The sequence below is a fragment of the Amblyomma mixtum genome, chromosome 10, assembly GCF_055824585.1.
Source record: "Amblyomma mixtum isolate Tamu chromosome 10, ASM5582458v1, whole genome shotgun sequence".
NCBI lineage: Eukaryota > Metazoa > Arthropoda > Arachnida > Ixodida > Ixodidae > Amblyomma > Amblyomma mixtum.
The window spans coordinates 127,928,480-128,000,568 of record NC_143021.1 but is presented as its reverse complement, the minus strand read 5'-3'; the positions used below and the strand labels follow the sequence as shown (position 1 = coordinate 128,000,568).

Here is a 72,089-nt window from a genome sequence, read left to right as displayed (position 1 = left end):
GCTTCCAGGGCTTGGTGGGCCAGCACCGCCGCCGACGCGCGAGTGAAGAGGTGGAGAGAATCTCTTAGCACACTCAAGGCTACGCCCTCTCCGTCGTCTTCAACTAAAAACGTCTCTGACATTCCAGAACATTCGACGTCATGGCTGGCGCAATCCCTCTGAACCCTGTCGGCGAACGATGGTGGAAGCGGCAGCCACACACGCAAGGCTAGTCACTGTCCGAGGTTTTCTTTTGCCCTGTTTTACGGCGTGCGCTGGCGAGATGCGTCCGTACGGCGCTTTTTGTTTATTTCAGAATTTTGCCGAATTTTGCCTACACGTAAATTTTTTGACACGTAAAAGTGCTCCTCCAACATTCCAGTACTGCACCTATCCCCCTTACCAACCGAATATGACGCGGATACCGCTGCGCTGAACTCGTGGTCAGATAATACAGTCTGACATGTAATCTGTAATGTATCTCAATGTCTTAGGAGTCTACCGGCAGGTAATTCTGCATAATAGGTGCTACAAATTTTTAGCTGTCTTGCCACATTCTTTTGCAAATATGTACAGCCTGTTATCTGGGCATGCGCCGCAGCTACCAGCACGGACCACCATTACCATTCTGTTAGCAGTGCAGGCAGGCACAAATAATTGGTTGCACTTTTTTACAATAAAAAGAGTTTTTCATTCATGATCATTGACTGTGCACCCCAACAGGCTTTTAACACTTGGAATTGTCGAGGAATATCAATCCGCTGTTGCATAGGACGGGTTCTTCAGGACAGGGCAGTGTTCAAAGTGACGAAGTAGAGGTGAAGCAGTGGGAAAGAGTTCACCGCATCGCCGGCATATATGTGCAGGTATGAATACAGCTCCTGAGTTAGTCGCTGTTTCTTGCACGCGTTGAGTGTCAGGCATCTTGCTGGAGCTAGGACTGCCGTTTCCTATGTGAGTTCGCATGTGCGCCTCTAGTTGTGACCTGAAAAAGTATGTCCACAAAGAATGTAATGTCCCTTATGTAATGCCTCAACAGAGGCCTGTAAGGGTAACATAAATGATGATGATGATGAGCAGAAATGTGCCAATTGTGGTAATCGTCCAAAGCTATCATTGCACGGCGTCAAGTCAAGAAGGAACGTACAGGTGTGGGCATGAGTAAACAAAGTAGGCTACTCAGTTCAAAAGGCAACCATGCCTCCCCTATCCAAAAGGAATAACGTTGTTCATGAGCAAGCGCACTAGCATCGATTGACTACGGCCATGCAAATTTCTTAGCCGGAAATATCATTCACACATGGCATGAAAAATGCTGTAAGGAGATAGCGTGGTCCGCTTACTTTTATCCACACCTGTGCACTAAATTTTTACCATCACCTTGCGAAGTGTTTTTAGCAGTGTTAATTTAAAGAAGACACATATATGCCTTGAGTCATAGCTTCTTTGATACGCATTCAGTAGCTGACACAAGTATACAGCCAGCTTAGTTCGAACTGGCTGTCTCGGGCACAGTGATTGCTGAGTACTTCATTCCACTGCTTTGCCTACCCACTTCTGAAACCTGAATTTTAACTGCAGCGATTAGAGCTGATGGCTGCGCGTGTGCGATACATTAGTTCGTGCGGGAAAATGAGGCCATGAATATAATTTTCCTATATAATGGCTTCAGCCAAAGTTCTCTTTTTTTATAAATTAGCTGTTTGTGCAGTGCTTTACCGATACATTATTCGACAGTTATGCTTTAAACAACACCTGTAGAAGCACTTTCTAACTTTTTTTCACCAAATGAAGCTGCTTCCTTTTTCAGGCGCATGTAGCTGCCGTACCCTGTGTCCTCTTTGAATTCCGTGCTTTCTAACTGCACTTGAGCTACGCATTATAGAGCCCCACAGTATGTGTTCGGAAATAAAAATTAATATTTGGCGTATTTTGATAGAAACCTTAGGCAGGTGATGGCGATTCAGGCGATGAGGGTCGCCGTCTTGTAGGGCTTCGGATAATTTCGATCCCCTCGGCTTCTTTAACGTGTATTAATGTTCCGCAGTACAGACACCGGCAGCAGCTCGCCTCCATGGAAATACGATCGCCGCGGCACAGTATAAAACCCCTTCAGCGGCGGTGTGTACAATTGTACACATCAAATTTGGCGCCGCGTAGCGCTCCCTCCCTTGCTTCAAACGGGATGGTACACCACGTGGGCATGTAAACATGCCTCATAAGTGGACAACTGGCGCCATCTAGTTTTTTTGCACCAAAGCTGAAGCCCAGACAAACATTGAAAATGGACGCCACCGCCTTTTACGGAGCAGTGCGTGAGTGCATTGCAATTCTTTTATGCGAAGCATATTGCTAGAGCTACCACTCACGCCGTCGCCGTGGGACCCCCACGTGACACCGTGACGTCAAACCACGTGACACCGTGACGTCAAACCACGTGACATCGGATGAGAGAGCCGGCCTCCACCTCGCGCCGTCGCCGTGGGACCCCTAGTCGTCACGCCACGTGACACCGTGACGTCACACCACGTGACATCGGATGAGAGAGCCAGCCTACACCTCGCGCCGTCGCCGTGGGACCCCTAGCCGTCACACCCGCGCATTCTCGCGCATTTCGAACGCGCGTTCACACTCGGTGTAGGTGAAACGCTGGCTCCACCGGGCAGGCAGACGCGGCTTCCGTGGCAATCCAGGCGCTCACCCAACGCGCGTCTCGAGGTTAGTCGGCGTTCCGCTGTAGCCATGCCGTTGTCTTCCCCCACGACGAAGGCTTCTAGTGGTTGTATTAAAATGACCAAGTATTCAACCAAGGAAAGCCATGTATTACCAAGCCTAGCCACTAATACGCTTCGCATTCCCCAGGCTTAGCCAAGCTGAGCCTCAATTTTTTTCTTTTATTGCTTGTAAATTATATTTAGAACAATGGTGTTTATATCAGCGTAATATATAAGGTTTGGGCTTTTCACGTACAGAATGTTTTTGCAGCATGTGTTAAAGATGGCTGTGTGCCTCAGAGTGAAAGATGCGTGTGTACATTTGTACACATGGCGCCTCAAGGTCGCCTCATCTGATAACGCTGTTTCTGCTTTTTATTTCGTTTCTAAGTGGTAATGGAGAACTTATGCACATCTTTTACTAATTATAGGTCTTAGAGAGCACTCAGTATGCCCTCAAAAAGCATCGAATACGTCCGCTCAAGCTCTTTTGGCCAGATTAGCCGATGGAAACATCTCAGATGGGGACTTCTCAGACGATGAATTCGAAGAATCTGCCGAAATTGTATGTTTTGCCACTACACAAAAGCAGTTTTAATATTTACTTCACGATTATTTCTATAACTCTTTTATTTTATTCTAGCCTGCTTCAAACGGAGATCCTGTGCTAGTCGACCACTATATCAGTAGCAGTGGCGATGAAGAGAATGTGCAGCCACCGCCAACGAAAAGAAAGAAAATCGTGGTCAAGTGGATTAAGAAGTAATTGTCACCGGTGGACACTTAGTGCAAGTTCATCCCTAACAGAGGATCAGCTGTCCTTGAGCCGCTTGAGTACTTAATGAAGTACTTCCCAGAGAAAATTCTTCATGACCTGGCACATTTTACGAACATTTACGCGCTGCAAAGAGATGGAGTTGAGTTAAACGCCACATCGGAAGAAATCAAAGTTTTCATTGGCAATATAATACGCATGGGAATCTTGAAATTTCCGAGAATCAGGATGTATTAGCAGGAGGACACAAGAATACCATGTATTGCGGATGCAATGACATCCAAACGGTTTTTCAAGCTGCGAGCGGCACTACATGTTACTGATGTCAACGCTCCACAGTATCCACCCCATAACAAGTTTTGTAAAGTGGCACCAATCATTGAAGCTGTCAGAAGTCGATGTCTTGCTTTGGAACCCCTTGCAGACAGCAGCGGTGACGAAGAGATTGTGCCCTTTACAGGAAGGGTCCTCGCTAAGCAGTTTGTGAAGAACAAGCCAAACCCCGAAGGAATTAAAGTATTTGTCCGCTGCAGTTCGGACGGGATGGCTCGTGACTTTGAGTTATATCAAGGGAATGACACTTGCATAAGGAGCGACTATTCACACTTGGGCCTCGGCGGATCAGTTGTGATGCGGCTCGTGGAGGTGCTCCCACATGGTCTCAACATGAGATGCTGCATGGACAATAATTTTTCTTCAGTGCCGCTTTTCCGAGAGCTGCAATTGCTTGGGATTTCGGCCTCTGGTACGATCAGGGCCAACAGACTTCTAGGCTGTGAGTTCAAGAGTGAAAAGGAGTTTTAAAAGGAGGGGCGCGGAAGCTACGACTTCAGGATTGCTGAAGAAGAAGACGTAGTGATTGTTCGCTGGCACGACAATGGTCCAGTCAACATGGTCTCTACATTAGTAGGAATAGGCAACATCACCAAGGCAAAGAGGTGGAGTGAAGCAGCAAAAAAACATGATGAGATCGACTGTCCGCAGGTAATCGCCCAGTACAATCAATTTATGGGTGGCGTGGACAAGCTCGACTTTTTGATGTCCTTGTACTCCCACCGCTGAAAGACAAAGAAACGGCCAGTGAGAGTAATCGCCCACTTCATCTCCTTCTCCATCTGCAACAGTTGGCTTGAGTACATTCGCGATTCTAATGCAGAGGGACTTCTCAAAAGGGAAGTGAAGGATGTAATGGCGTTTCAGTCAGACATTGCACGGAGCTTGATTGCAAGCAACAGAACAGCGCCTAACAGGAGGGGAAGACCAAGCACGAGTACAGCAAAGCCTGCCCGAAAATCACATGTCGGGACACCTCTGCCGACAAACTCCACAAGATTTGACGGAAACAACCACTGGCCCATTCACATCAACGCCAACTTTCCGCAAAGGTGCCGAAACGCGGGCTCTCTGTCAGTCTCGAATCTGCTGTCGTAAATGCGGAGTTTTCCTCTGCCTGAGTGCCACCAAGGACTGCTACTATGAATTTCATCACAAAAAAGTTAACAGTACCTGAAAATTGTTGTTCCTTGTGTAAGTGGACATAGACATATTTCGCGGCATAGAGGCGCCATGTGTACAATCGTACACATCAAAAAAATTTTTGTTCGCTCAATAAACATTTTTTTTTTCATATTACTCAGTTCGGATCGTTATTTAGAGGCAATATGTGAAGGAATCGCAATTTTCTTTCGTGTTTATCTTAATTCGCGCCCGAAGGGGATAAACCCCGCAAAGCTCACAGTTCATCAGGTTCGCGTGAATGTGTGTCTAAGTGTTCTGAAAATGCCCACCGCCTCCGTGTTTTTTCGTGCGAGCTGGTGTCAGATCTAGAGGGATCCAGTGGCAATTTCAGAGCTTGTGGCAAAAGTGACGCCGCTGAGCTCCGAATACATAGCAAAGTTTTTTAACAGACATACGCTGTTTGCAGAGTTACTGCATTTGTTGACGTTGTAATGCAAGAGGCAAGGTCTTCGGAAGAAGCTAATGGTTTGAAGAGACGAAAAATGTTCATGTGACGCGAGATATACCACAATTACTTAACTTCCAACGCAAGTCGCCATCAAATGTGGTTTATTGATGCTATGAGCTATTATCCTTACAAACATAAATAGCACTAACTACGTTTGGCTTTCGGCACTAAACTTCAGGCACTCCAAACAACCTAAAAACATATTGAAAAATATAGATGAGAGAGGTAATCAGGAGAGAAGTGCCGATGTAACTACATCATTCTCTATGGACATCAAATTCAACCTATGAGTAAATGGGAGAAAGAGAAAATAGGGCATTGATAGATGCAGAAGTGAGGAGAGTGTTGTGTTGGGTTTTATGGCACATGGGCGGCTAAGGCCAACATGCGCCAAGCTCAAGGTATAGAATAAGTTTTCTGTAGAATTTTCAAAAATGTTAAAAATCATCGCTGGTGTAGATGGGCTAATAAACTCTACTACCTAGTAATTACGGAAGAAAAGAAACTTAGACATGGCTAATCTTAACAGCCTTAAGAAGGTAAGGTAGTCTCAGCGCCTATCCTTGCCTGGGCAAGGATTCCGAGGCTCCCAACCAGTTAAATAAAAAACCTCAGCCTTCTTCTCACGAATGAGAAAGAAGCTCAGGTGTATCACCTAATAAAGTGAACTAGCGGATCGAAATTTGCAGTTTTTCAAGCACGCCTGCTTCTTTTAAAAAGCTATAAAGAGAAGGTATGTTAAAAATGGAATTATCTAAAAGCAGTGCTGGGTGGAAAGGAATGCATTCGTTATAAAATTCAGTGAAGTATTTTTTTCTTGGTTTGCTCAGTTTCGCACAAGAGAATAAAATGTTGCTAACGGCAAGTTCATCGCCGCATTCTTCGCAAACAGGCTTGTTTTGTTTAGCTAGCCGGAAGTTGTGTGTAAGGTCTGTGAGGCCTATTCGGAGACGGCAGGGAATCACTTTATTGGAGCGTTCCTGGTGCTCACATGACCTCAATTTCCCTAAAACTTGCTTTATCAAGTGTAGTTTATTATTCGCTTCACTGTTCCAAGCCGACTGCCGTTTTTTCCTTAATTTCTGTTGTACTAATTTTATGCAGTCGTTAAAAGGTATGTTTACTTGTTTCGTTTCCATACCGCGAGCTTGAGCAGCGCACAAGTCTGCTTTCTCGTTCCCTTTTATTCCGATATGACTCGAGACCCAGTAGAGTTTTATATTTTGTCCTTGAGGTGCGGCCATTACTATGCTGTGTATAATGTCACCAAGAATAGGGGTGATACCGTTTCTAGCGTGTAGAGCTTTAAGTACACTTAAGGAGTCTGTGCAGTTTGTGAGGTGCTCCTTTATTATGTTGTCTATGGCCACCCGGACTGCGCAACATTCTGCAGTGAAGATGGATGCGCAATGTGGAAGTCGTACTGTGAGGAGAGCTCATTGTGACGGAATCCTGGGGTTAGTAGAAAACCAAAAGGGAATATAACGAATAGAGGCTTCCGGCGCAGGGGCAGAACGCTTACCGCATTCCGGTTAACATTTCTGACGAGTGTTTCGGTTGTTCGCGGTAAAGTGCGAAAAGCCCACATAAACCTCGATAAACTGATAACTAGGGCCTGGAACTTTCGGCATTTGCCTAAACATGCCTATTAATGCTTAAATGGGGGATTTTTGCCTTTTTTTTCATTTTCTAGGAAAACCACCTATTTAACCGTAATTTTTGCCTATAAATGCCTAAATCCAGAATTTCGGTCCTTGATGTCGTTTTTAATTTTTGAGACATCTGCCTAAGCATGGAGAGAAACGCGCGCCAATGCACGCGCAAAAGGCGGGGGTTTCGCCAAACGTTTTTCAGGAAGCATAGCTGGCGCAACCACAGAGGTTATATAACCTCCATGAGCGTAACCTGACACCCGAACCGGCGCCGTCCAGCCGGGGACCATCACTTCAACGAGCTCCGTCCAGTCGGGGACCGTCGCCTCAACGCGCGAAAGACTCTTACACTCGTGCGCTCACTGCTCGCTCGTCGCTCGGTCGACTCTCGGTCGCCTAACACTCCGCAGAGAATAGCCACTTCTTTGCCTGCCGCTTACAGAACACGCGACAATTATTTGAGAGGGCTGTGCTTCGTCAGCGCTGTGCATTTCATTTCGTAAAACACTTTTTTGGACATGTTGGTAACAATCTCGAAACATCCCGGCAGCGAAGAAGCTCACGCGCACACAGATCTGTGTGTGTGTGCTTTTTCGCTGCCGGGATCGATTCAAAAATTTCATTCCGTATATACATGCCGAATGAAAGGCATCTATCTAGAGGCGCTCGTTGCAGGCAGTGGGTTTCGCAGTTTGGAGATTTTTTCAACTGATGTAACTGTTCTTTTTTTTTCAAAGCGTGCGAAACTTCAGTATCAAGTAAGAAGCGATGTCATGCAGTGCAACACGTCGCATTGCAAACCTGAAGCGAAAGAAAGAGGGGACATTGCAGCTCCTACTGGCAGAGGCTTCCAGCCGTAGTTCGACAGCGAAGGAATCGTAATTTTCCAAAGAGTTGTGTCAAGCATTTTTGGCGGCAGATATCCTGCTATGGAAACTAACCAAGAATGATCTTCCGAGCTTTCTGGAAACGTACACCAAGCAGCATGTTCCAGATGAATCAACGCTTCGTAAGAGATACGAGAAAGAGTGCTACAAGGATATTCCCGCCAAAATCAGAGATGAAATTAGGGACAACTACATTTGGGCGTCAGTCGACGAAACCGCGGACGCTAGCGGGCGGTATGTGGCCAACTTCATCGCCGGAGTATCGAGGTAAGAGAAAGACGGACGGGCTATCCTGCTCAATAAAACTTTGATTGGGCCTAGTTGGTACATTGTGTTGTGAAGGTGTAGGTGGCGCAACCACGGGACGAACCACGAAGAAAAGACAGAGACACACACAAGCGCTTGTGTGTCTCTCTGTCTTTTCTTCGTGGTTCGTCCCGTGGTTGCGCAACCTACACCTTCACAATATCCTGCTCAAAGCAGATGTTCTTGAAAAGGTGAGCCATTCGACGATAGCGCGTTTTTTCACTTCATCTCTGGAGCTTCTATGATCAGGGAATATTTGGTATGAGGAGGTACTTTTGTTCGTCGCGGATGGCGCATACTATACATGTGCAAGGCAGGAAAGGGACTGACGCTTTATACCACAAGATGGTTCACCAGACATGCGTTGTTCATGCAATGCATTGTGTTGCCGAATGTGTCCGGCTCTCTTTTCCCCTAGTGGACGCATTAGTGTCTAGCACAAAACAAATGTTTCTTAAATATCTGTCAAGAATTGCTGTTTTCCGCCCCTCAGCACCTGACATTCCTCTGCCGCAATAGCCTGTTTTACCTCGACGGGGAACATGGATAAACGCAGCAGTATATTAAGCACGGTACTCTGAAGTCGTCAAATCTGCCTTTGAAGAAATCAAGGATGACGCTGCGTGTATGATCAAAGCAAGAGCTATGTTCGAAGAGACGAGTTTGAAATGAGACCTGAGATACATCAGTTCAAACTACTCAACATTGACGTTAAGGATGACAAACTTGGAAAAGGCTGGACTCTCAATACATGAATCATTGAAAGCAGTCGAAGAAGTACAAGCAGCACTGCGGGGCTGGATGGAAAGGGTGCTCCTCCTTCTAAGAATATGCAACAATTAGTAGCAAAAACAAAATAGAGGCATAGAAACAAGTTCGAAAATCAGACCTTCTATGCGGAGATGATACGGCCACAACATCTGAAGGCCTGAGCCCCTATGAACTCTCATGTTCTAGGTTCGCGCCACAAACTTCATGTGATGCCAAAAGAAGTCTTTCAAAGTACAAAGCTATGCTTAGGAAAAACTGAAGGAGATTCAAGTTCAAAAACCTGAGGATGTGCGTTATTGTGGCGTGCTTCCATTGAGGACTACTCACGCTCCGTGCTTGACTGACAAATCTTGTACTAATAATTAAAGAGTACTATTCAAAGCGCCTATTTTTGCTTTATACCGCCTATTTCACATTTTTTAGAGCCTATATGCCTGCCTATTTCGGGGTTCTTTAGTGCCTAAATTTCCGGGCCCTACTGATAACATAAACATATGTTATATGTATAAACGTGTGTATAAACATAAACATAAACTGATTTGCAACCCACATAAACCTTCATTTTAAGGCGGAAGCCTTTAATGCCTCATCGTTGTAAGCAGAAGTTGTCGACAGAAATGTCACACTTTTTAATTGGTCGAAATGTTCGTGACGTCACAGTGCGCGAATTTCAAACGGGGCCAATTGTACCATGCAACCAATTAAAGGGATGGTATAGTGATGCTCCATGTAAGTGGAATTTAGTTAGTCAGTTAATTAATTAATTAGGCTAATTAACCTCTACAGCCAGGAAAGATAAAAAAATAAATCCGAGTAGGAAATTGGTCGAGTTGTGGAATCGAACCAGGGTCTCCGGAGTGCGAGTCGAGCACGCTACCACTCCGCCATATCAGCGGGATAGTTTAGAATCAACAAAGGCGCGTCTAGTGAATACGATGTCCTCTTTTAATCCCATCTTCCTACCTTCCCTTACGGCGAGGTTCAGGTGTCCACCGAGGTATGCGAGACAGATACATTTCTTTTCCCCAAAAACCAGTTTACCGACGAGCAAGGCGTAGACTCGAACAATTAGTTAGTTATATGGGGTTTTATGGCGCATAAGCAACTATGGCTATCATGCGCCAAACACAAGGTTAGATGATGTTATGTCAATTGTATACAGATTACATTATAATAGATTTAAAACATTCGCTTTCTTTAGAAACTTACAAACAAGTGAAAACTCGACAAGTGTTTGCTCGCCTAGAAGCAATGCGGGATGAAATGCAATGTGTTCATTGTAAAATACCGTAAATTTTTTTTTCCAAAGTTCTTCGAGATGCGAACAAGAAATTAAAATGTGATTTACTGTGAGCTCCTCAACACACATTTCACACACAGGTTTGTCTTTTTTTGTTAATAAGAAGTTATGGGTGATGTGTGTGTGACCTATGCGTAACCGACATAAAATTACTAGGATAAAACGCTCTTTATGGCGGCATGATTTCCATTCTTTTAAAATGGGCTTTATCGTATGCAGCTTGTTGTTTCCTTCATTTTCCCAAGAAGCTTGCCACTTGTCTCTTAGTTTGCTATGTACTAACTTCATGTAATCCCTAGGAGGCAAATTAACATGTTTTATTTCCATGGTTCTGGTTTGTGCAGCACACATGTCGGCTCTCTCATTGTCCCTAATGCCAACGTGACTGGGAACTCAGGAGAATTTTATAACATGTTTCTGTGTTGTGACCTTTGCTATATTGTGTATGATGCTTCCTATCAGTGGCTCCGTGGCATATTTGGAGTTTAATGCTGTAAGGACGCTCAGTGAATCTATCTATATAAATGATGCTGTTATTGATGTTTTCATTTGTTATTTTCTGTACCGCAACACAAATGGCTTAACACTCAGCGGCGAAAACTGTAGCACATGAGGGCAGTCGTACTGCATTTTTATTTTTTTCTTGTTTTACTGCGCTTCCTACATCAGCATGAGTTTTTGACCCATCAGTATAAAATGCAGTGTACTTTCTGTATTTTTCTTGCAGTGCTAGATATTCTTGAATTATATGGTCGTGTGGCGTAGCGGTTTTCCTGAGTTGTGTTAGTGTGACGTCACACACTGTGGGGAGAGTGTACCACGGTGGTAGCGCTTCGTGTGTTGGGGCAATATTTTTAATTTCATTTAGTATGTTCAGAGCTTGGAATTTTTCTTCGAAGCGCAAGAGCAAAGGCTTAATCGCGTGAGGCTTGTTGTTGAAGAGTATTCGGGATGGGCATTTCGTGGCAATTGGGTAACATAGATGTTTGGGCTGAGAAAGGATTTTGAGGATGTATGTATAAGTTAGCGCAGTTCTTCGATCTTCTAAGGAAGGTTCATTAGTTTCCACATACAGACTTGCTATTGGGGAAGTTCTGTAAGCACCGAAAGACAACCTTAAACCAAGAATGTGGACAGGATCCAGTCGTTTTATGTAGGACGGTCTTGCTGAGCCATATACTATGCACGCATAGTCTAACTTAGAGCGAACGAGAGAACGATATATATGTAACAGGCATGCCCTATCAGACCCCCAGCGTTTTCTTGACGGTAGTTTCAGTAAATTGAGGGCCTGGGAAGCTTTTTTCTTTAAGCTATTTATATGTGGCAAGAAAGTGAGTTTTTTATCGAAAGTTATCCCTAGAAATTTATGCTCTTGTTTGACAGGTAATGGGGTTTGGTTTAAATATAGTGTGGGGTCGGCCTGTAGGCCTCGTCTGAAAGAGAACAGAACCGCTACTGTTTTCTGAGGGGAAAATCTAAATCTGTTTCTATCTGCCCAGGTAGCCAGTTTATTTATTGTTATTTGTATCTGTCGCTCACAGGTAGGTATGCTGGAAGACGTGCATGCTATTTGGAGGTCGTCTACGTAAGCTGAGTACATTATGGATTTTGGGATTACTTTTCCTATGGAGTTCATTTTGATTTTGAATAAGGTCGTGCTGAGGATACACCCCTGTGGTACGCCAGTTTCTTGAATAAAAGTGTTGGAGAAGGTTGCGCCTAGGCGGACTCTGAACGTGGAATTGGTCAGGCAGTCGCTCAAACAGCCCAGCATCCTGCCGCGGATACCTAGGTCCGCTAGGTCATGGAGGATACCGAACCTCCACGTGGTATCGTAAGCCTTCTCCAGGTCGAAGAAGACCCCGATACAGTGCTGCTTGTGGATTAACGCCTCCCGGATGGTATTTTCTAGGCGGACAAGGTGATCTGTGGTCGAGCATGCTTTTTAAACCTACATTGATGTATGTCTAATAGTTGCCGAGATTCAAGTACGAAGGTGAGTCTAATGTTTATTACGCTTTCGAAAGATTTAGCAATGCAGGTGGTGAGGGCTATTGGTCTGTAACTGCTAGGACTTGTTGGTGGTTTTCCAGGTTTGAGAAAAGGTATTATGACTGCTTTTTTCCACTCATCAGGTATATTTCCAGTTATCCAGATTTTATTAAAGAATTTTAACAGTGCCTCTACAGCAGCCTCGGAGAGATGGGCAAGCATAGCATAGTGCACGTTGTCTGGTCCTGGTGCTGTCTTTTTTTCCAGAAGATAATACCTTATTTAAATCTTGCAGTGTGAGAGGCTGGTTGCAATCCTCATGTATACCTGCTCCAGACGGGAATTTTTGTTTTTCAGCTATTGATTTGTGTTTCTGAAATGTGTTTGTGTAATTGGATTAGCTTGAGATCTCAGCAAAATGCTCGCCCAATATGTTGGCCTGTTCTTCTAAAGATGTTTGTGTCCCGGGTGCTGTCAAGAGAGGAAGCGTGAAAGGGGTATGGTCACCAGTAAATTTACGAACTTTTTCCCACGTTTTCTTTGATGTCATTGAACTGCTTATTGAGGAGACATATTTCTGCCAAGAGGTTTTCTCTGCATTTCTTCGCACATACCGCACTCTGGCTTTTGCCTTCTTAAAGGTAAGTAAGTTCTGTGCAGTGAGATATCGATGCAGAGCGCTCCAAGCTTTCTTTTGCTGTTTTTTTCCTGATGTGCATTCTTGTGTCCACCACACTTTATGTTTCTTTTGTGCAAGTCCTTTTGTTTGTGGTATAGCGAGTGTTGCGGCCGATATTATGCATTCAGTAAACTTCTCATTAATTTCATCTGTGCTGAGGTGGTCACAAAATTCCTTTTCCAGAGTGGCACTTTCTGTAAAAAGAGACCAGTCGGCGAGCTGAATTTTCCAGCGCCGTGGCCTTGTGGGGATGATTCGAGTGGACGATGAGAGCCTGATGACGGTAGGTAAGTGATCGCTACCCGTGGGGTCATTTAAAACATTTCATTTAAAATCGTTAAAAAGTAATGGTGATGCGAAAGCTAAATCGAGAGAGCTCATTTTTGCTGAGCTTGGACAGCAATATGTGGCTTTTCCCGTATTTAAATGACAGACATTATTCAAAAGTATAAAATCTTCAACTGTTTGGTCTCTAGAGTCACAGCGTTCACCTCCCCAAAACGAAGAGTGAGCGTTAAAATCGCCAACTACCAGAAATGGCTCCGATAGTTCATCGATCAGGCCTTCTAGATCTTGGCATGTTAATGTGATGTGTGGGGGAAAAGATATACAGAACATATGTTATGGTTTTGTAGCTGATGACGCTAACCGCAACCGCCTGAAGTTTTGTTTTCAGTTTGATTTCTTGAGCCGGGACGCCGCTTTGAATGACGATTGCGACGCCTCCCGAGAGTCTATTTGCATGCTCGCGATCACGCCTAAATGTTTTATAATGTTTTAAGATATTTGAATGTTGTGGACCAAGATTGGTCTCTTGAAGACATAAAGCTAGAGACATCACTAACCCTAGAATATGTGTTATATCACTGTAGTTTCTCAACATTCTTCTACAGTTCCATGAAACCACAAATGTCATGTTTGTGTCTTTGGGTGGGAATGGAACGGAAGGAATTTACTGTTCTGGGCCTGTTACCGGGTTCTATCTTTTCTTCGCTCGAGAGTGGGAGTTGTATCCATCACCTCACCAGAGGTGCTGGAGGACCGCGAAGCCGCGGATATGTGTTGGTGTCCGGCCTTCCCCGACGCGGGGAAGTCCTGCGGGATGCTGACCCATGGGCCGGCACTCCCTGGCTTGGAGTTTGCAGAGCAGCTTTCGCTGTCCCTGCCTGGGGCGTGGGTGGCCCTGCTACAGGCACAGTGGAACTGGCCTCGGCAGGTGCCGGAGTGCTGTGTGGTGCTACGCCCCTGCGCACCACATCAGCGAAGTTTGGTTTTGCTGAGAAAGCGAATGTATTTGTAAGTGCAAAACGCCTTCTGGCTTCTTTAAATGAAATGTTTTCTTTGGTCTTTATGGTGATGATTTCTTTCTCCTTTTTACAGGACGGGCACGCCCTGGAGTACGCAGCATGGTCTCCTTCGCAGTTTGCGCAGCGTAGTGCTGCGCCACATTCCTCAGACTGGTGGTCCTTTGATGCGCATTTCGCGCAGGTTTTGCGGCCGCGGCTGCTCTGTGAGCCATGGACAAACTTCTGGCAATTGAAACAGCGACGGGGATTGGGTATGTAGTGCCTTACGTTGACCTTCAGGTATCCTACTTCGATTGTTTCAGGCAGGCTGCTGGTGTTAAATATAAGGACCATGTGTTTAGTGTATATTTCATTGTTATCCTTACGGATTTTGATCCTGTGGACGTCAATTACATTTTGGGCGGAGAGTCCTAGAAGCATTTCGGTTTCTGTTAGGTGGATAAAGTCAGCCTCTGAGTTAACGCCTTTGACTGAGTTGAGGGATCGGTGGGGAGTCACGGAGACAGAGATGTCCCCTATAGAAGCAATGTTTACGAGTTTCGAGCACTGGATGCTCTCGCGTAGTTCAAGGAGTAGGTCGCCGCTGGACATTTTGGATAACTTGTAGCCAGGCCCTAAGGTATCTGTTAAGCATTTGGTAATAAGAAATGAGGATTTGATTCGGGCTTGTTTTATGCGAAGCATACTACTTTAGCTACCACTTCATCCCTTCCCCGTGGTTATGCGCCTCAAAATCACGTGATACATGACGTCCCACCACGTGACACGATGATGCCATGCCACACCACGTGACACGATGACGTCACGGCAGTGGAGAAACGGGGGCCCACCTCACCCAGCAGCAGCGGCAGCGGTGACGCCGATTGCCTTCATGCCTGGAAGTTAATCTCTCGACAACTTGCGCAGGAACTGCTACCATCGTGCACGAGCTGCGCACATCTATCGAAGACACCCCCCGGCCGTCAGGAACGAGGAAACGCCCTCGACGGATTCCTACAAAAGAGGCCTGCTACCGAAGGAATCTACACTCACCCAGCAGCAGCGGCAGCGGTGACGCCGATTGCCTTCATGCCTGGAAGTTAATCTCTCGACAACTTGCGCAGGAACTGCTACCATCGTGCACGAGCTGCGCACATCTGTCGAAGACACCCCCCGGCCGTCAGGAACGAGGAAACGCCCTCGACGGATTCCTACAAAAGAGGCCTGCTACCGAAGGAATCTACACTCACCCAGCAGCAGCGGCAGCGGTGACGCCGATTGCCTTCATGCCTGGAAGTTAATCTCTCGACAACTTGCGCAGGTTGGTCGACCCTTTTTGGACTGCTCTTGCTTAAGTTTTCTGTCAGTTGTGTATGGTGTCGGCCGCCGCTGCTGCTGAGTGCTGAGTGCATAAGTCTAAACAGTCTGAGTCTGAGTGCGTCAGACTAAAAATGTCTGATGAATGTCTTGCACGTCATGAAAAACTTTCTGACGATGAAGTGTTCTTGTCGTGCGCGGAGTGTGACTATAATTATCACATAGGCGCCTGCTCAGGAGTAAATCAGGCCAACTACAAGAAAAAATCGGAGATCGCAAAAAAAACATGGAAGTGCGCCACCTGCAAAACTGCACAAGCCCGTGGTAGTAGTCAGGGCACAACAAAGCAGAAAGAGGCCGGCCTAGACCTGGCAAAAGAAATTGCTGACATACAGAGCAAGCTTGCTACTGTACTGGAAATGAAGTCGAAGTTAGACAACATTGAGGCTATTATGACCACCGTGGGCTGCATTGAGAGCTCAGTAAAAGCAATGTCTGATAAATACGATGAAGTCCTCACGCGCATGGAAACTCAAAGTGCAGACATAACTGGCTTAAAGAAACGCATGGAAAAGCTTGAAGAAAAAGTTGATGACCAAGAAACTAAGAAACTCAGGCAAGAGATCAACAATCTCGAGCAGTATAGCAGACAGCAGAATATGGAAATACATGGACTGCCTCAGCATACCGACGAAAAGCTTTTAGACAAAATTAACCTTCTGGCCGATGAACTTGAGATTGCTCGACTTTCCGAGGCCGACGTTGAGGCGGTGCATCGACTTCCAATCAGGGGCGATAAAGACGCTTCGGAAAGGATAGCACCTGTGCTAGTTCGCTTTTCATCTCGTGTGACTAGGGACAAGTGGCTTAGCAAGAAGAATGAACTGAAGGACAAACAGCCAAAGATATTCTTAAACGAGAACCTTACAGCACAAAATAAGGACTTGTTGTGGAGAATGAAGTCGAAGGCGAAAGAAAAGGAATACGAGTTTGCCTGGGTTAAGAACGGAAAGCTGTTTGTGCGTCGGGCCCCTCGTAGCAAGATTATCAGGATCGCTTCTGTCGATGATCTAGAGAAAATACGATAAAGATTCTGATGGGCCAAGAGTTGCTTACTTACTGGCTTTATGCCAATGACAAACTGCATTTCTAAAGGCGGCTATCATGACGCTGTTTCTTTCCGTGATTATAAGACTCGTTGTGCTAAGGTCTTTTCTGTCTGCCACCTAAACGCTCAAAGCCTACGAACAAAAAAGGACGCGTGTGATATGCTTCTGGACTCGTTAAATCATCGGTTTGACTTGTTCGCTTTCACTGAGACCTGGTTTTCCAATGAAATGAATGTTATTGAATTTAGCGGGTACAAACATACGTCAATTTTTCGTACTAATACAAGAGGCGGAGGCGTGACCGTTTATGTCAAGGAAAATTTAAGTTGCAGTGGTATCTCAAAATATTGCCGAATAAGTCCTCATTTTGAGACGGTTATGATAAAGTGCGAGAGCATAGTATGTGTGGTAGTATACCGACCCCCATCTGGAACACTGTCTATGTTTCTTGAATTTCTCGAAGAAATGTTGGAATGCTGCATACAATATAGCTCATCGGTTGTTTTCATTGGTGATTTCAATGTAGACATTCTTTGTCCTGATTTGAATAATCAAAAACTTACTGATATGTTTCTTTTATACGGGTATGAAAATGTCATTTATGTACCAACAAGAGTAACAAACAATTCTGGAACCTTGTTAGATCTTTGTTTCACGAACTGTAGCTCAGCCGATATTGAATCTGGTGTTTTATTAGCGGACCTGAGCGACCATCTACCGATCTTTATTTTTCTAACACACCTTACACAGCACACGGTGCGACCCTCGCGCACATGGATTCAGTACACGGTTATTAATGAAGAAACAATTAAGATATTTGAAAGACTAACAGCGCAAACAAATTGGGATGACGTTTACTGTTCAGAGGACCCAGTAATGGCGTACAATTTATTTTTAGAGAAAGTTGAGAACACTTATAAACAATCATTTCCAGTATTAGAATTCAGGAAAACTAGGAAAGTAAGAAAGCCGTGGATTAACAGAGCACTTTTAAACAGAATCAAGGAACGTGATAGACTTTTTGCTCTATTTATCAGAACTAGAGCTCTGGACTACTTAAATCAATATAAGAAAATAAGAAACAAACTAGGACATGACATTAAAAAAGCGCGCCATTCCTACCACGAAAACAAGTTTGCAGGTGTCATCAACAACCCAAGAAAAATGTGGCAAACCGCAAACCATCTCATGTCAAATACTCAGAAGAAAGAACTCAAGGAATTGAGTATTGAAGGCACAACTTATACGGGAACCTCGCTAGCAAATAAATTCAACGAACACTTCCTAAACGCAGGAGCATTTAATACAAACAACGCGGATAGCTCTAACCTTGACTGCAAATCATATATGGGTTCGGCTGTTGCGGGTTCAATCTATTTGACTCCTACTACAGAGGCAGAAATATTTACGCTACTAAAAAAGCTAAATAACAGTAGTGCTTGCGGAGTGGATAACTTGAAAGCGCAACCAATAAAATCAGTTGCACATCTTTTTAGCCGCCCTTTGTCGCATATATGCAATTTGATCCTAATTTCGGGTGTCTTTCCTGATAAACTGAAAATTGCAAGAGTATCCGTTGTTCATAAAGGAGGTGATAAATGTAGCCTTAATAACTACAGACCTATCTCTGTCTTGCCAATCTTTTCTAAAATAATAGAACAAGTTATAAATACACGCCTTCTAAACTACTTCCAGCACAACGACGTCATAGTAGAACAACAGTATGGATTCCAAAAATCTAAGTCAACGGAGACGGCCCTTCTATACATTAAAGATCGAATAATAGATAACTTTGAGCATAAATTGTACACAGTAGGATTGTTTCTTGATTTCAAAAAAGCATTCGACTCTATCAAACATGAAATCTTACTGCAAAAGTTACCCAACTACGGAATTAGGGCTGTTGCTCTCGACTTAATTAAGAGTTACCTGTCAAACAGATTTCAGTACACAGCGGTAGGCAAAGTGCAGTCAGATATTGGTGTTATCGCATATGGAATACCACAAGGGTCTATACTTGGTCCATTATTGTTTCTGTTATATATTAATGATATTGTAAATATTCCACTAACCCCCCGCAAATTATCCTGTATGCTGATGACACTAACGCCTTTTTTTCTGGTGCGAATATTGTAGATATTGAGAGGCAGGCGAATGTCTGGCTGTGTAACCTATCGGTGTGGCTTGACGTAAATAAACTAGCCCTAAACACGAACAAAACAAAATATATTGTCAGACATTCTTCTGCGCTTCGGCAATGAGCAAATTGAACGCGTTGCATCACATAAATTTCTAGGTGTAATCTTTCAGGAACACATAAACTGGTCTACACATGTCTCAAAAGTTCGAACAGATATATCAAGAACGATTGGGCTCACCTATAAACTAAAGGATTTGCTACCGCCATGGTTAAAAAAGCAATTGTATTATGCTCTAATACACTCCCGTCTGCACTACTGTCTTCTTGTATGGGGTACGACCACAAAAACAAATTTAGAGAACCTACATGTACTACAAAAACATTTTCTGCGCCAAATAGAAAATGTCCCACGCCGAACTCATTCAGCACCGTTATTCCAAAAACACCGAATCCTGACTATCACAAACATCCTATGTAAAAAACTAGCACTAGCTATATACACTCACATCAAACAGAATGCATCATCGTTCACTGAGAAATATCTTCATAAAGAACACATGTACAATCTCCGGCATACCATTTATAACAGAGACAGGATTCGTACAAACTACGGAACACAAAAGTTAACATATCAGATTCCTGACTTCTTGAATAAGCACGCCATGGTTATGAATATCATTACTGACAGTTCTTCAGCTCTAGTCTTTAAAAGAAACATTAACACATTTTTTTTTAGCACACAATTTTGACTATTTCCTTTTTTTTCTGGGTTCCAAGTAGACACCGGATGGTTTTTGTTGTGAATGTTTTATTGTTCCCGCTTGTTTATTTTCTCTGCCTATTACTGCATGCGATTTATTTTTGGCTGTTTGTTTCCTCGCAGTGTGACTTAGCCCTGTATGCTATGCTGTATTAATGTGTTCCTTTTATGTTGATCGAAACTTTGTTTAACGATCTGACTGTACCTGCTGTTGAGTGATGTGTTTGGGAAGGGGGGAAGGGGGCCGACACTGAGTCAGGCATTAATTTGCCTTTATGTCTGCCTCCTAGGCACCTATTACTGCTGCCTGAATAAAATGACTTTGACTTTGACTTTGACCTCGCGCCGTCGCTGTGGTTGTGCGCCTCCAAATCACGTGATACATGACGTCACACCACGTGACACGATGACGTCACGACAGTGGAGAAACGGGGCCCACCTCGCGCCGTCGCTGTGGTTGTGCGCCTCCAAATTACGCGACACGATGATGCTTCGCATTCTCCAGGCTTAACCAAGTTAAGTCTCAGCCATTTTTTTCTTCACGGTTACTGTGTATAACATGAAATTTTGTGAAAGTTGGTTTCTTTTTCGTAAAAAGTCTGCTGCTTCGTTCCGCCCTCTTTTGAGAGAGCGATCAGGTTTGGAAAGGGGGGGAGCCATAAAAACTGATGTTTTTCGGTCATGGTGCCAGCCACCCACCATGGAGTCCAACAAGGGGATTCGACAGGAACTTGAAAGAAAGTCCTGCCCATGCCAGCTGTACACCTTAACTATAACCTAATATGACTCAACTCAGGGTAGTTGGTCACACACGGTTAACCCTCGCCGCCAGGAAAAAATGGAAAAAACCAACAAGAGAGGAAGACACAGGAAAGTTGTAAGAAAGGAAATAGGAAAGTGAAAGATAGAGGGACGGACAGGAAAAGGCGACTGCCGATTTCCACCGGTTGGGTCAGGCCGGAGGTGCCGTCTACAGGAAGCTGGGGCCAAAGTGGTGTGTTGCCTCCGCCGAGGGGCCTTAAGGGTCCAAACGCTCGGCATTGGCTCAACCACCAGGATCCCCTTTTCCCCGGACACAGCGATGCCACGCGCGGCTAAGTGCGGATGCTCGGGTCCGTGGTGACGCATTGTTCACCATCATCCCCCTGCGGGGATGTCCCTGAGGATGCTCGGGTTAACCCCGTGGTGTCGCCACTCACCAACGTCTGCCTGCTGCAGACGCCTCCCTGCGGGGACGTAGAGCCGAACAGGCGATGGGGTTCTGTGGACTCCGTGGCAGCGCGGCAAGACGCTGTCGCATTCCACTTCTAGAGGCGAAGCTTAACATCTTAACCACACATCAGTACACATGTAGCAACACTGCGCTTAAGGCTTCCGCCTCATCGCTCTTTAGGTCAACAAAGTACTGCCCTGCTTTTTTTTTCGAAGATATTCTTCGCCAGCATGAGATCAAGTGCTGCGACATATTTGTTTATTTTCCGACCTACTGTTCAACATTCCTTTACTCATGAATGCTGACTGAAAGTGTTTTGACTATAGCGTCCTCTGTGTGCATATGTATAGGCCAACTCAAAAAAATGTCTGTGGCTTAGCTTGGTTAAGCCTGGTAATTGCGAAGCAATACGATAGGTTTTGACGTTGTTTCTACCGAAGATGTTGACCGTTTTCGTCGGGCTGCATATTGAGCACGCCGCTTGGAAAGTCGTTCTTCTCGTTCTTCTGCCGTCTCCGTAGCTCGCTGATGCTTCCTCTTTGCATTCTGCCGTAGTGTCTTGCTTGCTTGAGGGTGCATCTGACAGGCTTGACGACAGGAGCGAACCGGCGTTGGTGCCTACCAGCCTCGCGCTGCGACGGCTAGAGATGAGGCCCCTTTTTTTTTACACAGATGGTATGACGTCACTCCGCGCGCGGCACCCCTGGTGAGAGGAGCGGGAGTTAGGCCACTGTTGGTGCCTTCCAGCCTCGCACTTCGACGGCGCGAGGTGGGGCCCCGTTTTTACACAGATGGTATGACGTCACTCCGCGCGCTGCGCCCCTGGTGACAGGAGCGAGAGTTAGGCCGCCGTTGGTGCCTAGCAGCCTCGCGCTGCGACGGCGCGAGATGGGGCCCCGTTTTTACACAGATGTTACGCCGTCACTCCGCGCGCGGCGCCCCAGGTGAGAGGAGCGAGAGTTAGGCCGCCGTTGGTGCCTAGCAGCCTCGCGCTGCGACGGCGCGAGATGGGGCCCCGTTTTTACACAGATGTTATGCCGTCACACCGCGCGCGGCGCCCCAGGTGAGAGGAGCGAGAGTTAGGCCGCCGTTGGTGCCTAGCAGCCTCGCGCTGCGACGGCGCGAGATGGGGCCCCGTTTTTACACAGATGTTATGCCGTCACTCCGCGCGCGGCGCCCCCAGGTGAGAGGAGCGAGAGTTAGGCCGCCGTTGGTGCCTAGCAGCCTCGCGCTGCGACGGCGCGAGATGGGGCCCCGTTTTTACACAGATGTTATGCCGTCATTCCGCGCGCGGCGCCCCAGGTGAGAGGAGCGAGAGTTAGGCCGCCGTTGGTGCCTAGCAGCCTCGCGCTGCGACGGCGCGAGATGGGGCCCCGTTTTTACACAGACGTTATGCCGTCACACCGCGCGCGGCGCCCCAGGTGAGAGGAGCGAGAGTTAGGCCGCCGTTGGTGCCTAGCAGCCTCGCGCTGCGACGGCGCGAGATGGGGGCCGTTTTTACACAGACGTTATGCCGTCACACCGCGCGCGGCGCCCCAGGTGAGAGGAGCGAGAGTTAGGCCGCCGTTGGTGCCTAGCAGCCTCGCGCTGCGACGGCGCGAGATGGGGCCCCGTTTTTACACAGACGTTATGCCGTCACACCGCGCGCGGTGCCCCAGGTGAGAGGAACGAGAGTTAGGCCGCCGTTGGTGCCTACCAGCCTCGCGCTGCGACGGCGCGAGATGGGGCCCCGTTTTTACACAGATGGTGTGACGTCATGCCAAAGGTCAAGTGGTGCCTACCACCGCATCGAGCTGGAACGGGCTGAGGGGGTATCTAAAGCAGTATTGCTTCGCAATAATATAGGATATCCGCACTGTTTTGACACCAGAGTGAAAAAGCGGGTTATGCTCATTCTGATTCGTCCATATATTCGAGGAAGTAAATAGCTGTTAAGTACAATCAAGTGCAATAAGTGAAGAAATACTAATTTCATTAGTGAAATTAGAATCAATGCTGGGAGCCCTGCAAGCAGCTCTGCACATATTTAGAGTATTGATGAGTTTTTGCATGGCAGGAAATTGACTACAGACTGCATCGATGCTTTTGTGAACCGCATGGAACCCGCGAAGACATATGCGGGTTCGTGGCAATAGTTACTACGCAACCGCTAGCGTTGAAAAAAACATAAGCAAAATTGCAACTAACTGCCTTGCTGACCATAATATGAGAGGAGCTTACGTGAACGCTTGTGATATTGGTGAGCCGTTTGTGAGAAATCACAAGATCTGAATTTTATAATCCAGGCTGCACCTCCATGACACAAAACTTGCCTTGCGGACATAATTCGTGGCCACTAAAAAATTTGGGATAAACATAGCTCTATTGCTCTGGAAAACAAATTTCTTCGCTTCTAGGTGTGCTGTGTAGTTTTCAACAGTCGTCTCGCTACTTACCATTACCTCTAATTCGCGCATATTGACGAAATATAAAATACGTTGAAATAAGTTTGTCGTCTTCGCTGAAGAAAAGATTATTGTTAAGAGACTACAAAGAAGCAATACCGCTTACCTGCTGAAATTCCAGTAAGGGCAGCGGGGACAGAAGTGCTGTTCCTTCATCTCGGCTAGATGTACATGGGAGCAGTGCCGTCTCAGCGCCTCTTGTGAGTGGAAGTCCTCCCAGCAATTGACCATGGGACAATGGAATACTTGGCGCTGATCAGGAACGCCGTTTTGTGTGCCGGCTGCAAATGGGTGAATACGACATGAGGCTTTCTTGAAGTATGGTTCTACAGAACAAGGGACAAAACAACCGCACCAACAAAGAGCGCGCTCTGTGTTGGTGTTATTAACAAAACTGGTGCTATTACCAAGCCTGCTAAAACTCGTGTGCGCATAATGTAGATTGCGCTGCTCCGATATGTGGCACGCCGGCTTCACTGATTAAGACGTGACGGTTCCGGTCAGATTCAGTGTTGGTTGGTGCTTCGTACACACGCTCACGTCACACTACGAAGGTAGGTAGTATGAGGGCGAGGAGGAACAGAGCTTGAAATATCAGGGAGGAGGCTGTGATGCAGGGGCACAGGGTAGTAAGACACGCTGCATGTGGCGACGGAGTACAACTGCGTGAGCGGTTGGGCAAAAGCGGTTGATAGTTGCTCTTGATCTCACTTGATCTACTCTGCAAGAATGTGGGCGAACAACAGAGAAAGAAGTTAGAACTGCGCAATACCGTGTAGACGGTATCTGCGTCTGAAGCATCTCGTTGAACACAGGAGATTTGGAACTGGCGCTTAGTTGTTAATTAACTAAGGGTTTATAGACGAAAAGCTGACTTTAGTGAAAGAGCAGAAAAACAATGTCTAGATTGTTAGCGTTGGAAAGGAAAGGCTATCGATACGCGATGGAATCACGTGAAATGCTGCGTCATAAAAGGAGTTACGCGATTTTCAAAACTTGGCCTAAAGGGCTGGAATAACACCCCCACATCTAAAGAGGAGAAAGACATATAAGGAGTGTAATAAGGTGAGATGAATTTGTTGGCCTTGACATCAGCGCGCTTTTGATATCATCCGATCCTGCATTAATACGGCGCCCTATTGGATTGGAACAACCTTGGAAGAAGCAAAAAGAGAAAACGTTTTGTACTCTAAGGTTCCAAAGGTTCAAGTGATCGATACATTTGAGAATGCTAAACAGTGTCATCACCAAATTATAAAAATAAAATGTCGAGCAATATGTGTAAAAGTTTGTAAAATAATCGTTACGATAGGTTATATGTAGTGGACAGATTACCTGAAGCGCGTCTGTACAGAACGCGCATTCTAGAGGCTGCCCTTCCAAAACGAACACCGGATGCTGCACCTGCCATGTTCTCCATTTTTTTTTACAAACTGGCTGTTTTAGTTAGAAGAGGGTTTTCTGCTGCATAGCAATTCCAGTATTTTAGCGCGTGAGATAACGACTAAGGCATGCTGACCGACTTCTGGGTTCAATAATCTTCAGTATGTAACTCCTTATCAATTATTGATAGTCATTTCAATTATTCAGAGGTGTGTAGTCCACCGTTAGCAATACCGATATCAATTTTTATAATTTCGTAAGTACAGTTGCCGTCGGTTCTTTGGCCCAAAATAATTTTTGCTAAGTAGAAGAGTTCCCTGCACTGGAGGGATTAGTTTGCCTCCAAGTTTCGCAGGGTGCATGCATTTTGGCTTGATGTGTGTAAACTTTGGTGGGTCATTGCACTGGCGGTAACTGCGTTTTCGCATCTCTAAAATAAAGTTGATTACTAATATGGTGGGCTGCAAGCCTTGCATTAGAAAGGCGATTATCATTAATCTTAAAAGATTAACTACTCAATATTAATTGAGCAGCCTACTAGTTAGCAGGTCTTAGCTACACTATACTGTCCTACCACGATGACAATGCTGTAAGGAAAATATGGCTTTGCTAAAAGCTCAAGGCTATTTTTAAAAATTCTACATCTTAGACGAAACACCTGGTAGAGTTTCCTTCTAGCTGCGTGCATCCAATTACCTGAGTGGAAGATACAGGTTCGCAGGATGAATTTCTATAATGAGATTCCTGCAATTTTGAACTGGCTGGTTCAATTTGATATACTCTGCTATTTTGATTAGATTTTTTTAAACACTCGCCTCATTGTTTCTTTATAGCCCTGAATGGGCACTTTATCTTCGCAGCCGTATCTCACAACTGCGTTACTTGCTGCACAGTCATCTAGCTGATTCCGAGCAATCTCAGCATGGCTTAGAACCCAGCGCACGTGTGCAAGGGCCACGTAAGCAACATCGAAATCGCAAGAACATGCACTCGATGATGTTCCACACGAACTGCAGAAATACTGCGTCATTCATGTTGCTGGATGAACCGATTGTGCTCGTCTGGCTCCTCTGTACATTCATTCCGGCCTAGACAAGTTATGTACGGTGCATGACGTAAACATGGTGTATTGTGTTGTATTTCTCTCTCAAGAAATTGTACCTGCTGGGGCTGAGAAAAAATCTCCAAACTCTTGAAGAAAATGTGTTATTCTTATTTTTCTTATTTTAGAGTGGGGCGAATTTAAAATTAGCAATCAAAGTTTTCTTTGTGAGAGGCAATACCAAAAATGCGATAATGAAATTTTAAGCAAATGATGCAAAGGAGCTGTGGATGGCAGAAAGGTTGCATTTATTACAGACTTTATCAGTTCATGTTTTTTACTGAAATGACTTGAAACATAGCGCTGAATATAGACTTTTGAGACGCCATGTAACAACTGAGGTATGAAGAGGTAAATAATTATAGGCCATGAATAAAACTACATTTCCTACATTTGACGCGTGATATTATGGAAGCCTACCACATGAGGAAGATAACAAGGTTGTGCGTTAGTAAGCCATCTATTTTGTTACATGATAGTGAGGTTGCATGCCTTGATGCCACGTAGCAACACTGCTACGTTGGCCACTTTTTCTATGTATTGTGTTGCTGTCTTCGAATAAACTTTCAGTTGTGAGGCAGCGCTCGTCCTGTGTTTCTTCTACTGCGGTCTTCGTCTTTTCGCTGTTCACCTTTCAATATATGCCACCTACTCGCCCGTTTAGCTGTTTTGCTGTACGTTTGCTGGTACCGTTTATTGCTGCAGGGATTTAACGTCCCAAAGTAACTCAGCATAGGAGGGACGCCGCAATGAAGGGCTCCAGAAATTTCGACCACCTGGTGTTCTTTACCGTGCACTGACATCGCGCAGCACACGGGCCTGTATTATTCCGCATCGATCAAGGTTGGACACATGGCCAGAATCGAACCGCGTCTTACGAGTTCGCAGCCGAGAGACATAGCCACTAAGCCACCGCGGCGGCCTACATTTGCTACTATGTTTTCTTGGTCTTCACAGAGTGAACTTCCTCAGTGCCAAAGAAAAGTAACATTTCTAGAAAATCCATTTAATTGTATACCTAAAATTGCAAATGTAAAAGCTTGTGTTGGAAGGCTATTTCTGAGAGAAGGGTAAAAAATATGTAGAACAAAAACAGATAATCAAAATGTCAAAATTCCTCCGTCAAATTTTATTCCTTTTTGCAAATTAAATGTTATCCACCATTTCTGCGAATCGTATATATTATTTACCATTGCTATCCAAGATTCTATGGTTATTACTTCTAAAGCTGCACACCACTTTAAGCGAAGAATATATCTGCATGTTTTAATGGAACATGCACACGGAACAGATAGTGAACAGTCTCCAATAAAGGCCTATAAAGGCGTCTGGCGCGGCTGCTACCCGATCTAGTTTTCGGGCCAATGCACTACATTGGCTTGCCAATAAGCTTGTAATGGCATATTAGCTCACTGAATGGCTTCATTGGAATTCCTTGGTTACTGAATATTAGCCATCCAATTTATGTACGATTTGGTTTGCTTTGCTGGGGTTTAACGTCCCAAAGCAACTGAGGCTATGAGTGACGCCGTAGTGAAGGGCTCCGGAAATTTCGACCACCTGGGGTTCTTTAACGTGCACTGACATGGCACAGTACACGGGCCTCCAGAATTTCGCCTTCATCGAAATTCGGACGCCGCGGCTGGGATCGAACCCGCGTCTTTCGGGTCAGCAGCCGAGCGCCGTAGCCACTGAGCCACCGCGGCGGGGCAATTTATGTACGAGTAGTAGAATTTGGAGACAAATGGTGCACTGTAATGATCGTCCTTCGTTCAGACAGATGAAAACAATTTGGGGAACTGAGACGAGCGTCCTTTACTTGAAAGGGGCACGTGTGTCTCCCCACGTGAAGACACATAATTAATATCACGTGGCGGCTCAACCACCTATCGAAACTTTTTGGATGCTGATTTCAGCATCGTAGGAAGATCCCTAGAAAAATACTTTGCTTAGCTTCGCGTATGGCAGCACGGTATGATTTCGTACACTCCTTGTTCTTCTAACTGTCGGCTGATTGCGAGTCATCGAAGCTTTTCTGCGTTGCCTAAAAGTTGTTTTTTATGTATACATTTTCTGGGGCGACCTTTCAAATCAAGGATTTGGCTTATCGTTTCTCCCACTCAAAAACAGGACGTACAGTGGCGATCAATATGAAGGTGATCGCTCGAGCAGCGACCGAGGCGAGGAGCAGCGCCACGTTACGTCATCACGTTCTCTGCCCAGGGGAACATCAGAGTAGCATCCCTCTCTCTTTTCGCTGTTCCTTGAGCTGCTGTCACTCCCTTCAAGCAAGTCCCAAATTGTGTTGTTTTTTTTTTACTCCTCAGCAGACAAATACGCACATGTCGTAATCTTGTGTATACTGTTAGACCGGACTCAATCAATTGAAAGTTAATCGTGCGAGCATCAATCTATGCTAGAAAAAGCCGCCTTGAGCGGCATTTTCATTGCCGTGCATCAGTGCTTTATTGAACAGCCAAAGGGCGAAGGACGCTATCATAATTCTGCATTTCTGTAGTGGCAATGTGCCACGCGAAGACGCTGTCTTAAAGATTCGTCACCCTTCGTGAGATAACATTCAAATTTATTCCGATCATATTATCGGCCACAATATGAGGCAATGGCGCCGACACATGATTTCCATGAAACAGAACAAGCACAGAAAAAAGGTGGCTAGGTGGCCATAGGGGTGACGGTTGTAGCCCGGAAGAGCCTACGAGGGAAAGAAGGCAGCGCAATCTTTATCGTCCCAGTTCCGATATCGGCCGCTATGCAGCTTGAAAGGTGATAGCGCGATGCTCGCGCTATCACCTTCAAATTGATCGCGGCTGTACAAGTCGACCAGCTCGTTTACCTTATCGATGAAAAGAACCCAGTTTTCTTGAGCCGTGCTAGAAATAATGTTTGGCAGGATTGTGTGAAGAACGAACCTATGGAGATCAGCTCTCATTCCGAATGGCTTTGTTGTGTTCTCAAACCTTCTTAGTATCGCGACCGGTGTGCCTATGAGGGATATTGACTGGCAACGTCATTAACTTGTGGTCGATGAAATGAAAGAAATATGCAATGCGGCCGGTGGCATCATGAGCGGTGCTGAGAGCTAGGTGAAACGTCTTCCGGCCACGAAGAACGATTCATTGCTTGAAATAGGTCTTGGTCCCATCAAACTTAGGAAATCTCGCGATGTTGTGCAGTTAACAGCTGAGCAAGGGCAGTCAATATCTTGAAAGTTGAAATCTCTAAAAAGGTAGACGTGGTCACGTGGGGGTTGCAAGATACCAGCATATATACTCTGGAGGAGATTGTCAACAATCCAGTGATTTTGGTGACGTGTCAGTTAGAGGAACCTATAAGAAACTGTGTTGAAGACACGACGCAGGCCGTTCAGACAATTTCGATAGGGGAAAGTGTGCCCGCTACAAAAGATGTGAAGGATTTTTTAATAGCTATCGAAACGCCTCCGCCTGTCCTTTCTGACCGGTCATGACGAGATCTGCAATAAGTATAATGCGTACATAGGCGTATGCACTACGCGTAAGAATATCAGTGCAGTTATCATGAATGAAATGACATATTTAGTCACTTTTCGGAAACAAGCGGCGAATATTAGTGAAAGTAACTGATGAACACGGTAGTGATGCGCTTGTCGCAACACTGGGCGGCTAGCATGCTCGGCGGCTAGCAGGCGATAACTGGAAGCGTATCTCTTGTAACAACAGTAATCGCGTCAATATAGCACGGCCGCCGCGGTGGCTCAGCGGTTATGGTGCTCGGCTGCTGACCCGAAAGACGCGGGTTCGATCCCGGCCGCGGCGGCTAGAATTTCTTTGGAGGAGAAATTCTAGAGGCCTGTGTACTGTGCGATGTCAGTGCACGTTAAAGAACCCCAGGTGGTCGAAATTTCCGGAGCCCTCCACTACGGCGTCTCTCATAGCCTTAGTCGCTTTGGGACGTTAAACCCCATAAAACCAAACCAAACCAATATAGCACGCAATTTGGGAGTGCCCTAAAACGACCAAGCTAACAATGCGCCCCGGCCTGCGTGCTCTCTATACAACATGATATGCGCTTCCGTGCTCACGTTCTTAAATTTCCTGACTGCACCTAACGTCTAAGTATCCCTCCAATGCGGTCAACCATCCTGAACAAGCTGCCACCGCCTAAGGATTATGCGGCGCTTACTGTAGGATGCCAAGAACAGAGTTTGCTAGTCAACAGCCCTAGGACACCCTGGGAAAGTGTCCCTGGTGAAGCCCACCGCACATCAAGTAGGGCGAAATAATGCCTTCTCTCGACGAAAAAATGCAGCTCACCTACCAGTACTCCCTTCTGGTCACACGAGTGGGTGAACAGGTCAAGCTGTTTGTCCGGGCTAGGCATGAAGAGAAGGCCAGAGGGCTATCCGCCTCAGAGGCCCTCCCAGGATGGTTTTTGTTTTCTTTATTAAATAAAAATTATCCTCCTTATTTAGTAACTGAAGGCCGAATGATACGCAGTAATAAGTTAAAGATGATGTTACTCACCTGCTGGGCTCAGAAGAGAAGAAAGTTGATCGCTATGGCAACCCGCAGCCGAGTTATCTCGAAGCTGTTCTTGAGCTTTGGTACACTTCTCGCCTTCTGCCTCCGCTGAACATCGTCTCAGATTGCCAACTACGTGCTGAAAGGCCTCTCCTAGACTGCAGTGAGGCACTTTCGGTAGCCAGGAGACGTTGCCGGTGAGCGCCAAGCAAACAGCATTGTGTATTCGCCTTTCCATTCTTTCGGCAGAACCGTGGGTGGCGATCAGGGGATGTGTGGTCCACATGGCCACGTAGACGGCGTGTCGTTGTACGCCGAGCTTCGCCATCACTTCTGGCAACAGGCAGGCATAGAAGGCACTCCCGCGCTGAACCCAAGCATAAGTGACTTCACTAGCGCCGCGGTACGGGTGTTTCAGCGATGACCCTATGAGTGCCAGCGTCGCGATGCAGTCATCAAGGACTGGTGCTGCTGCTGTACGGTAGAAGGACCATTTCCGCACGTCTTCGAGGGATGTCAGCCAGCAGCGAATCTGTGCTATGCGATGTAGCCGCTCCGCCTCAGTCGGGGCGGCTTCCACAGCGAAGTAGATTGCGTGGACGAGGTTGTTATACTTGAGGTTTCTCAGCCGCGGGAGCCACGGTGCGTGTTCATCGTCTAATACCTCCAGTTGATCCGTCTTGAATTCTCCGAGAAGCTTTAGCAGTGGACGTAACTGGGTGCATGACATCTTGAGGCGCGGCGTGACCTCCCAGATGAAGTTATGGCAGCTGTATGCAGAGCATTAGTTTCGCTGGGATGTGCTCCACAATTTGAAGGGAAAATGCGGTCTGATCTGATTCGGTTAGGGGCGGATAACACCATGCTATCTGATTTGGAGCGAAAATGTGGTCTCATCCGTTTCGGTCAAGGATAGATAAGATGAACATTGTCGTTGAAGTTCCGTTGTTATCGTAATAGTGCGACGTCTTTTTGAACCATCTCTGAAGCCAACAATTTTTCAGACTTGTGCGACAAAAACCGAAACCAATGTCTTGTTCGGTGGGGAAGGCTAAAAAAACGGCAAAGAAAAACGCAGCCTTGTAATAGAGACACGAGGCAACATATATTTGTATAAGACAGAAGGAATTGAATTATCATACGCGACAAACACCAGTAGTCGCCATCAGCTCCTGCACTCAGAAAGCAGTGGTGCATACATGTTGTGCCGTGTTTACAGTATGTGTCATGGTTAGAGTGACGATGGTATCGCCCGGCCGCCGTGCGTAGCCAAGCGCTGACGCTAACACTAGGTGAGAATGGGCAGCAAAGGCGTATGCACAGTAAGCACTGCAGGCTGCTGCTTCCGCGCACGTGCCTGCTTGGACCACACTCGCCGGCTCTCGGCGGCAGCCATGTGTTGCTGTTATCCTTCTGAATATGGCAGACGGCGTATATGAACTGCCGTACTATCTGCAGATAGCATTTGTTTGAAAAGTACCCTAAAGCGACGTCTTAAGTACGGCTCGTTTCCTTGGGCGGTTGTGAACCATGCTTCTGCTAAAAGCTTTCGCAAAGATGGTTGCGGCTGTGCTTTTGACTTCGTGTTTTTCAGCAGGCCCACAGCACATTTACCGGTGGACAGAAAACTTGAAATCTTTTCTGCTAGGCGCTTTTGTGACGGCGAAAGCAATCGCGTGCACCGATCACTTCAGCAGCTGTTGCACCTTCACAAAAAAAAACAACACTAAAACAGAAAAAAAAACACCTCCATAAAACCCTCTAACGATGTTGCCACCTCGACTCTTACACGACATTCATGAAGAAATTTCCATTTAAGCTTGGAAAACAAAAGGTACCACTGTAGTTGGGAGTGGAGCTCTCAGGAGTCTTTGCATATCGCTGCATATCGCCCCTGGTCAAAGGCTTTTGCAAAACGTTATTGGAGTATGCCTGTGACTGAATTCCTAGTTGTTCCGTATTCACTTCACTCGAGGGGACCATTTTATAGACTGTAGTATAAACAAACTGCTGTGATACTTGCAGATCTTATGCAGTGTTCTTGAAATGAAACTGCGTTGTTGTTCAGCAGGAGATGTAAAGCAGATATGACAGGCGAAATATAATATCTCTCGGGGTGAACGTGATCATGTCATATATTTAACGCAACGGTATTAACGAGCTCCTGTCGCAGATAATAAGGCGACGGCGTCGTTGACTGTCAGGGAAAAAAGAACAAAAATGCCCAGAAAAGCAACCTACCAGGAAGGTATGCCACCTAGGGCGGTATTCTTGCGACGTCATCTAAAGCTGCCCCAAGCGGCCTCAAAGAAAGACAACAGCGAAAAAATACAAATACGGAGGTATGGAGAGAACTGTACGAGCGCTGTGCGCGCTAAAGCAGATCGAATACCGAATGGTAATCGAATGGGATCGAATGGTGAACCAGAGTTACTGGAGGGCCTGGACCACACGCGACGGGCACCCAGCGACATCCTCTGAAGTTTCATATATATGGAGAGTTTTGGCTCGCGCGACTCGTCGCGATTGATGGTATTCAGGGCGGACATTCTTAGGAAGGGGCTTGAAGATAAGCGCTTCTTGGATGGCGCGAGGGAGAGAGATTAAGTCTAGAGCCTGTGCGTGTAGTCGAATTCCTCTGAGAATCCAGTAGAAATCGCCCTGTTTCCGTGCCAGCCATACGAAGTTACTGTGTTTGGCGGTGTGTAGCTGTAAGTTCTTGTATAGTGTTGCACATTCGTTATTTTAAGAGCCTGTCAGTGCTAGAGCTCTTTCGTAGGTTGAACGCTGCTTTTGTAGCCATGCGGATAAGAGCATTTATCTTATATTTATCCGCACAGAGAGGTACAGGTAAAGGGTGGCGTAAAGAATGCGACTAAGCTGTATTGTGCAGACGCTTGAGTCTTTTTTATGCTCGAAATATTTTCGCAATAAACCAGTTGTGAGTTCAGCGTTCCTCCGTGTTTTTGCGTGTTCCTTGTCTGTGTGTTTGTGCTTCTTCGCTGCCGGTATGAATCAAAAATAGTATATGACAAGCGGCTAGAGAACGCTATACGAGAGTTCATCTGCGTATGATTGTGTGCGCGTGCGCGTTTTATGGTATGTGGCGCTTATCGCCCGAGAACTGCATGTGGCTTATGGAAATCACTGTAGCAGATGGCTGTCGCTCAACACTACCTCTGCGGGGTTCTTAAAGTCAACTGCTGTTGTGGACGACCGCTATGAAACGTTCAAAAGATGTAAGTTGAATTAAATGGTTTTTTTTTTCAATGCGGTACACTTGACATAGATGCATAACTTGTATTCGCTATCGAGGATAATGCAACGTACTTTCTTTCTGGAACTAGAGATGGCTCGTGCTCTTACTGTTTTCAGTCAGCCGCTTGGAGAATTCCTCGTCCCTTGTCGCCGTTAGTCCCACTTTCTGTTATATCCACGTCCTTGAGGTTTTTTTCTCTGCACAAATCCAAAGCAGATGGCGGACATCCACCTCTGCAGCTGGTGTGCAAAACCTCGGGCAGCTGGTTGGTCCTGCGTATTCTTGCAAGTCCCGGCGGCAAGTGACCTATGCGGTGAAAGCCGCAGTCCTTATCCTTCCAAGGAATATCTACTCCGACCTCGTTATGTTTGAGGGAGGGGGAAAACGCATGGGCAAACGAGGACACGTGTGCTTTTCCTTAAGAAGAATGCTGAGATGGGGAGAGTGGAGCGTGCATCAAAAGGAAGCCTGGCGTTGCATTGATATTAGGAGCTTGGTGCCTAAGGTGGTATAGTTTTCTATGCTTAGCGTTCTGAGCGTCGTCTTGAGTCCAGTGCATCTGGGTGCGTATCTTTCCTGTTGTCTGCATGGATCTCCTGAGTGTCAAGTAGTGATTTTGTCACTCTTTCCAGTTGTCTAACGGCAGCAAAGAGAATGTATAGGAAATAAACAGCTGCCACTCGTTGTTGCTTGGAGCCTTTGCGACCAGTCTATATTCACTTGATGCACCACGAAGTGCTCACGAAAATCTGACATATTCGAAGATAAATTTTTAAAGAAAATATAAATTTTTGCCAGTGCAAACATCACTTTGCATGAAATACAGCAGCGATAACTACAACATGCTTCCTAAAATGCTGAGGACAAACAATCATCATGCTTCTTTGCGGTGGTCGTCCCTAGGCGTCGGTGATAATCGTTGATATTCTTGATGAGCTTCACACGGCTGAAGGCTCCACCAGTGAGGTTGAACATAGGACAAGCAGCGGTCTCGGCGTCATACTCTACATCGTAGATGGCGATTCCGTACATTGTGCCACCAGAGACGAGCCAGTAGTCGCATAACTGCGTCAAAGTGAAAGAGAAAATGAACATGAATGACGCGTTGGTGGTTTCATTTAATTTGAATTTTCGTTCTCGCCCAATTTTCCTGCCGCAGCTAAAGCTATCAGTAAAATATCAGTCCGGCGATGATATCAAAGACCTAAACATAGGCTGAACAATGAGATGTACACAAAATTAACTGCAAGTTGTCGTAGTGAAGGCAAAGTAGCTATCGAGTGCATCGGTAACCTGCATTGGCAACACTGAGGCAGTGGTCATTGTGTTCCTGTTTAATGTTTCGATTCTTTGCTCTTGGGGCTCTCGAGCTGTGCAAATAAAAATCGGACGTCGATTACGACACTAGGTGAAGCAGATTTCATCGCAACATTCGAATATTTTTGAAGCATGGCCGATTGGAGAAGAAATAAGCAGTGCTGAAAGGCCGCAGCGCATAGCCTCAGCTTCGGCCAAGTGAGAGAAACATACAAATGCACGCAGCTGCAGTGGAGCCTCTGCTTAAGCGGAAGTTTACGTAGCAGTGGAAGCACGCAGTGCACGAGGCACATGTCGCCGACCCTGTCCGTAACTCCTTCATCGTTTCCCTCTGTGCGCTTTGTTCGCTATCGCTGTCTCTCGTCCTCCGCTTTGTTCCTTGTTGGCTTTCATCCTTCCCGACGTACTTTCATCCGTACTCTGCTTCTTATTCGCTGCGTCTCTCGCGAGGCTGAGGACGACGACGCTCAACCCAGAACGGGTGCCTAAGAGCTGCGTTCTAAAAGGCGGCGAAATCGATGACTGGATCCCATAAATATGGCGCGAGATAATGCAAGCGCGCGCAAATTACAGAGCTAAAGAAAAAAAATGGCTGAGCCTTAACTTGGTTAAGCCTGGAGAATGCGAAGCATCATTGTGTCGCGTAATTTGGAGGCGCACAACCACAGCGACGGCGCGAGGTGGGCCCCCGTTTCTCCACTGTCGTGACGTCATCGTGTCCCGTGGTGTGATGTCATGTATCACGTGTCACGTGGTGTGGCATCATCGTGTCACGTGATTTGGAGGCGCACAACCACAGCGACGGCGCGAGGTGGGCCCCCGTTTCTTCACTGTCGTGACGTCATCGTGTCACGTGGTGTGACGTCATGTATCACGTGATTTAAAGGCGCACAACCACAGCGACGGCGCGAGGTGGGCCCCCCTTTCTCTACTGTCGTGACGTCATCGTGTCACGTGGTGTGACGTCATATATCACGTGATTTGGAGGCGCATAACCACGGTGAAGGGCTGAAGTGGTAGCTAAAGTAGTATGCTTCGCGTAAAAGGGGAAGAGGAGCAAGCGTATGGAGGCGTTTGGAGGCGACTGCACGAGATGGTATGATTAAATAAGAGAGTTTACCTTAACAGCAGCGACGGCGAGTGGCTGTGAGAGAGTACTGCTTTGTGGCGGAGTGTGGTCATAACTTATTAGAACATTGCGCTATTTCGTGTTACATAATTTTACTCGTGGTACGTCTGTGGCCACTGTTAATATTCTAAGATAAATGGACACATCCCGAACATACTGAACAGTCCCACCTCCGCTTTGCAACGCAACACCGTATAAACAAACTTGAACAGCATCATCATCATCCCTATAGTTCCGCCGAGCACGCGCAAGTATATATTAACACTTTGGCCTCAGCGACACCTCAGCGGCAGTTGCTTTGCTACCATCTTCACATTACGTGCCGCCATTTAGTGTAGGCTCTCTAAAGATTTCTGTTGTGGTTACTTTCCGTTTTCATCCAGAAAGATTGCCGCTGCGAAGTGTTTGGTGATTTCATCGTTCCCTTCTTGAGAGCTGCTTTGAGCAGTCTTACGCAAGCAAGGGAGACGCGTACATTTTTTCTGACAAATAAATTGATTTGAACATGAATGTGAAGTAATATCTAATTTCACTTAAGTGTACCAAGAGTATACGCGTGCAACACGCCTCATGCTTTCATGCGTTTTGCTTTCTTTTTTTTGAATCTTCATCAGTTATCTTTAAGAAATAAATTTTCACCTAAGCTTGTGTCGTGATTGATAAGTTAGCTGTCACACTTGCAATGTTTCTTCAAGCACAGCTCTTAATACGGACGCATCCCTAATACTTACGGGCACATTATTTGCTGTCACTAGCATAAAGCAAGCAAAATATCTGCGCTAGTTGTGACCGAAGAAAGACAATTTTTCCGCGAGCACTACAATTTCCACAGAAAAACATAAAAGTGCACATCTGAATAAACACAAAAGAATGTCAACCGAAATTTAGAAAAATAAAAAGCGAAACGTCCAGCTATAGCTCCCAGGCAACAAAATGTGCGGAAGCTGTCCTCCACTGGGTAAAAACTTTTACAGTCCCTTAAAGGATTATTTAAGGAGAAAACGAGCCTAACATTTTGCGCGTTTGCTCGCGCTTTTGCCGAATATCGCGATTTACGCCGCAGTGGTAAAGTTGTCAATAGTTATCTTGCTATCTCTGTGAGATGCTCCGGTTGCTACAAAGAAAATTGGCTTGTGTTCGATCTTTGAACTTTTTATTAATTAATATGCAATGAGCAAATTTCTATTCCCCTACCTTTTGGACAGAATTAAATAGCAGAGGAGGCCGCTCTAGGGGACACCAAAATCGTATTGCTTTATTACCCAAAATATTGTACGAAAATATCTAAACTCCATCAGCACTCAATATCGAGGTAAGTTTACCAAGTTTTTAGTGGGCATTTTTCTCATATCTGGTAACCAAGAAGTAAAGATAGGTTAAAGGTATAGGTAAATGGCTGACGGAGACGTTACAATTACTAGCTCAGCCCTTTATTCCAAGCAATACTCATGCCTTGACTGGCTCTGATGGAGTCGTAAAGAATCTAGCTGAAAAATTCACCTTTTCTGCTAAAGTATTCATGGATTCGAATGTCGCTGTTAGGTTCACGGTGGGGTTGTAGGAGAAGACGGAGACCTCTTCTTTCTTGTAAATGGCTGGAACAAACCCGCTATTACAGAGCTGAAACAAAGATGGCAAAAAATAAGGTTGACACTAGGAAAAGCTACAAGAGCCTATTTTAAACCTTCATAAGCAAGGATACTAAGGACTGCCGCTTTTTTCTTGCAGAAGGTTTTTGTTTTTTTTTTCCCCAGGTCTCCCACTACAAACTAGGCGGAAGAAGACATCGTAAACTGAGAAAAAACCAGTCACACAAGACGACGGACAAGAAGAGAGTACACACCACAACGACTGGACTAACAACTGAAGTTTATTGGAAAATACATGGTCCGAGCAAGGCCAGCAGAGCATGCGCAACAGCATCATCACTAATCACTGCGCAAAAGAGACAAAGACAAGAAATCTAAACTATCGTGGACGATCTAAAAAAGCAAATTCTTTTTCAAGTAGGCGCACCGAAGTTGTGCTTATACAATCAGAGCCTAACAAACCGATATGATATGCCTCCAGTATTTCCCGCTCCTGTTTTCCCTTGCCTCTACCAAGAATGGTGGCATTGCTAAACAAAGGATAACAGCCACATTCATTGCAATGGTGAGGCAAGTTTGCACCGCCACCGGACCCCAGGGAAGAGTGATGCTCACGAAGCCGGTCATTAATACACCGGCCAGTTTGGCCGATGTAAACTCTCTCGCATGTGAGGGGGAACTTGTACACCACCTGTGCGACACATGTCGTGAAGCGATTCTCATGCTGCGTTGTGCAAACGTGGTTTCTTTCCCTGCCTCGAGAAACAATGTACCAATGTACGATTTACAATGTACCAACTGGCCCGCATTTCAACCCTTCTGAAGACATCGTCTGGTGGAGGAGGAATCATCTTCTTTGACACTGCGAACGGGGCCGAATTTTCATTGTCGGAAAACGCTTTCCAATATTTAATCATCATTTATGATCCAAACGTTGGAAACATCATCCTGATGTAATTCTGCTTGTCATAGTGGCTGAATTTGCTGTAGACTGGAAGTGGCGTTTTAGCTGCAGGGCACAACTCAATCTGCATTTACAGAATCATTCGTAACCCTTCATTTCTTAGGTTCTTCCCTACAAGAGCGCTATTTACGAATAAAAATATTCTGTGTTAACCACTCTACAAAATGGACCGTATGATAACAGTTTCGAGAGCACAGTCAAACGGCACTTCCCGAAAGTGCCAACGCACGACTCCAAGGTTCCTATCAGAAGTTCTGTTCCCTGCATCATTACATCGTTATGCTTTATGCGGGAAAACAGTCGAATCTCATAGTAAGGTACAGGGCAGCTATAGCCGTAATGAGGACATAAAGCTATCGAAGAACGACCACTGCTCAATGTAATGGAGCGCGAGCGCGCGAACAAAACGCACGGTTTTTCCGGCATTGACTACGTTCAGAAAGCAATTATAAATTTTCAGGGAATAAAATAAATGAATAAATAAATAAATAATTTTTTGGTTGGCATCACGAAATGACAGACGAGTGAAGTTAATTTAAATGGCCTAATTTAGACCACCCGGAGTTCATCAACCTCAGCTGACACGGTATAGCACACAGGCATTTTAGTATTTAACCTCAACCTAACTGTGGCCGACGCGGCAAAGATAGCACCCGTGGGTGTGGCATCATCAACAAAACACCAAAACTACTTATTAACCACCACGTGTGATACTCTCAAAACCATTCATTTTTGATGTATATGTTTAAGTCCTATTATGTGCGACGACGTTGTTACGGGTATGCGATAGCGCTGTCCTACCTTGAATGCCACTTTCTAAAATCCCGGCTAAAACTCGGCTGTCGCGGCTACAGCAAACCAGCGCTTCATTGAGGTGTTTTTGTGGGGGAAAAAGAAATATTGTGTTTTACCACTTGGTAGCAAGATTACCACCTGCTGCGTGGGCAGTTTCTGGTGGCGTCACAAGCTCACGTGACCCAAGAGGCAAGTGCGCCAGCTGGTGTTTTGCTCACAACGCCTACGCCGACAGCGACGACAATGCATTATCTTCCCAACTGAAGCTTTGACGATGTCGCGTTAAGTTATTAACGAGAACAGCATTGCTGGTCCCATTACGACAAAAGCCGGCACCGTGTTTTAGTGTGCGTACGCGCAGATGGTACAGAAAATCCTTGGGAAGGCAAGATAAACTGGTTGACGTCATCAAGCGGCCGTATGATGCACACAGAATGCCGAGCATTACAAGTACAGATAATCATATACTTCCCTGTGGCAGACCACAATGTGGCGCCAATTTTTCCGACATAATTCGTGCCAAAACTGTGACTCAACCGCTCCTCGTGCAGCGTTGCGAGTGGTGTCATACGATTTCTCGTTGCATGCAGCTTACACGTGCTATTCAAACTCGAGGCTAGGTTACGACAGCGACTCAAACCGACGACACATGCACCTTCGGTTGAATACCTTGCCAGACTATCTACCTCTTATGGCACGGTTGAGCTGTCCACCGAGACGTGAGAGAGTTACTTTGCCGTTTCCTTTCCTCAAAAACAAATTTTCATATCAAAAGTGTGATGCTGGTTTGGTTTACGGTTTGGTTTATGGGGTTTAACGTCCCAAAGCGACTAAGGCTATGAGAGACGCCGTAGTGAAGGGCTCAGGAAATTTCCACCACCTGGGGTTATTTAACGTGCACTGACAAGGTGGCGGTGAAAACTTTTATTTTGTGAAATAGAGTTTGGGAGCCACAGAGTGGCCCCGCTACATGGCCGGCGTCCCTAGTCTGGGACACCGCATGACGAGGCCCCGTCTCTCGCCCGTTTCACCTGAGCCCTTTGGGACTCAAGCGAGGAGCAGTTGAGGAGGGCAGTCTCCCATGCCTCTCTGGAAGGAGTAGGAGAAGGGGGGAGGCGGGTGTTTTGAGTACATGCCCACACCATGTGGAAGATATCACAGGTCTCCCCACAGTGTGGGCATCGCCCATCCGTGTTAGGATCGTAATGTTTTATGATTTCAGGACAAAGTAGAGTACCTGTCTGCAGGCGCCTTAAAGTTCGTTCCTCCGTCTTACTCAGCCCTTTGCAGGGGCCGGGAAAAGGCGGTGGTTGTCGCTATAATGTGTTAATATTTCCCAGACTCGAAGCAGCGGCTGGTTAGTCTCCGAGCCAGAACAGCTGGGATGAGGAGCCCGGTGAGTAAGCGCTCGGGCAGCCGCGTCAGCGGCCTCATTACCTCGTAAGCCCTGGTGGCCAGGAGCCCAAATGATTCGCTTTGGTGTTTTATCAGTGGCGCTCTGTCGTAGAATACAAGCAGCTAAGGGGGAGATCTCCCCTGCCAAGTAATGTTCACATGCTTTTCGGGAGTCCGTGATGATTATTCTCAAACTGGCGTGGGCGGCAGCAACGTTATCGCTACTTCGTCGGCTCGCATTGAATTCGGGGCTCGAAAGGAGAGTCCATCAACGTGCATTTCCTGGTGAACGACAGCGGCAGAGTAAAATCCCGTGGGCGATGACCCTGCTACGTCTACATGATATACACCGGGTCGGCAGCCGTGTTGTCTGTCAAGAGCCCGAGCCCGCGCTTGTCATTTGTTTTCATGCATGAAGGTGTCCGTGTTACGGGGGAGCGGGGAGACCCAGAGCATATGGCGCCATAGTACTTTGATACGCTCTGCCTCATCTGGAGCGCAGTCGTGTTGGATGTGTAAGCGGTTTAGCAGGCTGCGCCCAGGAGCCGTCTGCATGAGCCGCGTGTATTGTTTCAAGAGGTGGGCCTCCCGCAGCTCGTGGTAGGAGTTTAGCACCCTCAATGCCTTGAGTTTGGCATTAGAGGTAGCCACCAGGAGATCCAGGGCTCGCTTAGTTGCCTAGCGGATGATGGCGTCTATTCGCGCCTCGTCTTGCTTAATAGTGCGGAGATATGGCACGGCGTAGAGGATCCGGCTAGTCAAGAAGGCATAGACGAGCCGAAGCGCGTCCCTGCCCGGCAGACTACCCCGCTTGTTGGAAACGCGGCGGATCATGCCCCCTACCTGTTCTACTACTCTCTTCAGTTTCGCAATAGTGGAGTCCGGTCTGAGTCTCTGGTGAATGAAAAGGCCCAGAATACGGAGCTCCTCCATCTCTCTAATGGGACCTCCTGACCGAGAGATGTGTATTGCTGTCCTATTCATTGGGATCGCTCTGACATGCAGAAGCTCTGATTTCTCTGGAGCACATTGGAGCCCACAGTCAATAGCATACGCATCGACTACGGAAGCAGCCTGCTAAAGGCGGTCCTCCATGTCCCCAAGGCTCCCCTGAGTGGTCGAAATTGTAATATCATCTGCATATGAAGCATGTTGACTGCCTTCCACCCGGGCCAATTGGGTTGGGAGGCGCATGATAGCAATGTTGAACAGGAGCGGTGATAACACTGCTCCCTTAGGGGTTACCCGTGTTCCCATCATGTAAGGGCCGTATTCCTCGCCCTCAATCCGAAGAAAGGCCTGGCGATTAGTCAAGAAATCTCTTACATACGCGTAGGTCCTAGCCCCACAATCGGTAGAACTCAAGTTGGCCAGGATGCTTACGTGTTTAACATTGTCGAAAGCCCCTTTCAGATCAAGGGCGAGGATGGCTTTGTCATTGTCTTGCATAGTTGTGGGTCGTATTACATCCCTGTGCAGCTGGAGAATGACGTCCTGTGCAGACATGTGGGGGCGAAACTCGAACATGGTGACTGCAAAGAAGCCCTTAATCTCCAGGTATGGAGAGAAGCGATCCTGTACCCCCCATAAGCTTGCCCGCGCATGAGGTCAGCGATATGGGACTCAGGTTGTCCGTATTCACAGCCTTACCTGTTTTAGGGATAAACGTCACAAGTGACGTTTTCCACTCGGGAGGGAGTGGACGCCCGTCCCAGATCTGGTTTATGTATTCTAATAAATGAAGGTAGGCTGAGTCCGGTAGGTTCGCCAACAGGTTCACTGTTATGTGGTCCCGTCCCGGATCCGTACCCCGGCGCATTTTTGCTAAGGCCGCCTTAAGGTCGTGCAACTCAAAAGTGGCATCGAGTGTTTCATTAGGCCTTCCAGAGTACATGTACTCTGGCCCAGGCGGGTCCTCCATACGACAGAGATATTTGTCGCACAAAGTGTCTGCAAGTTGCGCCGTCGTACCTTGAAACCCTTGCAGAGCCCGCCGGAGCTGCTTTTGCGTCTCCCCTCTCGTTTGGGAGGGGTCGATTAGACTGCGAAAGAGACGCCACGTCCTCTTCGAGCTCATCTTATGAGCTGCAGCGTCGCAGCGTGCTATCCAATTGGAATCTGAAAGTTCGGCACCATACGCTTCAGCCTGCTCTGTGAGTTTTGCTATGCGGTCGCGTAATTTGCGATTAGTTTTCTGCTTTTTCCACCGTTTATTTAAGCTCCGGCGCGCCTCCCACAAATACAGGAGGTGGGTGTCCACTGCGGGGATCTTCTCTTCGGTGGTTTGTAGTGTTGTGACGTGCTGTTTCTGAATGTTGTATATGTGGTTAACCCACTCCGCATAGCCGCCGGAAAATAGTACGGGAGGGATAGTGTGATTCCGGAATTTGTGCCAATCGGTCAGCTTGGCCTGACCCCATTTTTTGCGCGCTGCCTTTGCCTCGAGTGTAATCCGGAGAAGGAGGTGATCGCTGCCTAGAGAATCTCCCAAAGTTCTCCCAGGCAGCCGCTCTAGCATTTTTAACAAGAGAAAGGTCTGGACACGTGTCGCGGGTTACCGAATTCCCCACTCGAGTGGGATACGCCGGGTCCGTGAGCAACGTGAGGCTGAGGGTGGAGATCAGCTCCGTCAGCTTACGTCCTCTTGTCTGTTCGAAGTGGTAGCCCCAATGAAGGCTGGGAGCATTGAAGTCTTCAACGATCACTAGAGGCTCTTTGGCTGCCAATTTTATCGCGCGAAGGAAGATTTCATTGAAAGTTACGCGCGGCTTATGCGGAGGGCAGTATATGTTGAGGATATGTACTGACGGGTTGCGGTGTCTGAGAGGCAGTACTCGGACCATTGTATATTCTTGCTCGGTACTCAAGTCTAAGTCGACCTGAACCACGGTGTAAGCCTTATTCACCAGGATGCACATAGAGGGGCCCCCCTGAAAGATGCTGTAACCTGATAATTTAGCGTCTATGCCGGGCTCCCTCAGGGGAATGAGCGCCGGCATGTCATCTCTAGAATTTCTCCTCCAAAGAAAATCTAGCCGCCGCGGCCGGGATCGAACGTCAGTCGTACAGCGTTCCAGATGGTGCAATAGGCGCGCGTCTGTGTTCTCTGTATAGGTGGTTAACAGTGCACCTAGGCGCACTGATGCTTCCGCATTCCTACGCGTAAGCAGGCTTAAGTGTCTTTGCCACATTTTTGTTTAAAATTGAAGTATATGCTGCACTATGAATCTCGGAGCAACTTGCGTACATTTTGCGACCTGCCGTCATCAAACTTACCGTTATGAAGATAACAATTTTGAATAGATTTTAGCAAGTTAGATAAACAATGAAACAGTCCATATCATCGTTCCACAATGAAAGAGTGATTGATTTATTGATTTGATTTATTGGGATTTTACGTCCAAAGCGACTCAGGCTATGGGAGACGCCGTAGTGATGGGCTCCCGAAATTTCGACCACCTGGGGTTCTTTGACGTACACTGACGTAGTACCGTACAGGGTCCTGCAGCATTTCGCCTTCATCGAAATTCGGCCGCCGCGGCCGGGATCGAACCCGCGTCTTTCAGGTGAGCAGGCGAGCGCCGTAACCACTTAGCCACTGCGGCGGAGGATAAAAAATAGTCCTCAGTCCGAGCTAAATCATCAGTCAGAACCAGATTATTGCAATAAAAAGGCAATTATAGGGCGGACAAATTTATACAGAAGGAGGTCCTGTAGATTGTGGCAGTGCTGGAACCTCCTTCACGGCGTATCTTAGTTTCAATATTTTACGGTCGTGAACGGTACTAGCTTCAATATATGAAACGCTACAATACCATGTGTAAAAAATGAGCCTAGGTCCTCAAACGCGTCCATTGCGGATGCGCACAGTACCACTGCAGTAGTACCACTGAAATATCTAATATATTGGAATGCTGTTCCGATGCCGAAATGCAAATGAATGCCTCTTTTTCTTAGGAAAATTGTACCTTTAAGACGGAAAGAATAAGGGAACTTACGCCATGGATGAACACGCATACATTACATGCAAATGGAGTGCCAACGTATGCGAACGAAAAAACAGGGTCTCATGGTTTTAGTGAGCCCCTTTCTGATGTCATCAAAGTGGCAGGTCTGCTCATTTCTAACAGAACTCTTCCTAGCTTTACTTCTCAGCACCATAAAAAACATTGCGTGCCTCTTTTGTTTCAGTAAATTTGTGCCTCCTAAGACCAAGAAAGCGATGAAATACACACCCGGAACGTTGAGACGTACAATGCATTTAGGTAGAAAACGTGACCGAAAGGAAAGAACACCCCCGCTGCGGTTGCTCAGCGGTTACGGCGCTCGGCTGCTGACCCGAAAGACGCGGGTTCGATCCCGGTCGCGGCGGCCGAATTTCGATGAAGGCGAAATGCTACAGGCCCCTGTACGGTGCTACGTCAGTGTACGTTAAAGAGCCCCAGGTGGTCTAAATATCGGAAGCCCTTCACTACAGCGTCCCTCATAGCCCGAGTTGCTTTGGGAAGTTACACGTCAAAAAACCAATAAACTAAAACAAAAGGAAAGAACACCGATTAATGCTTTCAGCAGAGCTCTTTGTGATACCATCAAACGCTCTAAATATGTTTATTACAGCACAATACTTTCGAACCATACTTCTTATGGCGCTTGATACATTTGAATGTCCCTTGTCGCGAATACGTTCGTACCTCAAAAGACGAAGAGGGCGGTGATACGTACTGCATTAATGAACAGGCATACAATACATTTAAGAAGGAAGGTCAACGTATGTGAAAGAAAAGATTTCCGGCTCATGCTGTGACCGAAACTCTTACTGGTGTCACCAAACGTGTGAAATATTTATATTTTATTGAAACGCGTGCGAACAATACTTCCGAAGATACTAGAAAGATTCGCGACTTTATGACAAAGAAAATGCATGCGCAAAGATATTGTTTTACGGCATCCTTAGAACTAATCGGAAAGTTACTCATCAACCCTTTAATAATGGGCATTTATTACCGTTTCTTCCACGGCTTCTGCACCTTAAATTGCCCCGTTTACCTCGCCTCTCCCAATCGTGGGCTTGAACTCCGGTGATGAAGCACATACTATACTGTTGATTTTGAAAGTTGAATTTTTACCGGAACCTGATGGCATACAAAGAGTACTACTTCGACGTTGCGCGGTGGGCGCTGTGACCGCGCGGAGCGAGAGGTCGTGCAGTGAATCGGCTCCGCCAACTTTTGGCAGGAGCGACGGAATTTCCACCGGAGCCCGGTCAACACACCTGCGTCTGTCTTCGTGAAGTTGCCAGTTACCTGTGGGTACCACTCGCACCCAAGTTCGAATATATTTAGGCATTTTAGGGCCGATCTTCACTTCCGTATCGCGGCGGCGGCGCTAGCCCTAACGCCTACGCCGGCGCCCGTCCGTGAGTGAGTCGCCAAACCGCAGCAACATGGCATCCCAAGACGTTCAACGTGTTTACGACCCAGACACCATGGTCTAGTCCGAAGCTCCGGCATCTGCAATGCTTAATAGCCCGGATTTTGCGCCCAATGAGAACATCAGGCTTTTCAAGCGAGTGGAACGCCGCTCCCGCAAGCGGAATGCCACCTCCAAGAAAGCGGACGCCATTTCGGTAGGCCGCTCAACACGGCAAAACGTTGCTGCAATCGCTGCAGCGCTTCACGGCGGGCCGCAAGGTAAGACTGCAGCCTCTTGGAAACCAAAGCCGCGTCCGCGGCTTCACCCCGACGACATCGTCATCATCCTTAAGCCCCGGGGCGACCGTCGCTCTCAAGGATGTGTACCAACATGGCGAGCAGAGAGCAGCGCTCGTGGCCTACCTGGGCGCCAATGCCGCAGCATCGCTCAGCCTGCACCCCACGTGGGAGCAAAACCTCATTGTCGGACGCACCTGAGACCCGCACGTCGCGGACATGCTTCTGCGTGACTTTTAACTAACATCGTCGAAGGGCTGGCTCTCCATGTACGGCCAGTTGAAAATCACTGGCGACATGTTCTGCTGCATCATCACAGTGGAAAAGTACGAGATCAGTGAGTTCCTCCAAAACAAGATCCAGTGGCGTGCTGGAAAGCTTGCCGATATCCATAAGCTTGCAAAATAAGACGTCGCGGCGTTAACCTTCGTAGGCAAAGTGGTGCCTTGATACGTGCCTTGTAACTCTGAAGTGACCCTTGTGAGTGCATACAAGAAAACGATCCCGGCCTGCGTGCAGTGCGGCACTGTGGGCCACCGGGCGGACACGTGCCCCTGCCCTAATGAAAAGTGTGGCCTATGTGGCCAAATGGCGCCAACCGTCGACGGGGTCAAGACACCGCTTGAATGCACTCCGTCCTGTGCAGTCTGTGGGCAAGCCCACGCTATCAACTCCCGCGACTGCACCAGAAAATTCCGCCAGCTCAAGGTGCCAGGTACCAAGGCTAAACACCCAGAGCTACCAGCAATCCACCGATTGATTGATTGTAAAACATTTTATTCGCCGGGAAGAGCTTGGCAAGAGGTCGCGTTAAGTGGTCGAGAGTACATAGCCCTCGACGACTTTGTCAGCCCACTCCACCGCCAAAACTTGCGTTCTGGGGTCAGAGCTAGCCAGCACGGTCTCCCACCGCTCGAGAGAAGGAGCTGTAACTAGATCACCCGGAGGTGGCTCTATTTTGCAGTCCCACAGAATGTGATCGTAGGTAGCACGTTGGCCACAGTGTTTGCAGTTTGGGTTGTAAAGATCTGGATAAATGTGCGCGAGGAGTGATGGGGTGCGTATCGATCTCGTCTGTAGACGACGCCACGTAACCTCTTGTTCTTTAGTAAGTCTTTTGTCTGGAGGGGGGAAAATTCTCCTCTCTAGTTTAATATGATTGGTGAGATCATGATATGTGATCATGGAGTCCTTCGTGAAATTCAGGGAGCCAGACTCATCCACTGCCTGGTCGACGAAACCTCGGGCTTTATTGTGGGCTGCCTCGTTCCCCGGGTTCCCCGAATGGGCTGGGACCCATATCAATTCGGAATAATTTGGTGAGAATTTGGTTGCGTTAAGGATTCTAAGGGAGGTGTTTGTAATTCGCCCTTTAGCGAAATTATTGATACCCATTTTGGAATCGCTGAAGATGATGCTCCCTTGGGTATGCGCTAGGGCGAGGGCTATAGCCGCCTCTTCTGCCGTTTCAGAGGATTTCGTTTTGATTGTCGCCGAGACGATGTGGTCACCATTCTCGTTCACAACCACAATTGCAAAGGCATCGGTATTTCTGTATTCTGCCGCATCTACATAAAGTGTTCCAGCGCACTGTCTGTATTTGTTATGTAAGGCTTTGGCTCTTGCTTGTCTTCTACCCTCATGGTGTAAGGGGTGCATGTTTTTGGGGAGTGGTTTGATTAGTAGGGCCGTCCTATAGTCGCGGGGTAAGTCTACTTTAGCATCGTTATTCGTAGGTTGAAAGTTAATTCCGAGCCTGGTAAGAATACTCCTGCCAGTTCTGGAATTGGCTAATCGCGCTGTTTGAGCCATTAAATGGGCTTCTTTCAGTTCATTGTAGGTGTTATGTATTCCTAACCTCATAAGCCTTTCAGTTGAGGCATTTAGTGGGAGTCCTAACGCAGCCTTATAGGCCTGCCGTATCATACTATCCAATTTGTCCTTTTCTGCTTTCGAAAATTTGAGATAAGGGGTGGCATAGAGTATCCTGCTTAGCGCAAAGGCCTGCACTAGTCGGCATAAATCTCTTTCCCTCACCCCTTGTCTGCGGTTAGCTATGCGGCGGATTAATCGCGCCGTCGCTTCTACCGTGCGTTTTAGCTTAGTGAGTGTGTCAGTATTCTTTCCATTTGTTTGTAAATACAACCCCAGTATTCTCATGGTCTGTACCTCTTTGACAGATCGTCCATTAACATAGACGTTTATTTGCGGGGGGGGATGTCGTGGTACGCCTACCTCTTTGTTTACGACGGATCACGAAGAGTTCAGATTTTTGCTCAGAACAAGTGAGGCCGGATTCCCATGCGCATGCCTCAATGATGTCCACTGCTGCTTGGAGTGTGTCTTCTATGTAGCCTTCGCATCCTTTGGTTACCCAAAGTGTGATGTCATCTGCATAGAACGTGTGATGTAGGTCTGGTATTTGTGCCAGTTTGGGGGGAATTTTGATGAGGGAGAGGTTAAAAAGGAAAGGGGACAGGACGGAGCCCTGTCCACCGACCACCGACCTGGCAAGCCGCCAATTCATCCAAATTAAGGTGCCAGTGGCGGAACGGCGCGTGGTGCTCACGGCACCGACCACAAAAAAATCATCACCTTCCTCGTCGTCGGTGAAGTCAGCGCCAGGGAAGAAGACGGCGCCCCCGCCGCCACCGCCCAGGGCAGGGACACTCGGCACTTCCCAGCCCTCAAAACAGATGACATTGCCGGCGCCCGGGCATTAGCGCCTCAACACGGCAAACAAGTGAGCTGCTGGTCTGAGATCGCCTACTCCTGCTCTCATGCTCCCTCCTCCCCACTAACCGTCTCTGTATTCGCCGCGGAATAAAAAAAAAACAGATCGACGTGCTCCCTGCACAGAATGAGCTTTTGCTCAACAAAATTCAAACTTATATCCAAAATTGGCGTCCGCCGCTCCGAGCCCGCAGACCTTGGACGCTGTGGAGAGTGACGCGGAGCTCTCGCCTGCCCTCGTGCCAGCCATCTCCCTGATGGAAGAGCGCTTAACCTCTAAATTGCGATCTATGATCGAGACTCCCATGGACCAGATCTTCACGAAGGTGAAATGTGCCGTCCCCGCGGTGGTATCAAGACACATCTCGGACAAACCCCGCCTCCTCCGCCGGACGCAGCCCATTAGAGACTTATCCCGTCCTTCAAAATTCAACCGCCTGATTATTGATTCGGACAATGAGGACAGCTGCCCCGCTCCTTCCGTCATCACCCCCTTGATGGCGCAAGTAGCTGGCTCTGAGGCAGCCAATCCCTCCTCCCCTCTGAAAATTTTAAATCATGGTGAGACTCCTTAATCTAAGGCGTTCCGTCATCTCCAATTCGGCGATGTCATTTCTGATAACAGAATCGAACTGTAGAGGCTTTAAAGACCGCACTAAGCGGCCCAATTTCTGCCTCTACCTTGAAACCTTCGAGTCCCTACCAGCTTGGTTGCTCTCCAGGAGCCCGGCCTGGGACCCACGCTTTCCAATCACACGATGTTTCCAACAGGATCCCAGGGCTTGTCTTCTCTTTCACAAAGCCTACACAGTAGATATTGACCGCCAACTGTAGTATTCCTATGTAATGGTGACTATCCTACCGCTCCGCCGTAGGGACCCGCCGTTGCATATGCTCAACGTCTACTGCCCTCCCAAAGTCATGAGAGCGACTTTTGCGAACCACTTTAGCCGCGCGCTAAGAGTAGCGGGTCGCGATCCCCTGCTGATTGTGGACGACTTTAACGCTCCCAGTCAGATGGGAAGTATCGCAAGAGGAGTCGCGCGGATGTAAGCTGGCGGGACTTGCATCCACCGTTGGGCATCACCCTCCACATGGACCCCGCCCACACAACGTGGCTGGGAAACTCCGTGACACGGGATAGGTGTCCGTACTTAACCTTCACTCGCAACATACGACGCGCAGACTGGCGCAACACTGAGGAGATCCTCGATAGCGTCCACTGCATCCATAACGCTACACTACTCACACGCCCCCTCAAGCGTCCCAGAACACAAGCCCGTATCCCAGATTGGACAAAATTCAGGCAAAATTTTCACTCACTTGATAATACGTCTATTTCTGAGCAAGGCTACCCAGCATGGTCCCAACAGCTGCTGACACAACTTCTTTCCCATGAAACTCAGATCCAGATCTCAGAGGCGGTCATGGACGTGGATAACCACCTTCTACACCTCCGGTAAGCCCGTCGCAGCCTCTTCCGCCTTTGGCGACGCCAAAAACTCAATAGAAACTTAAAGGTTGAATAATGGAATTGAGTTCGCGAGTTGGTTTTCCATCTTGACAGTGAAAGCGCTCAAAAGCACAAGGACGACAGCAAAGATACAAAGCTCTACAAAAAGGTTTGGTTTGGTTTATGGGGTTTAACGTCCCAAAGCGTTAGTACTAAGGCTATGACAAACGCCGTAGTGGAGGGCTCCGGAAATTTCGACCACCTGGGGTTCTTTAACGTGCACTGACATCGCACAGTACACGGGCCTCTAGAATTTCTCCTCCAAGGAAATTCTAGCCGCCGCGGCCGGTATCGAACCCGTGTCTTTTGGGTCAGCAGCCGAGCACCATAACCGCTGAGCCACCGCGGCGGCGCTACAAAAAGGTTGAATTGATCATACAAAAAAGTTGAATTGCCGTGCTTACCCAGAGAGTTTCAGAGTACACGGCCCAACTCGCCGACTCCATCTGGGTGGATAGATGCAACACGACCGTGCGACAAATGTCCAGCCGCAACACGTGGCGTGTCTTTCGAGCCCTAATCAACCGAACTCAAACGCGAACCGAAACACAAAAACATTTGCAGCGAGCCACGTACGCTTTCGTTGGCAACACGACTAAAAGGACACAGAGACTTCGTCACCAGTCTCTGTGTTCAGCCCAAGACCCCTGTGGGTCTGCGTACTCTTATGCACGCAGAGAGAACACAGAGCTGGGTCAGCCTTTCCAACTCCATGATCTGCGGGCGGCTCTCGTCAAAACGAAACGGGGCACTGGTCCAGGAAGGGATAAGAACAACGTCAAGCTTTTGACGAGCCTGCCCGACTTGGCAAACCAGACCCTCCTCGACTACATCAATGCGATTTCGGGCGGCGCCACCCCCTTCCAATCCACTGGAAAATCGCTCTGGTTACTTTTACTCCTGAAGTAGGCAAACCAATTAACACAGGTCACCTCCGCTCCCTCTCTCTCAACTCCTGTGTGAGCAAATTAGTAGAGAAGATGGTGCGGAATAGGTTATCTGCATATGTTGAACACACACATGTCTTAGCGAGTTCCATGTTCGGATTCCGCCCACACATATCCGCACGGGATGTCCCCATACAATTTAATCGGGCAGTCCTTGACCCTCTCGAATTCCCCCATAATGACCGGGTAGTACTGGCCTTGGATCTTATAGGAACATCTGACAATGTAACACAAGAGATCATACTCAAAACCTAAGCTAGACTATCTGTGGCCTCAACACATTCCGATACATGTGCCACTTTCTGATGGATCCTCAATTCTACATGCGCATCTAAAATAGAGAACATGGTGTTTATCTACTCGTAACGCGGAGAACCACCCAATGCGCGGTACTTTCCCCGCTGCTCTTCAATCTGGATATGATGCACCTGCCGGCCCAGCTGGGTGGTTAAGTGAATTTCGCAACAACTTAGACAGGACACAGAAAGAAACACATGCAACAGTTCACAAGCGCAGTTCAGTTGCGCTCGTGAACTGTTGTATGTGTTTCTCTCTGTGTCCTGCCTAAGCTGTTGCGCAATTCACTTATCTACTATGCAGAACCAACTAGCCGGACAACACGCTCTTCTGAGCTGGGTGGTGTCGTCGGCGTGCGGCACACCCTGTACGCCGATGACATCACTCTGTGGGTCACGCAGGGCACCACAGGGAACATTGAAGCCAGCCTGCAAACAGCGGCGACAATATTAGACCGCTGCACCCACCGCTGCGGTTCTCCTCTAAAATCGAAATCTGTGCATCTCCGCCCGTCACAAAAGTACACAACTAAAATATCTCTTTCTTTTGAGAGTGGTCCCGTACACACAACTGATGAGATAGAGGCACTCGGACTCTACATCCACAAACACACACAGCCAGACACTACTTTGGCCAAACTCCTTAAAGTGGGGGACCAGGAGGCCGGCATGGTCCGCCGGGTTTCCAACAAATGCCGGGGGTTATGAAATAAGGATGCCTTGCGGCTTGCAAACGCCTTTGTAACCAGTCGAATCCTCTATTGGACTCCTTAGCTTCACCTACAGAAAAAAGAATAGGATGTGATTGAGGTCATCCTTCGCAAAAATATTAAGCGTGCTCTTGATCTCTCTATCACTACTTCAAAGAGCCGGCTTATGGTTCCTTGACGTGGTGAATACTTTCCAGGACCTCCGGGAGGAGCACCTTGCAAACTAGTACACGCGCTTGTCGCTAACGTATTTGCTTGTCGCTAACGCTTCTTGCTCGACTCCGTATCCAACACACCATTCCCATGGAAGGCAGGTTTCACATCCCACAACTGTGGAGACGCGCCCTCCATGTGCGACCTCTTCCTGCCAGCATGTCATAAAAAGACATAATGGTAGGCACCCGGCACGAGCAGAAGCCCTAGCCCGATATTATTGCAACAAAACAGGTGTATACTAGGCGGACGACTCCGGCCCTCACCACGGGGGATGATACACGGTCCCGGTAGTTCAAACACCAACACAGTTAACGGCCTGACCTTCCGAGCCCACTGTGCATCACAAGCAGAATAGGTCGCGATTCCTCTCGCGGCCTCACATTCTGATTCAAAATACATAATTGCAGACTCCTGGGGGGCCTGCCAGAACGTCGAACAGGCCTGCACTATCTTCCTAGCCTATCTAACCTACCAAAATTTCATACGAGACACGGACCCCGCACACCGTTATCTTATATGAGCCCCTGGTGATCAGGGGATGGCAGGAAACGAGGCAGGAGACATAGCCACCCGCGCGCTCTCTCACCGGGCTGTTTTTTCCTCCCCACCCGATCAGAAACCCGATTTTAATCCTGTCTATACGTTCAAAAGTACTACAACCTATTATCAAGATAGTCATCGTCTTTACCCTAGCCCATGTAAAGGCCTCAAGAAGGCGGATGGGTGGCTCCTTGTCCGCCTTCTCACCAATACATTTCTGTGCCCGGAAGCACTAAAACATTTTCCCCTCCTTTAGTGGCAGCTGTTCGCACAGTAGTGCGGTGTCGTCGGACACCTATCACATAGCCTGGGCCTGCCCCTCCAACCAAGCTATTCCCCCACTCCACAACTCAACCCGGGAGGACTGGGAAACGACCCTGCTCGGATGCCACGACTATTAGGACAAATAAGCCTTAGTCGGGCGCGCCCGGTTGGCGGCCACCGCAACTGGGGTCCCAAACTGGGGACTTCCACCTAGTGCTTGTAAGGATCGGTCCCTTACGGGCTGATCGAAACATACCTCCTGTCCTTACCAAATAAATGTTTTCACCCCCCCTCTCCACCCCTCCCCCGACTTTTCACTTAAATACTAAGAAAGGTCCTTGGTTAATTCTTAAATTGGTTTTTGAAGAAAGGAATGACGTAGTACCTGTCTCGATTATCTTGGTGGACACCTGAATCGCGCCGTAAGTTAAGGGAGGAAGGTGGGAATGAAAGAGAGAAAGAGGTGCCGTAGTGGAGGTCTCGGGAAAAATTTCGACCACCTGAGGAACTTGAACGTGCACTGACATGACACAGCACACGGGTGCCTTTTGCGTTCCGCCTCCATCAAAGCGCGGCCACCGCGGTCGGGTTCGGACCCGGGTACACCGGCTCCTTGTTGACATCATTCCAGCTTCCAGAAAAACGGCTCGTTTCCTGCCCGCCCTGACTAATGGCGGCCCGCTTCCTATGTTTTACTGCCACCGCATATCTACATTGCATTCTTCTTTGGCCTATTCTGTAGGCATCTACGAAGAAGAAAACGAAAACAGTGCTATCTTGCAAGTTGCATGTAATTAACAGGCGCGAATACTACAGTCTAAGGAAAAGACTTTTATTTCAAATCAGCTGTAAAAAAGAAAATTATAGAGTAGAAAGCGCAGTGGTTGAGAGAAGAACGCGAGTTAATGGCAGTCTAGCAGAAATCAAGAAAATGAATTGAGTGTGTTCAGAGATGTAATAAAAAGGGAAGCAAAAACCGGCGGCCCCTGAAGGCAGCACAGTGTGTTCCAAGAAAACACGGACGTAACTGGGGTCGCTGGGAGTCATAAGGGCGGATGAGGTCAGGAAATTGGTGAGGTAATATTTCTGCACCGGCAGCAGCTAACGATTGACTGAAATTAAGTACGAGAGGCAACTGTCCTGCAGTGAATGGACGCAGTTAAGCTTATGGTGATGACCGAGATTACTTTGCAACTTTGCTTTTTTTTGCAGAGTTTTTTACATGAATATGTAACGGAACACTTAACGGATACGCTGGAGGCTGGACGCGCAACGCAAAAGCGCTAATACAGTGTTCATAATTACTCGCAGATGAACGAAGAAGACAAGACAAATATGAGCCATTTTTGAACCACCTTAAGTGAATGTAAAGCATCTTTACTCACCAAAGCTGGGGGAATGTCGGAAGTGCCTTTATTTTATTCACAAGGCTGGTAGAATGAATATTCTTCTTCGTTGGTTCCAGTTACACGATTAGGTTTATAAAGACGAGATCTCATCGTAACGGATGCCGCAGCGCTTATGTTGAGGTCACTTATGTGCAATAAAATTATAAGTTCGGAGCGAGCCTTCACGGGAAAACGAAAAAGCGAACAGTTTTCTTAAGACAGGCAGGCTCTAATGTGCACTGCATTGCCACGCAACAATAAAAAGAACAGCACGGCACATGGTACGGTTTTGTAAGTCAACCATGCGCTTTTGTTCGCGGTCTTGCAAACGGAAATTACATTTTTCGCACTAGTACTTCGAATGTGGCAAGATCAAGCGATAAGGGAAAGATGATAACTAAAGATGACGCGTGAAAAACGCCTTCTTCCCTCCAAAGAAGTTATTTAGCCCTCACCAGGGGCACCATAGACCTTTAGGAGTCACTGCTACTGTCAGCACCTTAATGTGAGTAGGGACGCCGAGTTTCTAGACGTATGATTTCGATTTCCTCATTTAAAAGTGTGCAAGCATGAAATTCCGATACCTTCTCCTCGATGCTGGTATTTTGAATTGGCACTTTCAAAATCCATTTCGTCGCAGAGGCCGTTGCTCGTATCTTGCTGGACACCTGTGTGCATAGACTGTAAAAACTAGCCGTCACTTTGACGGTAATCCTTTTGTCAATTTGGACGTCATTCCCAAAAGACGGCGCCTTCGGCGTGAATCACGAGGAGAGGGTAGAGGAACGAGTTCAAGAAAAAAAGCAAGAACAAAACTTTCGGCCCTCTGATTAGCTTCTGTTTACACACGTCATAGGACCGATAACCTATCGTGATGCGGTCGCATTTGGCGCCGCGTGAACTCGGCGTGAGCAGTGATTTTTGGCCTCGTGTGGTCTTGGCGCGAGCGGTTTGTGGGGGCCTTGTTTTTTTTTTTGTCTTGTCTCGCCATTTTGTTTTTTCGCGTTGGTGAGAAGACGGAGAGACTTGGATTTATGTAAGGGGCTGCAGTCTTCAACCAAGTGCGCCTGGTTACGGTTGGTGTACTGCATGTTCACTACATTTGCTCACATTTTCCTTTCGGGACGTGGTGTACGACACAAGCGCGGATACTCTCGTTCGCGCCGTCGTGGGGTTCACACTGCGGCGGTCGGCCTACGTTTTTCGCCTCGGGCCCGTCGTGGATTCGTCGCGCGCTATGCTCGCCCGCTTTCCTACACAAGGGTTACCATCACTGCAAACTTTCTTCTCTGCGTTCCTTGTGAGCCCGCTCCTTCCTAACGCGAGAGGTGGCCTTGTATGCTTGTATGCACAGGTTAAGAGAACACGCGAGCCTATTGCGATGCGAGCCGATCGCGCTGTTGTGGCTGTAGCGTAGCAGTAGCGTCGAGCGAGTCGCAAGCGTCCCAATCTACTTCGGCCTTCATTGTAGGGCACACCCACGCAGCCGCACTAGGCAACGGCAGTGGCCGCATTTGTTTTTCCAGTCCCGGACTACTTGCTGACAGGTCTCGGCTTCAGCTCTGACAGGAAACAACGTCATGGTCACATGACCTACTTGCCATAGGCTGCTTTCAAACTCGGCGCCAGAGCCGGGCTCCCCCTCGGTTACCGTACAAGGACGCTGTCATCTGCTAGCAGACGACGCAAGCCACGGCCACCACGACGCCGAAGCAACGCCGTGCGCTCGATCATGATACTGAGTCGATTTAAAGACTGTACTGTCAGCTTAGCGTAGGTGCATTACAGAACTCAGCTTCGGAGGTATGCTCGCCGCTACTGCTTGCGGCGAAGTTCGCACAAAGTAGCCCAACTCGTTGCGGATAGGCAGATAGACGAAAGCCTTCGCAAAAACGCTGACAACAAGCTCTATAGCTGCTTCAGTATACGACTGGTTCACCTGCGATGCTTTCAGGTAAGCGTACAGACAGCATGTCGCAAAACAAGCGAACGAGAACCTCTTGACGACACGAGCAAACAATACGCGCTCGCAGCTTCGAACGCGCGTCCGTGTGCAGTGGATTTCAAGAAAATAAACGAAGATGCAAGAACAAAAAGTCTTGCGATGGCTCAGAGAGCAGCTACGGAGCTCATGTGAAGGTTTAACGCATGATATCGACCTCCAGGAACACGAAAAGTACTCAAAATGCACATGGAGTCTAACTCAATATGGCTGCCAGCGCGGCGCGCAGCTATCGTCTGCTGCCTTCTCAGCAGCTCCAAGCAGCTCGCTGACTGCCATAGGCTAAAAACGAACGCGTTGCTATGGCGATGCAGGCAGGTGGGCGGAGCTTTCGGGCTGCCCGAGAAAAACAAATACCGGACTCGAGTCCGCAAGTAGTCCCGGACAGTCCGGGACTGAAAAACAAATGCGCCTACTGATTCATCCCGCAGCCTGGCGCTGTGAAAACACGGATTACGCTGCACACCGCCTGGTTCAAGAAGGCGTCACCATCGGCTGCGCCGTGACCTGCTACGTTGGCTCCCACGTGACCCCGACCACTACAAAAGGAGCACCTTCATCGACACTCGCGGCATTTGGCAGTAGCGTCGAGCGAGTCGCAAGCGTCCTAATCTACTTCGGCCTTCATTGCAGGGCACACCCACGCAGCCGCACTAGGCACCGGCACTGATTCATCCCGCAGCCTGCCGCTGTGAAAACGCGGATTACGCTGCACACCGCCTGGTTCAAGAAGGCGTCACCATCGGCTGCGCCGTGACCTGCTACGTTGGCTCCCACGTGACCCCGACCACTACAAAAGGAGCACCTTCATCGACACTCGCGGCATTTGGCAGTAGCGTCGAGCGCGTCGCAAGCGTCCTAATCTACTTCGGCCTTCATTACAGGGCACACCCGCGCAGCCGCACTAGGCACCGGCACTGATTCATCCCGCAGCCTGCTGCTGTGAAAACGCGGATTACGCTGTACACCGCCTGGTTCAAGAAGGCGTCACCATCGGCTGCGCCGTGACCTGCTACGTTGGCTCCCACGTGACCCCGACCACTACAAAAGGAGCACCTTCATCGACACTCGCGGCATTTGGCAGTAGCGTCTAGTGAGTTGAAAGCGTCCTAATCTACTTCGGGCTTCATTACAGGGCACACCCACGCAGCCGCACTAGGCACCGGCACTGATTCATCCCGCAGCCTGCCGCTGTGAAAACACGGATTACGCTGCACACCGCCTGGTTCAAGAAGGCGCCACCATCGGCTGCGCCGTGGCCCGCTACGTTGGCTCCCACGTGACCCCGACCACTACAAACGGAGCACCTTCATCGACACTCGCGGCATTTGGCAGTAGCGTCGAGCTAGTCGCAAGCGTCCTAATCTACTTCGGCCTTCATAGCAGGGCACACCCATGCAGCCGCACTAGGCACCGGCACTGATTCATCCCGCAGCCCGCTGCTGTGAAAACGAGGATTACGCTGCACACCGCCTGGTTCAAGAAGGCGTCACCATCGGCTGCGCCGTGACCTGCTACGTTGGCTCCCACGTGACCCCGACCACTACAAATGAGTACCTTCATCGACACTCGCGGCATTTGGCAGTAGCGTCGAGCGAGTCGCAAGCGTCCTAATCTACTTCGGCCTTCATTGCAGATTAGTGAAAAGAACACTTTGACCATACGCATTATTACTTCGCTCGTCGCTGCTGCCAAGTGTCTTGTGAACTTCTGCTGTTCTCGTTTGTTTGCTGAATCGTATCGAGTGTGCTGTTTTTCTGTAAGAGGACACTCGTTCAGGAATGACTTGTAAGGAGGCGTCAAAAATGAAAGAGGACATTAAAGCTGATATAGCAAAGTTACGGGAAGAAACTAAAGCTGAAATGAAGCTACTTCGCGAGACGTTGGAGCGGGAAACGCGTAACGAAATTCGAGAACTGAAAAGTGAAAGGCTTAGTTAAAAGCATCGAGTTTGCACATGACTCTATCAAAGAGCTTGAGGAAAAGGTAAGTGCCGAAATCGCTAAAAACAAGAACCTTGCTGAAGAAAATGACACGCTTCCAACCATGCACACAAATCTGGAAAGTAAAATGCTTAATTTGGATAAGCGACTTATTCTGTCTGTGCAATACTCAAGAAGGGCTAACTTAGAAATTCAAGGTGTCGTCAGAAATGACCACGAGTCTGTGATTGACATAATCTCAAAGATAGGAATTGCAATTAAAGAACCAATTCAAGAAAGCGACATTGAAGCCTGCCATCGAGTACCGACACGAAAGGCAGATACGCCGAATATTGTGGTTCAGTTCCGGTCTCGAGCCAAACGGGACACAGTCCTCCAGAAAGCTAAAAAAAAGTGAGGCTCTCAAACACTGACGTTGGGCTCGAAAATTCTGAACCTTTGTATGTCAATGAACACCTTTGCCCGGCACAAAAGAAACTGTTTGCATTTGCTGTTAAAAAAAAGTGTGAGCATCAGTGGAAGTCTGTTTGGTCACATAATCGAAAGGTATTCATGAAGAAAATTGATGGCTCGGCAGTTGTACAGATAACCAGCGAGAAGGGCCTCATCAAGCTCTTTTCGCAGGAAAGCAGTCGTGCTGAGTCAGCAGTAGGCGATATTTATAGCTCACCTGGCCACTAAAGTCTGTCGTCCTTATCCTCTGCAGTCAAAAAGAACGAAACAAAAATGACCTATCTCGAACTTGTCCTACGAGAACAAGTGAAGCTAAAGCACCGTAACTGTGAAAATGCTTTGCACCTAAACGCGCGCTCAGTGGGCAACAAACAAGATGAAATAGTTCTGTTATTAAAGAAGTTCACGTTCGAATTTACGACTTTGATGCTCACTGAAACGTGGTATCAACCTGGCTGCAAGATGCTAGAGCTGCCTGGTTACGAAGTATTTTTCCTTAACAGACCGAACAAACGAGGCGGCGGTGTCGCTATCTATACTCTCGCGTGCAAAAGGTGCCACATTCTGCCTAACCTTAGTGGAGTTACAGAAGATTATGAAGTCTTAACATTGTAAAATCGAAATCAGCTGATTTCTGTAGTATACTGCCCCCCAAATGGCAACATAAAAAATTTTACAGATTATTTTGACCAGATTCTAGAATATGCATCATTTAATATATGTTCGCTTTTGTGTAGTGATGATTATAACATTATTATTCTTGACCACAGTGGTATTGTACGTGATTTCAAAATGAAACTTCTCTCCTGGGGGTTTGTCAACTTAGTAGAAACAGCAACACGTGTCACATGCACGACTGCGTCGCCGCATGATTTGATAGTCAGGAATATTGAAACCAATGTACTCTCTTGTGGTACAATTGATTCTGATGTGAGTGATCATTGTCCGGTGTTTGTCGTCTTTCAAAATAAGCTTGCTAAGCGAAACAATGTGAACGAGACCATTAGTGTACAGCGCATGACAGATGCCTCATTGGAAACATTTAAGCACGATGTTACAAACTTTGACTGGTCTTGTGTGCTGCAAAAAACGGACGTCAATGATGCCTAGGACTTATTTTTTCACCATTTCCTTCGTCTTTATTTGAAGCACTTTCCGCTCGAAAAGTACACCCCTTCCAAAAAGATAAGGAAACCATGGATTACACACGAACTGTTCAAAATGATAAAAGACAAAAAACGTGTGTATCAAATATTCCTTCGAACACGTCTAGAAGATGCACTTCTTTCCTTTAAGAAGCTAAGAAACCGCTTAAATTCGGAGCTACGGAAAGCAAAAAATTCATATTGTCACGACCAGAGGAGCAGTGAAGGTAGACGTCGGGAAGAACCCAAGACCGGGAGCCTTCTTTTAATTATGGAGCCAGCTTCCACGACACAGAACAGAACAGCGCGCCACAAGAGCCCACCGCCGCTTCGTCGTCGTCTTCGACTCAGCGCGGAGGCCGCGCGGCGCGTTAGGCGCGTGGCATTATTCCCCCCTGCGAAAGCAAACATCGTCTCGATGTGGAATGGGATATGTACAGTGAGGGGAGGAGGAACAGAAAAAAAAGACGAGGTGAGGTGAACTATACAGTGCGCGCTAGACGACATGCAGGGAGAGTCAAGTTCACACGTGGGGTAAGGGGAAAAGGTACGAAACATCGTGAACACAGCGCTCAGTCATGCGAAAAGTACGGCTTTAAGCGCACTACATGCACGATTTCAGGCCGTTGACGCTGAGGGCCGACGACCACAGTTCCATGGGGGACAACTTCGTAGTTGACGCTGTTCAGGCGGCGCAGGACTTTGTACGGGCCACAATACCTATTTAAAAGCTTTTCGCACAATCCCTTGCGGCGCACTGGTGTCCACACCCACACGTGGTCGCCCAGCTCGTAGTGCACGTCCCTGTGCCGAAGGTTATAGTGTCGGGCATCGGCGGATTGCTGGTCCTTGATGTGCAAGCGGGCCAGCTGACGGGCCTGCTATGCTTGCTCCACGAAGTGGCCAGCTTCAGGGGGAAGCTCTGCGTCGCCGTACGGCAGCATGGCGTCTAGCATCATGCGGACCTCTCTGCCATACACGAGACGGAACGGGGTGAACTGGGTGGTTTCCTGCGTCGCGGTATTATATGCGAAGGTGACGTACGGCACGACCTCATCCCAGGTTTTGTGTTCAACGTCGACGTACATCGAGATCATGTCCGCCAATGTTTTGTTGAGCCGTTCCGTTAGACCATTGGTTTGGGGATGATACGCTGTTGTTGGTCGATGAGCTGTATGGCTAAGCGCTAAGATGTCACGCAGGAGTCGGGATGTAAACGCCTTGCCTCGGTCAGTAATGACGGCCGATGGGGCGCCGTGTCTAAGCACGATGTCGTGCATAAAGAAGTGGGCAACTTCGGCGGTAGTACCTCGCGCAAGGGCCTTCGTTTCAGCGTAGCGGGTCAAGTAGTCTGTGGCGACTGCGATCCACTTGTGGCCGGAAGACGAGAGAGGAAATGGCCCCAGAAGGTCCATGCCGACTTTGTCGAATGGTGTTTGTGGCGGCTCGATGCACTGAAGCAGTCCAGTAGGCTTGAGCGCGGGTTTTTTTCGCCGCTGGCATTGCCGGCATGTCCGGACATAATGCTTGACACTTGAAGTTAGGTTGGGCCAGTAATAGTTCTGCCGGATTCGGGATAAGGTGCGGGTAACTCCAAGGTGGCCGGAAGTCGGTTCATCATGGCAGGCAAGGAGGACTTCATCCCGCAGATCAGACGGTATGACAAGCAGGTAAGTTGTCGGACTTGAAGTAGAGTTCTTTTTATAAAGCACCCCTCTCCGCAGGCAAAACGACGATAGTCCACGAGCTAGGTTTCGTGGTATTTCAGGGCACCCACCTTCGAGATGTTCGATGAGCAGACGGAGCTCGGCATCGGCACGCTGTCTGGAAACGAGCTCAGATGTGCTGACCGCTCCAAGGAAGCTATCATCGTCGGTGGTGTCGTGCGGAGGAGGTTCGACGGGAGCGCGTGACAAGGTATCAGCGTCGGTGTGTTTCCGGCCTGACTTGTAGGTGACAGTGAAATCGAATTCCTGCAGGCGTAATGCCCAACGTGCTAGGCGGCCGCAAGGGTCCTTTAAATTTTTCAGCCAGCACAGCGAGTGGTGGTCGGTGACGATACGAAACGGTCTGCCATAGAGGTATGGGCGGAACTTGGCGGCGGCCCAGACTACCGCTAAGCATTCTTTTTCCGTAGTAGAGTAGTTCAACTCAGCACGCGACAGTGCGCGGCTGGCGTAGGCAATTACTTTGTCGACACCGTTTTGCCGCTGAACTAGAACGGCGCCAAGACCGACGTTGCTCGCATCCGTGTGCACCTCCGTGTCGGCATCTTCGTCGAAATGTGCCAGGATGGGTGGTGATTGGAGTAGGCGTCGTAACTCGTCGAAGGCAGTCTGTTGTTCGTTGCCCCAGGAAAATGACGTGTCATCACGGGTTAGGAGCGTCAGAGGGCTGGCGAGCTGGGCGAAGTTTCTAATGAAGCGGCGATAATAGGAGCACAGGCCCAGAAAACGTCGGACTGCTTTTTTGTGGGAAGGCACCGGGAAGGCAGAAACGGCAGCAAGCTTCTCTGGGTCAGCGCGGATTCCGTCAGCACTAATGACGTGCCCGAGGAACTTCAATTCGGTGAACCCAAAGTGGCATTTGTCTGGTTTGAGGGAGAGGTTGGCGGATCGAACGGCTTTGAGGACAGTCCTGAGGCGGTGCAGATGTTCCGTGAACGTTGCGGAAAAAGTGATGACATCGTCAAGATAAACAAGACAGGTCTGCCACTTCAAACCGGTGAGAACGGTGTCCATCATTCTTTGGAACGTGGCAGGAGCACAGCAGAGCCCGAATGGGAGGACGCGAAATTCATACAGCCCGTCCGGTGTAATGAAGGCGGTTTTCTCACGGTCCCTCTCATCAACCTCTATCTGCCAATAACCACTTCTGAGGTCGACCGAAGAGAAGTACTTGGCTTGACGAAGTCGGTCGAGGGAGTCGTCGATACGCGGGAGCGGGTACACGTCTTTCTTGGTCACACTGTTCAGCATCCTGTAGTCGACGCAGAACCGTAGTGTCCCGTCTTTCTTTTTCACGAGTACGACAGGAGACGACCACGGACTGCTTGACGGTTGGATGACGCCGTCTGTGAGCATCTCTTCGACCTGTGTTTGAATAGCATCTCGCTCACGAGGGGACACACGATAGGGCTGCTGATGGATGGGTCGGGTTCCTTCATGCGTGATAATGCGGTGTTTAACTATCGACGTTTGGCGCACTTTGGACGACGACGTGAAACACGCACCAAACTCCCGCAAGAGGTCCTGGAGTTGCCTCTTTTCAGTGGGTGGAAGGCCAGGATTTATGTCTACGCTGGTGACCGCTTCGGCGTCAGCTCCAGGTGTGTCCTCCGCACAAGCAAAGCATTCGGCCACTTCCTGACCATGGTCGACGTAAGCGATGGTTGTGCCACGGAACAGATGTCGATGTTTATTGCAGAAGTTGGTGACAAGGACCTCTGTACAACCGTCATGAAAGGATCCAAGGCCCCGGGCCACCGCAACCCCCTTAGTGAGTACGAGGGAGACATTAGGCTCGACAACCCGGAGTCCCCTATGTGGCTCGTCGCAGGTAACTCTCGTGAGAATGCTGGCACGTGGTGGCACCGTAACGTTATCGTCGGCGACTCGCAGGGCGGACCGAGAACCCTGGTGCGCAGGTTCTTCTGTGGCCATTGCGGTAGAAAACGTCACCAAGCGGTTCGGGAGGTCTATTATCGCACCGTGCTCGCGAAGAAAGTCGATGGCAAGGATGACATCGCGAGAACATTCGCGGAGAACGAGAAAGGTGGCAACGAATGTGCAGCCTCGAACCGTAACCCGGGCCGCACACATGCCGAGTGGTGCGACAAGATGTCCGCCTGCCGTGCGTATGTCGGGACCGTCCCAGGGTGTCGTCATTTTGTTCAGGGCCGGCGCAAGCCATCCGCTAAGGATAGAGTAATCTGCGCCCGTATCAACCAACGCGCTGACCTCCTTTGTGTCGACGAGAACAGGGATATCCAAGGAGACCCTGCCTTCAGCACGGCCCGTCGATGGCTGTTGTGGAGGATTCTGTCGGTGCGGCGGCGGAACCTGGTCGGCGACTGGGGTTGCGCTGTCGGAGCGATTCAAGCGGCGCGTTGGGGAAAACTCTTCGGCGATGCGGCGTTCGGCGTCGGGGAGATTGGGTCGGTGCGGCGGCGGTAGCGGGTCGGCGATTGAGGTCGCGGCATCGCGGCCATACGAAAGGCGCGTCGGGGAAAACTGTGCAGCGATGCGGCGTGCGACGTCGGGGCGATTCAGTTGCTGCGGCGGTGGAAGCTTTGCGTCGGAACGGCGTTCGGCGGCCTCGCCTCCAAAGGCCGCCGGAGCTAGTTTTCCCGACGAGGGCTCGAGGAACCACGTTGTCCTGAGGCGAAACGGGACCCAGAGGGCGAAGACCGGCGTGGAGAGGGCGATCGCGACTCTCGGCGCGGAGGAGATGGTGAACTACGCTGGCGGGTGACATACTCGGCGATGTCTTGAGGGCGCTCTCCAGGGCGTGGCGGCGGCTGTCGACAGAAAAACCGCGTAGTCCCATTTCGCGATAGGGGCACCGCCGGTAGAGATGGCCGGCCTCACCACAGTGGTAGCAGAGCGGGCGTTGATCCGGAGTGCGCCAGAGGTCAGTCTTCCGCGGTGCTTGGCGCCGATCCGCCCAGTAAGGAGTCGGCTGGGCAGAGTGCACCGCGACCAATGGTGCGGTGTAAGGCGAAGGCCCAGGAGATGGGGCCGCGCGGCGCACGACGTCCGCGTACGTGACTGGCTGGACAGGAGTCGGGTACGGCGCGGGATCGTATGGGGTCGGTTGCGGCGCCGGCAGAGCTGCAGCGTCTTGTGCCCTGAGTGCCTGTCGGACTTCCTCGCGGATGACGCTGGTGACGGAATCGACGCGAGGGGCAAAGGTGGCTTGAAGGTGCTGCAGCTCCTCGCGGACCACGGAACGGATGAGTTCACGAAGGGAGTCCGGATTCGTCCTGGGATCATGGTCGAACCGGTCCAACGTTGATAGAGTCGATGTTGGGCGCAGTTGCCGGTCGTACTGATGGGATCTTTGCTGCAGCAATTTCTCCATGTGCACGGCGTCGGCCAGGAGCTCCGCGACGGTGTTGGGCGGGTTCCGCACGAGGCCGGAAAAGAGCTGTTCTTTTACGCCGCGCATCAGGTGCCGCAGCTTTTTTTCTTCTGGCATGGCCGGATCGGCGCGATGGCAAAGACGCTTCACATCCTCGACGTACATGGTAACACCCTCATTGGGAAGCTGAATTCGAGAGGACAGTGCACGCTCTGCGCTCTCCCGGCGGTCGCTGTTGGCGTACGTACTCAGGAGCTGACGTCGAAAGTCCGGCCACGTAGAGAAAGTAGTCTCATGGTTTTCGAACCACGTTCGTGCAGAGTCTTCAAGGCTGAAGTAAACGTTAAGGAGCTTTGTAGCGTCGTCCCAGCAGTTAAAGGTCGCGACCCGTTCGTAGTGAGCCAACCAGTCTTCGACATCTTCAAACAGGTCGCCGTGAAAGGGCTTAGGCGTGCGTGGAGTCTGAAGGGTGAGATATGTGGGGCTGGCTGCAGGGACAGTCGTAGGCAGGGCGGGCAGTGGCTTCGCCATGAGTGGAGTGGTAGTTGAAGGCGCGCTGACAATAGGAAGGGCCTCGGGGGACAGGCCGCGGATCCTCCGGCTGGCACGATGGACAGGGGTGGTCACAAGAGGCGGACGCGTCGAGTCGTCCTCAGGAGTAGGGAGCATCGGCCGCACCTCCACCAGTGTCACGACCAGAGGAGCCGTGAAGGTAGACGTCGGGAAGAACCCAAGACCGGGAGCCTTCTTTCAATTATGGAGCCAGCTTCCACGACACAGAACAGAACAGCGCGCCACGAGAGCCCACCGCCGCTTCGTCGTCGTCTTCGACTCAGCGCGGAGGCCGCGCGGCGCGTTAGGCGCGTGGCAATATTTTTTGCTTTCCTACCGCAAGTTCGAACAGACCTGATATTGCTTGGAAGGCTTTGAATGATGTCCTAGGTCGCCGTGTTGATTACCATGTTGCAAAAACTCTGCTACCAAGTGGCAAGGAAATAAAAGGAAGAGAAATCGCAGAATATTTTAACAAACATTTTGTCAATAACATTTCTTCATCTCAAGATCCTACGGAAAGTGATGTCGCCGCTTACCCTAGCCAGGTTAGCGAGACTATATTTTTCGAGCCTACTGATGAAAATGAGGTTTATAACGTGTACATGGGAATCAGTAACAGCAAAGCCTTAGATATCAATACAATGCAGATGAAACCACTGAAATATGTCTTGCACAGAATTTGTCCCTTGCTTTCCCACATCTATAATCTTGCACTTGAATGCGGGGTTTTCCCAAACGGAATGAAAACTGCAAAAGTGTCTGTAATCTATAAAGGGGGCGACCGAAATTTACCAGCAAACTATAGGCCTATTTCAGTGCTCCCTGTATTTTCCAAGGGACTGGAAAAAGTTATTTCGGCAAGAATCACAAAGTTTTTCGACAAACGTAGGGTAATAACTGAGTCACAATTTGGTTTCAGAACTGGTAAATCCACAGAAACAGCCTTACCAACAATGAAATTATTTTGAGCAACATTATTGAGAACTTGTATACGATATGCCTTTTTCTTCATTTCAGTAAGGCGTTTGATTGCTTAAACCATACGATTCTTGCTAGCAAACTTTAAATGTACGGTATCCGTGGTGAACCACTCACTTTGCTTGAAAGCTACCTCCAAAACAGAAGTCAGTCGGTGTCTGTAGATAATGAATTTTCTTCCCTTTTGCCTATCAGCAGTGTGGTGTCCCACAAGGAAGCGTACTGGGACCTCTATTGTTTAATGTGCACATAAATTATATTGTTAGTATAGACCCTTCCATTGATTTTGTAATATATGCCGATGATAGCACAATACTTCTTTCAGGCCCTAACCTTAACGATTTCATTGTGAAATGTAATGGCACACTCAATAAATTATCTAGGTGGTCAATCATGAATAAATTAAAGATAAATCCTACAAAGTCCAAAGCTATAATATTTCGCGCTAGAAACAAACCGATAGCACCCAGCTGCACGCTCAACTTTGAAAACCAGCAAATAGAAATTGTTGAAGACCACAAGATCCTTGGAGTGTATTTTTCATGTCATTTAAACTGGGATGCCCATGTCGAGCACCTCTGCAAAAAACTCTCTTCTGTTTGCGGGGCCCTTTCGCGATGCCGTGACACCTTACCTTTGAAATGCAAATTACAAATTTATTATGCATTATTTTTTCTCACCTTATCTACTGTAGCTTAGTATGGGCCACAATAACTAAAACTATCAAATCAGCTTTTAGTATTGCAAAAGGAAATTGTTCGAATAATCGCCAATATTGATAACATGACTACCACCAAATACGCCTTCCAAGCACATAACATTGTTCGCGTTAATTTTTGATATAATTTTAAGTTATTGCAAAAAGTGTATTTTTCCACGGCATAAATTGTCAATTTTTACTCGGCCCTATCATCTTTGGACACGCGTCGTGCTAACATATATACAAGAAGTACTAACTCATGGAACATACCACGTTTTCGCACCGATTATAAATTACAAATGTTGTCTTATAATCTTCCCCATGTTTTAAACACATATCAACACACAACAGGATATAAAACAGCTGAGCTGCGGAAATATTTTGTTCATATGCCATTCCATGCCTCCACTTCTTGATTTTTGAATGTTTGAGTGTTTATCTACTTTTCCCCTCACCATATGTATGACCATTTTCAGTGCTCTCATCTTTTTTTTCTTTTCTATTTTTATTATTCGAGTCAATGTATATATGTGTCGAGTGTTTTCTGTATTTAATCTACTACTTTATGTGTGACTGGTTTTTGTAAATTTCTTGTGCCGCTCGAGTGCTACTGCTTGTAGGGGTTTCCTGGACCCAGTCAAGCTGCCCAGGCAGCTTTTAGCCAGGAAACCCTGCAGTTGAAACTGGAAAATAAACTTATTGACTATTGACTATTATAAACAACGTGCTGCCATGCTTTCGCGCGGTCTGCTTTAAGATGTGGTCTGACAGCTATGCACCCCATAGTGCTCCTTCGGTGCTTATTCCGGTTTTGAATTAAATCGGCCTCACTATTTCTAAAATTATTACTGTTCCAAAAGTATAGCACGCTTTCATGGTCTTGCTCAAGACGTGGCCTGCCTCCAGTTTTTAGAACAGCCACAAGAGCTCAATCAGCCCGCATCGCGATGAGCTCGCGTGTTCACTGCCGTATTGCTTCTACCTGAAGTAGTTGCGTTCGCCTCTCCATACGTCTTTTGCAGGGACATCTCGAGCACGCCTTTACCAGCTACGTGTGCGCTCTGCCGTGCCTATTTCTGCTGTCCTGAACTGCCCTGCGGCTGTTCGGTCGGCTCTACTCGCCTAGGCTGCTCGCGCTGCAGCCGTGCGAGGCGGCGGCGCCTCGCACGGCGGCGCCTCGCAAAAACCAGAGGGCCTATAGGCCCTCTGGTTTTTGTATGTTCCTGCTGCTCTGGCCGCAGCTTGGTGTGATAAGTTCGAGGTCCGGTATACCTGCAGCGAGCTGAGATAGCTTCGTGCAAGCGGGTCCCGATTTTCTAGAACCAGCATCTTGCTAGAAATACATAATCGCAAGCAAAAAGATCAGGCTAGACAAAGCCGAGAGACTTCGCTGCTTTGTCACCTTAAGGGTGAACCGAGTGTAATCTCTGATGCTTTTCCTATGACACCAAGCTTGCCAAACTGGTCTTAAGGACCCAGTCCAAAAAAGTGTCAAGAAATTTGTTCCCATGAAACTAAGTATGCAGCAGCGCAAACTTCCATGGATGACGCAGAAAACAGTAGGCTAGGGTGGAAAGCCGAATAAGAAAACAACGCCGTCAGCGTCCACCAGAGATTAACACCAGTAAACTTTCTAACCTACGCCTCCAGCTAAAAATCGTCAGTAAAAATTCGTAGAAATATAACCAAAGTGTATCTTTGAAGAATTATCTGCTTTCCTCCCCGGCTAAGTTTTGAGGACACTTTTCATAAAAAAAAACAGCCCTCATCCAGTTTCTGTATAGACGGAGAAGCCGTAACAGATAAATGTTTGATGGCAAAAACCTTCAATCAGTTCCTTTGCGTTTACGAATGACGACGGTCGGAAGCCAAGCCTTAATCCTTCCGTTGAGTGCCCACCTATTGATAAAATCTCAGTGACTGAACAAGGCATTTTATCTCTCTTATTAAATCTAAATATAAAGAAATCGCCGGGAATGGACATCATAAAGGTCTCTTACTACTACTACCTACTTATTTTCTCATGAGATACGCCGAGTGGTGCTGGAAGTATTAGTGTATTCTGTTTAATAAGCCTCTGTCGTGTGCAGCACTTCAAATGATTGGAAGTGCGCAAAGGTCACCCCAATACCCAAAACAGAAAACCGGTCGCTTATCACTTCTTGCAGATCAATTTCATTGCTGCCCACATGCGCGAAAACACACGAACATATTACATTCAGACATATTTCGGTCTTTCTGAATAAAAGCAACATAATTGATTCCAGGCAGCATGCGTTTTGAAAGGGATTATCTACAACAGCGCAGCTTCTCGAAACCATTCACGAATTCGCAGCAATTTTAGACAAACAGGGTCAAATTGATATGATATTCATATATTTCCATGACCATGTGTCTCATCCTAAACTACTTTTAAAACTACAGCCAATACTCAAAATTTGTTTTGCTGCCTGAATGGATTTTTGCAAATTTGTCAACACGGCGAGAGAGTGTGTTTATTGATGGTGTGCGCTCTGAATCAGCACCGGTAGAGTCGGGGATTCCACAAGGATCTGTCCTTGGGCCCCTTTTCTTTGTAATCTTCGTCAATGACATAATACAAGTAGTGAACGTGAAAATAAGGTTATTTGCAGATGGCTGCTTACTATATCAAGAAATCAATAACTTAAATTACCAGGTTTGTCTGAATTCATCATTAGCCAGCGTAGAAGCATAGTGCGCCGCATGACAAATGACTATTACTGCAAATAAAACGGTAGCTATGTCATTCACGCGAAAACGAAACCCTTTAAAATATCCTTACAGCATCGGTGGTAATATTCAGTCTACGGTCAGCAGCTACAAATACTTGGTGTCTCGTAATTACTCCTGACCTCAGATGGAACAAACATACAAGGTCTGTTCTGAAAGTAGTAGGACTCATTTTTTTAAACAAAATTTATTCAAGAGAATAGTACAAACGATTACAATTTTTCAAGGTAGCACCCTTCCGCACCTACACGCTGCTGCCAATGAGTTTTACAGTTTTCGTACGCCTTCAGGAATGCCTGGACCGGAATGCTGTTTAGCTCCCTCGTCACGGCCTGTTGGCCTGTTGAACCACCCCTACCGATCCGTGATGTTTCCCCTCGAGCGTCGATTTTATTCTCGGGAATAGAAAAAAGTTTGGCAGGTTCAAGTCGAGGCTGTAGGGGGGCTGAGACAGCGTTGCCGCCTTGTGCTGGACAAAAAATCGGGGTCCTCATTCACATGACGAAGAAGATCCTACCGGTTGGCCTTTTCCTCCTCTGACAACACTCCCGGCCCCAACTTCGCGCACGCTTTCCTCTTGGATAAGTTTTCTGTCGCGATCCCAAAAACTTGGGTTTGAGGAATGGTCAAGTCATCAGCAATCATTCTGATACTCATTCTACGATCACTTTTAAGTAAATGTTTCCCTCGCTACACATTTTCGTTGGTCATGCTCGTCGAAGGGCGTCTGGAGCGGTTGTCTTCCTCCACTCTTTCCTTACCTTCTCGGAAAAGCTTGTGCCACTCAAAAACACCTGATCTACCCATCGAAGTGTCACCGTAGGCCTCCTTAATCTTGTTGCGAGTCTCTTTGCCCGTTTTACCAAGATTTACTCAAAATTTGATCGCGTATCGCTGATCCAGTAAAGGCTCGACGATTCTGCGTGACGAGACATTTCGACAGGGGTTCACAATACAAGCGACCTCCTCTCATCAACGGCCGAGAGCCGACTGCCGATTTTCTCGAGCATTTCCAATATACCCCTTCGACGATCCTGCACGCACAGACCACCTCTCGTCCGCCCGTTCGCCCAGGAAAAAACCAGTCCTACTACTTTCAGAACAGACCCTGCATATCATATATTTCAAAAAAGGCGATGCGAAAGTTTGGTTACTTGAGGAGGTCGCTTCGACAGTCAAAGCAAGAAATCTGTCTTTTAGCGTACAAAACGTACATTACACGAATTCTTGAGTACGCCTCAATAGTATAGGACACGTATACCCAGAAAAACATAACACAGTTCGAAAGCATTTAAAGAAAATCGGTTAGATTTGTATTCAACTGCTATAGCTGGCAAGTACCTCCGATGGTTCTTCTAAACTACGCAAACTTAGAGCCATTAAAATTGAGACGGTATAGGGACAGACTGAAATATATGT

At 47.9% G+C, this 72,089-nt stretch overlaps 1 pseudogene; it reads right to left on the bottom strand.

Annotated features, from left to right (window-relative positions):
• Positions 1-34,406: 34,406 nt before the first annotated feature.
• Positions 34,407-55,528, bottom strand: LOC149326911 (uncharacterized; annotated as a pseudogene).
• Positions 55,529-72,089: the final 16,561 nt, after the last annotated feature.